This window comes from Ranitomeya variabilis, chromosome 2, assembly GCF_051348905.1.
Source record: "Ranitomeya variabilis isolate aRanVar5 chromosome 2, aRanVar5.hap1, whole genome shotgun sequence".
NCBI lineage: Eukaryota > Metazoa > Chordata > Amphibia > Anura > Dendrobatidae > Ranitomeya > Ranitomeya variabilis.
Window position 1 is genome coordinate 65,239,646 of NC_135233.1, and position 60,948 is coordinate 65,300,593.

The following is a 60,948-nucleotide window of genomic DNA, read 5'->3' on the forward strand; positions in this document are numbered from 1 at the left end:
CATGTGGACTGCAAAAACAGAGCCAGGACTTATCTTTGATGATTTGGACAATCCAGAAGGAGAAACCAAGCAGAGATGTGGATCCCTAGAAAACAATGGACAACTGGCACTCACTAAAGGAAGGAGCAAGACTAAATAGCCCCGTCCAAAGTGGAAGCAGCTGATGACCGTTGTGAAGGACAAACAGCAGCACTACCACTTATAACCACCGGAGAGAGCCCAAGAGCAGAACCCACAACAGAATTCACAACAGGCTACGTTCCCAAGATGAGTCTTATACGCTGCATATTTTGAAAAAAAAAATGCAAGTAGGTAGCCTATTTTACTTAATGGGTTCAGAAAAGGTCAGGAAAATCTGCAACAACAAAAACTCAGCAAAATCTCATCGCAGGAACGTTGCCTAAAATAGGAGAAAGTTTCCTAGGTCAGCACATGATGAGCTATAAGTTATGTGTGTGAAGGACAAGAACACCATCCCCACAGTGAGACATGGTGGTGATGGCATCATGTATTTTGGTGGCAGGGACAGCGAAATGGTCTGAGTGGAGAAGAAGATGGATGATGCAAAGTACAGGGATATTCTTGAGCAAAATCTGTATCAGTCTGTCAATGATTTCAAACTGGGATGGAGGTTCATCTTCAAAAACGACAATGACCAAAGCACACCACTAAATCAACACTCGAGTGGTTTAAGGGGAAAAGTGTAAATCTTTTGGAATGACCTAATTAAAGCCTAGATATTAATCCAATTAAGAATCTGTGCTCAGACTTGAAGATTGCTGTTCACCAGAGGAAGCCATCTAACTTGAATGCGCTGGAGCAGTCTTGCCTTGAGGAATGAGCAAAAATCCCACTGGAAAGCCCATGGAGACTTATCCAAAGTGACTTGCAGCAGTAATTGCCGCAAAAGGAGGCTCTACAAAGTACTGACTTTAAGAGGGTTAATAGTTACGCTCAATTAAATTCTCAGTCATTTTGTCCTATTTGTTGTTTGCTTCACAGTAACAAGAAAACCAAATCTTCACAAAAGTAGGCATGTTCTTTACATGAACTGAAGCAAACCCTCAAAAACAAAACAAAAAAAAAAACAATGAAATTCCATATTATGAGGTAGCAAAACACAAAAAATGCCAACGGGGTAAATACTTTCGCAAGCCACTGTATAATGCAATATTTTCTTTCTCCAGAAATCACTGGTTGGTATAAATAACATGTTAAATGGAACCAGTCACGTATTTTATTGCTATTAAACTGCCCCCAATGTCTTGTTGGGGAAGCACATTGCATCACTAACATGTTTATCTCAAGCAAAACATCCCTGTATTTAGGGCAAAAATCCCATTTTATACTTTGATGATTGCCCCATATACCTTCTGTATCAGACACAGGGGTGGGCAGCTCTAGCTTTTCAGTCACAGTCAGTCAAATGCTTTTTCAAATCCTCTATGGCCATAGCATTATAATTCCTTCCCGTCACTGCTCCCTACGTCACCGCAATCTCCCCGCAGATCCCGCGAAATGACGCTCCGCTTTCCAGGCACGGCCCAGATGGCGGATGTGTGCACTACATGTATGGAGGTAACTCCCAAGTCCAAGTGCAGCCACCACCTCATGATGCGACTGGTTCTAAATGAGCATTTACATTGCAGGATAATAGTGAATGAGCGTTGTTACCAGTGCTGGATCCAAGATTACCTTGCCGTGTGACAATGCAGTTCTCGGCGGTGCGTCATCCTGTGTAAACGGTCGAGAACAATGGCAGCCAATGTGCACTGAGCAATCTAGCGCCAATCACTCAGTGCATGGCGTTTACTTTGGTACACCAGAGGGAAAAAAATAACTAAAATGGCAGCATCGCTGATTTTTGGCAACTTCATCTCCAATAACCTTGAATAAAAAGAGATCAGAAAGATGTATGGATCCCAAAATGGTGATGATAAAAACCACAGCTTCTCCTGCAAAACACAACTCCACCAAATGATATTTAAGTCTTGGGAGGCGAGAACGAAAAATCAAAAGTGAAGAGGAGCCCACTGGGACTCTGTCCCCCTCGAACCCACATAAGCAGTGGCTGTGTTATGGGGAAACGTATGGCTGTCATTGTAATGGGGGCCCATGACTGGCTCTGTTATGGGGGCACTGTAGCGATCATTGTTGGCATTGTGTGACTGTCATTAGGAACTATCACTGGCTCTGTGATAAGTGCACAGTGGCTGTCACTGTATTGGGGGGCACTGTGTCTCTGTTATGGGGGCAATGTAATGGGTGTCTTGGTCTGGCTTTGTTATGGGGGCACGGTAGCGATCATTATAATGTTGGCACCATATGGCTGTCACTGTAGCCGTCACTGTGTTGGGGGCACCATGTCTCTGTTATGGGGGCACCATAGCGATCATTGTATTGGTGGCACAGTGTAGCTGTCACTGGACTGGGGCAGTGTGGCCCAGGTATGGGGCAGTGAGGGTGTCATGGTATTGAGGGCACCATGACTTGCTGGATGTCTTTGTCAGGGGGCACTGTGGCTATTATTATGGGGGCACTGTGGCCAGCTCTGCCCTGTGACTGTATCCAGCACCGGCTTGCTCAGTGACTGCTATGTATGGCATATGCCCAGTGGGGTGCAGGTAGCAGGGATGCCCGCACACATGCCCAGCCTGTCACTTGTTCCCAGGGCAGGGAGGGCAGTGGTGCCAGCAGTGGTGCCCTCCTCACACATCGCCTTATTGTGGCTACACAGAGCAGTGCACGGCTCCTCCTCCGCCATCACCGCCTCCTTCTTCTCCTCCTCAGATTTTCCAGTCCGCCAGCTCAGCCTCGGCTTCTTCCTCGTGCTGTGATCCCCGGCTCAGCCAGGCTCAGACCTGCCCGCCCTCACCCTGCTGCTGCGGCCGCCCTCCTCCTGCCGGGCACCAGCTGATCCGCTCCCTCAGCTGCTGCACCTCTGTACACACACTGCTCTGCAAGATGGCGGGGTCCCTGGTGGAAAGGGAGACGATGGTAAGTGGCTTATGGGGGGTAGGAGAAGACGTGGTGCCAAGTCTGGAGCTGCCATCACACAACGTGTAGGCGGTGGGGTCCTGTCAGTCTGTGCCAGCTGTGTCTCCTGTGCACTGCCGGGTGCAGCACGTCCTCACCAATCACCTGTGCTGTCCTCGTACTGTGCCAGTGCTATCCTCTCCCTGTGCTGTGCCAGTGCTATCCTCTCCTTGTACTGTGCCAGTGCTATCCTCTCCCTGTGCTGTGCCAGTGCTATCCTCTCCCTGTGCTGTGCCAGTGCTATTCTATATCTGTGTGTGCCAGTGCTATCCTCTCCATGTACTGTGCCAGTGCTATCCTCTCCCTGTACTGTGCCAGTGCTATCCTCTCCCTGTGCTGTGCCAGTGCTATTCTATATCTGTGTGTGCCAGTGCTATCCTCTCCCTGTACTGTGCCAGTGCTATCCTCTCCCTGTGCTGTGCCAGTGCTATTCTATATCTGTGTGTGCCAGTGCTATCCTCTCCATGTACTGTGCCAGTGCTATCCTCTCCCTGTACTGTGCCAGTGCTATCCTCTCCCTGTACTGTGCCAGTTCTATTATGTACCTGTGCTGTCCATGTACTGTGCCAGTGCTATCCTCTCCTTGTACTGTGCCAGTGCTATCCTCTCCCTGTGCTGTGCCAGTGCTATCCTCTCCCTGTGCTTTGCCAGTGCTATCCTCTCCCTGTACTGTGCCAGTGCTATTATGTACCTGTGCTGTCCATGTACTGTGCCAGTGCTATCCTCTCCTTGTACTGTGCCAGTGCTATCCTCTCCTTGTACTGTGCCAGTGCTATCCTCTCCCTGTGCTGTGCCAGTGCTATTCTGTACCTGTGCTGTGCCAGTGCTATTCTATATCTGTGTGTGCCAGTGCTATCCTCTCCATGTACTGTGCCAGTGCTATCCTCTCCCTGTGCTGTGCCAGTGCTATTCTATATCTGTGTGTGCCAGTGCTATCCTCTCCATGTACTGTGCCAGTGCTATCCTCTCCCTGTACTGTGCCAGTGCTATCCTCTCCCTGTGCTGTGCCAGTGCTATTCTATATCTGTGTGTGCCAGTGCTATCCTCTCCCTGTACTGTGCCAGTGCTATCCTCTCCCTGTGCTGTGCCAGTGCTATTCTATATCTGTGTGTGCCAGTGCTATCCTCTCCATGTACTGTGCCAGTGCTATCCTCTCCCTGTACTGTGCCAGTGCTATCCTCTCCCTGTACTGTGCCAGTTCTATTATGTACCTGTGCTGTCCATGTACTGTGCCAGTGCTATCCTCTCCTTGTACTGTGCCAGTGCTATCCTCTCCCTGTGCTGTGCCAGTGCTATCCTCTCCCTGTGCTTTGCCAGTGCTATCCTCTCCCTGTACTGTGCCAGTGCTATTATGTACCTGTGCTGTCCATGTACTGTGCCAGTGCTATCCTCTCCTTGTACTGTGCCAGTGCTATCCTCTCCTTGTACTGTGCCAGTGCTATCCTCTCCCTGTGCTGTGCCAGTGCTATTCTGTACCTGTGCTGTCCCTGTGCTGTGCCAGTGCAGGAGTGAGGGAAGCACCACACAGCTACAGGGTAATATGTTACAATGTCACCCATGTATCTCTGTAAGTATCCAGCCATCTATTATCTGTATCCACCTCATGTCTATCTAAACACAGGAAAAGGTGGCAGCGCTGCGGTGTGATATTTTGTGCAAAAAAGCTGAATTATTATTAGCTCATGTGGTAATGTCTCTGTCATATCACAGAATCTTTCTGAAGCCTGGCACATGCATCGCTTTACTAATCTAAATTTTATTCATAAATGTATAAAAGTAACAGACAGAGAAAACTTAATAGGGATGTGACATAAGTGGGCCAAGTAAAGGAGGCACCTTAAGGCTATGTGCATACGTCAGGATTTCTGGCATAAATTTTCCTGACAAAAACCGGACATTTCTGCCAGAAATCCGCATGCGTTTTTTTCGCGTTTTTTGACGCGTTTTTTGTGCATTTTTCATGCGTTTTTTCCAAATGCATAGAATTGCGGGAAAAACGCGGAATATCCTCAAAAAGAATGAACATGCTGCTTTTTTTACCGCAATGCGTTTTTTTTCGTGGAAAAAAACGCACCATGTGCACAAAACATGCAGAATGCATTCTAAATGATAGGATGCATAATGCATGCATTTTTAATGAGTTTTTATAGCGTTTTTATCACGAAAAAACGCGAAAAAAACTGAACGTGTGCACATACCCTAAATGAGACAGATACCCTCAGATATGTATAAGAGAAAAATCTAATTGCTCCACCTGATATGTATACACATTATACATTGTACCAACCGTTGACGGTGGCACCTTTGAGCTCCAGGTACCGCTCTGGAATGTTTACAGGTCACCTTAGTTCACAAGCTTCTTTTTGCTCCTCTTTGAGTTGTGGCATACAGCCTTTCTGTGGTTATTATGTTCTGGTCTTGGTACGCCCTGGGACTTTATAATGATTGGTACAATGCATAATGTGTATACATATCAGGTGGAGCAATTAGATTTTTCTCTTATACATATCTGAGGGTATCTGTCCCATTTAAGGTGCCTCCTTTACTTGGCCCACTTATGTCACATCCCTATTAAATTTTTTCTGTCTGTTACTTTTATGCATTTATGAATAAAATTTAGATTATTTTATAATTGGTTGCTTTGGTGCTTATTTTCATATATGATTTCTATGTAATATTAGCACTTACTCGCTTGATTTGTTTTACACCTCCCCTCTTGGGTAGTAGGTGTGAGCCTTTCATTATTGGTTATGCATCGCTTTACTACAGTGCTGCTTCATTATCTATCTATCTATCTATCTATCTATCTATCTATCTATCTATCTATCTATCTATCTATCTATCTATCTATCTATCTATCTATCTATCATTACTGTGTAAGAACTATATGCAGCCACCTTCATGTTTGGGTATTTAGTGCATATTTGTGGTGGAAATCATGAGGCCTTGATTAGAAATGATCGTTGTTAGGTATCGTATAACGCAGCCAAGTGCTATGAGATATTTTATGGGATATCACGCAGCCCAGTGTTATACTATGGGGCAGTGTAGGTCAGGGATATCATTCTCATCCCGATTCAGTATAATTAAACAATTGCAGCATGCTGCGGGTGCATCCGATGATCATACAAGTCTATGCGTGTGTGTGAAACATCAGACTGCACTCAGATGTCATTCAAGTGCAGTACGATTACCTCAGACAGAGAGAATGGAGAAGATGGAGAAATTAAGTTCAGAGTTTGACGGATGCCTCATTAGCATAATCGGCCCAATTCTCTTGCATGATGGAACATACTGCAGTGTGAACGAACCCCTACAATGACATCTGTATGCACTTTATGGGACGTCATATCCGGGGCTAGGATCACATTACCGTATCTTCCCTCATCAGAGAGTATCCGGCCAATTATGCAAATCGCACTCCGATCAGAGTTTGATCACAGTGATCCGATTTTCTCGGATGAGGAGGAGATGGAAAATAAATGTCTCCATCTTATCGATTCTGTCAGTCTGTGAACATCAGACCACACTCAGAGTTTTTTTCACAGACGCACTGACATGCTTGGCCGAGTGCATCTGATTTACGGATTCAAATCCTGCATGCTGTGATTTTTTTCCAGTACAGCCGGCCCAGGTCCTCACACATCCGTGCCCTCATTTCTGATGCTCTGTCTTAGAGCTGATCCTTAGCATGCAGATTGCAGACCCGGCCATGAAAGTCTATGGGTCCGTTTGGAGAAGATGGAGAAATATTTTTTTTCTAATTAGAGAAACTGACCAAATTCTCATGAAACTGATCAGAACCACCGACTCAGACCATTTTTATGTATGAGAAATTCAATGATGTGTGTATGAGCCTTTAGCTAGAATGGACAGCTGCTGCAATAAGCACCCTTCCATACATGAATCTTGTTTTTTTATCATTTTTTATTTATTTTTTTAATACTTTATAACATTGACTTTCCTGGTAGTCATTATATACTTTTCTCTTGCAAAATCACTGAAATTGCTCATTCTTACATATTTGTATAATGGTACCATTAAAGGGGAAATTTCCACAACCGTTTCATTTGTCTTATGTAAAATATCCCTGAATGCTACAGAAACAACCCAATTCACATTTATGGTAAAGATTTCCGGTCTTAAGAAAATTTTGCTAGAAATCTGACAACTAACCTTAGGAATTTCTTAGGCCAGCCTCTGTCCATGTGCAGCTCTGTGCGCTCCTCTGCATTCCGGATGAGCACATTGTGGTCGTATCAAGTTTTTTTCTAGATGTTACAAAAAAAAAGACAGCTACAGCTGTGATTCACTACATTGCTCTGGTGACTAAAGGAGCATGTCATAATAGAAACAACCAATGACCCCATCTTCTAGTCACTTGACCACTGCAGGCAATCACATCCATCAGCCATCCTGTTGGCATCCGGAGACCTCCGGAGCGGTCTGCACTGGACCACGAATATACCTCCATTTCCTATTTTTAAACTCTTCAGCATCAGACAGCCCCTTGAATTTGGATGCACAAAAAGCATCCACATTACGCTCATCTGAGAGCATCCTAAGCTACAACATGAGCTTAGTACCAAGAGACAGTTGCACTAGCAAGACCAGGTGTATATGAGCCCTGTGCTGCATACCTGCTGTATTGAGGTACTTGTAGTGAATTTGCCTTACCCAGCTTGTCTTTATCCTTCTTGCTTAATTAAACTGTCATAATTAAATCAGTCTTATTCCCCAGGGTCGGGCTCCATGAAACACATCAATAATTAAAGTGCTCTGATTAGTACAACTGGGAATGTGTTTGCATCATACACAGTTTGCAATTTTATTAATCTGTATGTGGCTGTAAAGAAACCTCTGACCGGCAGACATTGGTGGAGATGTATTCATATATTTTACTGATGACTCTCCAACACCTGCAAATGGCAATTCTTGTTGGTGTCAGTGGAAGTTTTCCTTCTCGGCTCTGTGGGAAAAACATTACATGCTAGACTGGCTATACTTAAAACTGAGTTGCAGATTCTCTCAAATCTGTCATTAGAGCAGATCTATCAAAATATTTCACAAGGCAACCCGCAAAGATTAAATCCTAGACCTGATGAGACTGCTGTACTTGCTTTGAAAATGCATGTCAGAATGGTTGTTTGATCCCCAGTGTCCTCAGCCTCTCAGTGTCCCTCCTCCCTGCTGCCGCTGAAATCTCACACACTGCTCAGTACAAGCTGCTGCTGTCAGTCACGTTGGGTGGGCAGAGACCAAATACACTTGGACTCATGAGCTTTCTTATTCTTTAGCTGAATTCAGAAAATGCTCATCATTATATCAGGATTATGCAGCCAATCTGACATGGATTTTTTAAAAGTAAGTACATCAGTCTTATCAGGTCTAAGAGTTCTATTTAATATGAATACATCTACTATTGTGAAATCTAGTTGCAGGTCTACCTAAAAATTAGGTTAATAGAGTCCATCAGGAGTCAGTGATTTTCATCATGTTGCATCTGATTCTTGCCAAGAGCATTGTCCTTATTCAGAATAGTCAGTTCGCCCATGCATGGCAGCATTAACATAAATGGACGACCATATAATACATGGTTGCATTAAATCTGGTCGTACACGTAGGATAAGTGTCGACCAAGCGATGGCTCGGCTGACCGGTATCTCCGTCTGTCCCATATACGAGGACGTTCGGCCAATCTTTCCAGCATTGTCTATGAGAGAGAGCAGATGATTGATTTCTGGAGATTACCCTGTACACATTAGATGGTCTGCCGATCCTGCTGACATCGGGGTATTGAGCTGAATTTTTTCTCATTCCACTCTTTTGCAGTGGCTCTCTGCCATAGGGATATCTGTAAGCTCTAGGTCAGGGACGTCAAATTGAAATACACAGAGAGCCAAAATAAAATACTTGGACAAAGTCGCAGTCCAACCATGATATCTGTTAAAAAAAAGTCTACAATTGAGGATGTTTTTCCTTAACATCAAATATAGCACGAAACCTTTTCATATAGAAACAAAATAGGGGTATTTCCATATTCAGATCTTATCCAAATATGTGGTAGGTGTAACAATAATAATAATAATATTAGCAAATACCTCCAATTAGAAATGTAGTATAGGTTTTCTGATTCGCTATGTCTCTTTCCTCATGTGCAGACATTGCAGGACCTTAGGTATCCATGGTTACGACCACTAGACACTGTCTAACTGTCATTTCATCAGTGGACGTTACCATGGATACCTAAGGTCCTGCAATGCCTCCACATGAGGAAAGAGACAAAGCGAATCAGAAAAACTATACTACATTTATAATTGGAGGTATTTGTTAGTATTATTACACCTACTACATATTGGGAAAGGGTCTTGAGGCTGGGAATACCCCTTCAAAGTGTTTCTCTCACGAACAAAGTACATTTTATTTAAAAGGAACCTGTCAGCAGGATTGTGCACAGAAACCTACAGACGGTGTCAGGTTGGCGCCGTTATACTGATTACAATGATACCTGGTGATGAAATCCGTCTTGTGGTTGTTGTTTAATCTTTATTTTCAGTTTTGAGTTAATGATATGCTCGACCTCCGGGGCGGCCTGTGGCAGGGTCTTCATTGGGTGCTCTGATTAGGTATTCAAAATGAAGACTTCTGACAGGTCACTGATCCCTCACTGACCTGCCCCCTAGTTTACATAATGAATATTATATGTATTGTAAAAAAAATCACCTTCAGCAGGCAGGCGGCACCTGCGCTGCAGCATGATCGCATCTAGAATATGCATTAAATTATTTTATTTAGTCATATGCATTGATTCTGAAAATTGAAAAAAATCTTTCAAAAAATGGTGCCGACCGCACCTGCACAGTAGTACCTATCAGTGATTCGATAGATGCTGCTGCGCAGGCACCGCCAGCACCATTTTGCTAGAAGAAAGAAAAATTGTCTCCACCAAGACAATTATTTTACATATAATAACCAGTATGTAAAATAGGGACAGGGCAGTGAGGGATCAGTGACCTGTCAGAAGCCATCAGTATGAATAGCTAAGCAGAGCACCACATGAAGACCCTCACACAGGCCGCCTCGGAGCATGGACATATCATTAACTCAAAACTGAAAATAAAGATTAAACAACAACCACATCAACCAAGCTATCATCTTAATCAGTATAATGGCGCCAACCTGACACTGTCTGTAGGTTACTCAGCACAATCTTGCTGACAGGTTCCCTTTAACAGATCTTAAAATAAGATAAACACAATCAGAAATTACCTCAACACAGTATGATGCCCCAACTGTGACCTCAACACAGCCCTCCACACAGTATAATGGGCCCCATGTAGTCATCCACACAGTATAATGGGCCCCACATAGTCCTGCATATAGTATAATGGGCCCCACATAGTCCTCCATACTGTATAATAGACCCCACATAGTCTTCCACATAGTATAATGAGCCCCACATAGTCCTTCACACAGTGTAATGGGCCCCACATATTCCTGCATATAGTATAATGGGCCCCACATAGTCCTGCATACAGTATAATGGACCCCACATACTCCTCCATACAGTATAATGGACCCCACAAAGTCTTCCACACAGTATAATGGGCCCCACATAGTTCTGCATATAATATAATGGACCACACTTAGCATTCCATATAGTATAATGGGCCCCACATAGTCTTCCATACAGTATAATGAGCCCCACATTGTCCTTCACACAGTATAATGGGCCCCATGTATTCCTGCATATAGTATAATGGGCCCCACATATTCCTCTATACAGTATAATGGCCCCACATAGTCCTCCATACAATATACTGGCCACACATAGTCCTCCATACAGTATAATTGCCCCACGTAGTCCTCCATACAGCATAATGGCCCCACATACTCCTCCATACATTATAATGGGGGGTGGCGATGCCGGTGTCGCAGGCCAAATGTAATCACCCTGCTGGCCACGTTCAGCCCACGTGTCAGAGTTTGACGTGTGCTCTAGGTGAAAGTTTTGAAAGGCTATATAGATGAGATAATGTTGTACCTATGTTCTCTTATTTTAGGGGAGCCACAGCCTAGGTGCAGAACTGTTTGGCTAAATGTACTTATCCATATTGACAAAATGTACAAGAACCTAGAGCTTCTACAAGCAGAGTTCAGAATATAAGTAGGAGACCACAGTAACCTAGAAAGAAACTCTTGGCCATAGTATAGATCAGGTCCCAGACATAGCCCCAGTGACGCCCACCTGAGGGATATTCAGAGGTGGTCCCTAGGTGGTAACAAGTATGTCAGGCAATTGTTGTATTGTTGATCAGAAGAAGACTTGTGGGCCACCATTCGTGAGGGGAAAACTGAGCTTTCTCATGACTTCTTTGAGGGATTTAGCACTCTCCGAATTCAAAGAAGCTTATAGTATAAGCCGTTCAGTTCGTGCTGCTACAGTCACACTGCATAGGCTTAAACCGAATAGCAAAACTCTGCCTCTCTGGATATCACGTTTCTCAGCTGCTGATATTTATTTCCCCAGCATAAATCTCTAGAATTCAATGTGGTTTCGGTACTGCCACTGCTATAGATTAGATCACTTTTTTTTAATAACTTTTGTCTTTGTGCAATTACCTGCACTTTTCTCGCTTAGATTTGTGTTTTTTTTGGCCTGTATGGAGTCACTCTTTAACATCTCTGTAACAAGTCGTCCAAAATAAGCGTGCATTGCTGGGGCTGATTTCTGAAAGATGTCTTAAAGGGGTCTTCCAAGAATGTAATAAAATGGCTCACCCATAAAGTAATTCAAAAGGCATAGCAAATAGATCAATGGCTGCACTCAACTGTACTTAAGCAAGGAAATGTGCAATACAGGAAATGTGAATAGCTTAATGGCTTGTGAAATCTATGAAAAAACACATGAGATGCTTAGCACAAGATTTGGCCAAAAAATGTGAGCCCATCCACCAAACGTCAAGGTAATCTCAGATCGGATGGGTAACTGACCTGGCTGCCTAGTGTGAACACTTACCTATGGCTAATAACATGGTAAAGCCTGCAATTTATAATTCAAAAGGCAGCCCGTCTTAGTCACATGTCAGAACAAGCTGCAGTCTGAAGAAAAATAGCCCCCGAGACCTGAGTCTCAACTGACAGAGTAACTGTATAGTAAGCACACGTACCAGAGCGCAAGGGCTGTGACAGAAGAAGAAATGAATCTTCGCCTTGACTGACTGAACATTAAAGGGAACCTATCACCCCGTTTTTTTCGGTATGAGATAAAAATACTGTTAAATAGGGCCTGAGCTGTGCATTACAATAGTGTAGTTTGTGGACCCCGATTCCCCACCTATGCTGCCGAAATACGTTACCAAAGTAGTCATTTTCGCCTGTCAATCAGGCTGGTCAGGTCGGATGGGCGTGGCTTCTTCCCCCAGATATTGCGTAGTTTTCCGTTGGTGGCGTAGTGGTGTGCGCATGTCCAAGGTCCCCAATCCTGCACGGGGGGGTGAAAATAGCAGCGATGTCCGTTATTCCATTGGTGGTCGGTGGGCGCGGCCATCTTCCTTTGGCCGCGCGTGCGCAGAAGCGGCGCTCTGCTGGCCGCGGCTTCAGGAAAATGGCCGCGGGATGCCGCGCGTGCGCAGATGGAGATCGCGGCGGCCATTTTCCTGAAGCCGCGGCCAGCAGAGCGCCGCTTCTGCGCACGCGCGGCCAAAGGAAGATGGCCGCGCCCACCGACCACCAATGGAATAACGGACATCGCTGCTATTTTCACCCCCCCGTGCAGGATTGGGGACGTTGGACATGCGCACACCACTACGCCACCAACGGAAAACTACGCAATATCTGGGGGAAGAAGCCACGCCCATCCGACCTGACCAGCCTGATTGACAGGCGAAAATGACTACTTTGGTAACGTATTTCGGCAGCATAGGTGGGGAATCGGGGTCCACAAACTACACTATTGTAATGCACAGCTCAGGCCATATTTAACAGTATTTTTATCTCATACCGAAAAAAACGGGGTGATAGGTTCCCTTTAAGGATTTTTTCCTCCAACCTCAGTCCTCCATGCTCAGTCAGCTGAGAAGATTTCTTTTCATGTCAGATATTCTCAGCCAGCTCCAGTATGTGTGCTTACAATATAGCTCCTCTGTTAGTTGAGACGCAGGTCCCAGGAGATGTGTTTATTCAGACTGCAGCCTGTCCTGACACGTCACTAGGACGGGCCACCTTTTGAATTACGTGAAGGGGCCTGTTGTGAATTTACCTTTTGGCTCCCTCTAGTGGCTACTAGTGATTTTACTCTGGGTATGTCATTCATCCCTTGTATGCTCACCTGGGTCGTTAGGTCAGGGGTGTTGCTATATAAGCTCCCTGGACCTTCAGTTCAATGCCTGGCAACGTTGATATCAGAACTAATCTGTAGTGCTCTGGTCTTCTGATCCTGGTTCCTGCTTGATTAAGCTAAGTCTGCTTTCTTGCTTTTTGCTATTTGTTTTTGTTTGCATTTTTGTCCAGCTTGTATATAATCTGTTTCCTGACCTTGCTGGAAGCTCTAGGGTGGCTGGTGTTCTCCCCCCGGGCCGTTAGACGGTTCGGGGGTTCTTGAATCTCCAGCGTGGATTTTGATAGGGTTTTTGTTGACCATATAAGTTATCTTACTACATTCTGCTATTAGTAGAGTGGGCCTCTCTTTGCTAAAATCTAGTTCATCTCTGTGTTTGTCATTTCCTCTTACCTCACCGTTATTATTTGTGGGGGGCTACTATCCTACTTTTGGGGTCTATTCTCTGGAGGCAAGAGAGGTCTTTGTTTTCCTCTTCTAGGGGTAGTTAGTCCTCCGGCTGGCGCGAGACATCTAGAGACCAACGTAGGCATGTTCCCCGGCTACTGCTAGTGTTGGCGTTAGGAGTAGATATATGGTCAACCCAGTTACCACTGCCCTATGAGCTGGATTTTTGTACGTCGCAGACTTACTTGTTTCTCTGAGACCCTCGCCATTGGGGTCATAACAGGGGCCATTTTATTACCTTCTTGGAGAACCCCTTTAAGAAAAAAATATCTTTATTGTCCATTGCAACCAATCATGGCACAGCTTGTATTTTACCACAGTAGCTTAAAAAATGAAAGCTGAGCTCAGACTGGTTGCTATGGACAATAAAGACAGCTTTTATAAATGAAGCCTTGTATGTTTTCTGTCATAAAAAGAATCTGACAGAAAAATAAACACGTCTGTCAGCCTTTGTGTGAAACTTTTTCTATCAGACACCTCTGTAAAAGTGACGGGCTGTGTGGAGCCATTATACGGCTGTGTGAAGAAGATTTTTTGACCTTGTACCTCCATGCTGAGAATGTACATAGTATACTTGTAATATCATCCCAGACTGTATAGGTCAAAGTGACTGTAGCAATTTCACCTTCCTTAAAGTCACTGAGGCCTATTTCTGAGGCCTTGTAAGCACTAAAGAGGACATTTTTTAAACAGCGGAGTATATATAAAATACTTGGGGTTACCGGCTTTTATTTTATATATTTTTTTATAGTGTAGCTTGGAGACCTTGAGGGAACCTGTCATGTAAAATAACTTTATTAATCTGCAGGTTAATAGCATTCTGACACCTTGCCACTGCCGCACTGAGAGCCCCGCTGCCAGGAGGAAATGAGCTTTATTCTTCCTGGCATTCTCGGTCTTTCAGTCATAGAGGTGGGCCGACACGGTTTCAGTCATCATTCAGTGCATAGAGGACGGAAGCTGTAACCCTGGCACCGACTGACAGCAGGATCAGCCTAAGGCCGGCGTCACACTAGGCGTATGAAAATACGGTCCGTTTTTTACGGCCGTAATACGCAGTAATTGTCCCAAAACACTGTTCCATATTCAATGTGAGGAAGCGATTTTTACGCACAAATTTATCCGTGTGTCGTCCGTGGCATGACATCCGTATGGCTTCCGTACGGCGATTTTTTTCTCGCAGGCTTGCAAAATGGACATATCATGGATCCATCGGCTCAAATATTCTTAAAAACATACACTCACTGGCCACTTTATTAGGTACACCTGTCCAACTTCTTGTTAACACTTAATTTCTAATCAGCCAATCACATGGCGGCAACTCAGTGCATTTAGGCATGTAGACATGGTCAAGACAATCTCCTGCAGTTCAAACCGAGCATCAGTATGGGGAAGAAAGGTGATTTGAGTGCCTTTGAACGTGGCATGGTTGTTGGTGCCAGAAGGGCTGGTCTGAGTATTTCAGAAACTGCTGATCTACTGGGATTTTCACGCACAACCATCTCTAGGGTTTACAGAGAATGGTCCGAAAAAGAAAAAAAATCCAGTGAGCGGCAGTTCTGTGGGCGGAAATGCCTTGTTGATGCCAGAGGTCAGAGGAGAATGGGCAGACTGGTTCGAGCTGATAGAAAGGCAACAGTGACTCAAATCGCCACCCGTTACAACCAAGGTAGGCCTAAGAGCATCTCTGAACGCACAGTGCGTCGAACTTTGAGGCAGATGGGCTACAGCAGCAGAAGACCACACCGGGTACCACTCCTTTCAGCTAAGAACAGGAAACTGAGGCTACAATTTGTACAAGCTCATCGAAATTGGACAGTAGAAGATTGGAAAAACGTTGCTTGGTCTGATGAGTCTCGATTTCTGCTGCGACATTCGGATGGTAGGGTCAGAATTTGGCGTAAACAACATGAAAGCATGGATCCATCCTGCCTTGTATGGAGCATCTTTGGGATGTGCAGCCGACAAATCTGCGGCAACTGTGTGATGCCATCATGTCAATATGGACCAAAATCTCTGAGGAATGCTTCCAGCACCTTGTTGAATCTATGCCACGAAGAATTGAGGCAGTTCTGAAGGCAAAAGGGGGTCCAACCCGTTACTAGCATGGTGTACCTAATAAAGTGGCCGGTGAGTGTATATACAGTCTATATATATATATATATATATATATATATATATATATATATATATATATATATACATATCTACTATATAATTGTCTAAGGGGTACTTCTGTCCTTCTGTCTGTCGGCAACTTCCGTCACGGATATTCATTCGCTGATTGGTCTCGCCAGCTGCCTGTCATGGCTGCCGCGACCAATCAGCTATGGCCACAGTCCGATTAGTCCCTCCCTACTCCCCTGCAGTCAGTGCCCGCTCCATACTCCCCGCACTCACGGCTCACACAGGGTTAATGCCAGCGGTAACGGACTGCGTTATGCCGCGGGTAACTCACTCCGTTACCGCCGCTATTAACCCTGTGTGACCAAGTTTTTACTATTGACGCTGCCTATGCAGCCTCAATAGTAAAAACATCTAATGTTAAAAATAATTAAAAAAAGAACAAATCATTATATGCTCACCTTCCGCCGCTTTTCCGACGCTCCGGTGACCGGTCCATGCAAGCGGCAGGTTCCGGTGCTAAGGTTGGTGTGCGACAAGGACCTGCCATGACGTCACGGCAAATCTGACCTGATCAAGTCATAACCGTACTAGTACATACTGTAGAGTGTCACTTAAAGGGATTTTCCCACAAACAAAGTACATTTTAATCAATAGATCGTTGCATAATAATAATTTTCACAATTGGATGTGTTAAATGAAAATGTTCCTGTGCTGAGATAATCTTATAAATGAGCCCCTGCTGTGTACTGTGTAATGGCTGTTTATGACCGTGCAGGGACGTGATCTGATCTTACTACATCTCCTACCTCAACTTCACCACATTAAGCTTTACTTTATGTACTGTCACTTTGATCCTTATTATTTATTAAATTTATTCTATTTACCGGTACTTGCTATATGTCACTTTATTTTTTATCAGTCAGCTTGACATGTCTATTTAGGACATTTTTCACTCTTTTACTTGTTTGTTGAATATTTGTGTGCACTCTGCACTTTACAGGGTAACCTGTGCCCTTGCAGTTTTGGAGCCTAGCAGCCTTCTTTTATCTAGGGGTTAAGAGCTGTCTGAAAACTGTACCATAAGTATGACATGACCAGGACTGATTTGTACCCTCTGGTATTAAACCAATAAGGTTCCTATTTATTGACTGCAAGCCAAGATCCTAAAACCTATTAAAAGTGAATACACAATAAGGTACATTGTCTATCACAGAGGATGCACTTCTATTTGCTGAAAGCAGAAATTCCCTTTAAGAAAAACACAGAAAAAGCAGCGAAACAGTGAGTTGTTTTTCTTTATTTTTGCCCCGCGGTAGTTGTGCTCACTCTTGCAGTGCTGCTCTGTTTTCACTTACAAGTTCATGTGAGGGTTCCCCTACAGAGCGCTCCATATCTCTGCACTGTATAGTGTCACTTTCTCCAGGGATCATATTGCAAGTGCTGTAATCTTTAGACAGGTGCAAAGGTGGCATTGCCTCTTATCATTCCTGGAGGTCACACGTTCACGCAGGAAGAAAATAAAACCTTCTTCTTCTCCTTCACTTGTTCATGGCAGGATAACATTGATTCGTACTGTATAGCATGAGAATTATAATAAGTGGACATTATACAAATATCTATAATATGTTCTCTCTGCAGCAGCTGGACAGCAGGCGCTTAAGCAGTCCGTTAGGGTCACCGGTGCAGACTGAAGTGTATTTTCCACGACTGGTAAGTCAGTGCTTTCTTTACTCAATTTATATAATGATTATGAATATCATATTCAGTGTATAGCTCATTAAAATTAGAAATATTTGCATTTATGTGCTGTTAAAAAAATCATCTAGTGAAGAGTTATGACATCTATAGTGCCAGCTGGTGATAAAGTGTGTAGCAATGTGCATGTGCACCTAAGAGTGCTGATGAACACACATGCTCAGTGACTTCCAAGCAGCCGTAACTACTCACGGCAGAGGAACTAATGGCTATCTTCTATGTTTGTCAGGAAAGGAGCAGAGCCATAACAGTATAGGGGAGAAGATTCCTTCTTTAGAGCACAGTCAGACGGCAGTATAAGACGGACGAAGATCGCATCGCAGTGCACGGACTGGCTGGTGGCTCTCCTGACCCAAGCGTGATGGCTGCATAGAAACACATGCTGTCACGCTCAGGTCAGGAAAGCCACCAGCCACTCTGAGCACTGCTGACTGCGTCCTTAGAGTAAGTAAGAAGAAGGGGCTATATTGTCAGCTGCCAGAGGGGGGAGGAGACTTATAATATTCAGAGTCCACACAGAGCAGCATCAAGGGGTGGCACTTAAAAGCAAAAGATCGTGAAAATGGTATTTCTAGCCTAGAGGCGCTGCAGATTTACTTTAAAAAAAAAAAGAACCTGCTACTTTGCAAAAATATGTATTTTTTGCCTTTTGTAAATGCAACTTTTCTCCTAAACCTGACTTTATTTTCTTGTTAATGCGCCCCTCCAATCCTGAATTATGGTCCGCTCTTCCCTGTATGAAAGTTTACTATTTTTGTCAATTGGGCGTGATCCTCAAGAAGACTCAAACAAAAAAGTTTAGAGCCACAACCACTTGACGAAAAAGAGAAGATGTACGGTAGTTAGGAACAAAGAGGTACAGGATAAACTAAATTAGATTCAGAACATGTAAAAAATTACTGATTTATAAAAGACAAGTTGCTTTTAAGCGAGCCACGCAAAAAAATCACACCTGAAACCAGATAAAAAGGGGAGAAGTTGACTCAATGTTTGCATTGTGTCTGTGTGTGCCACACTAAGCATGGAGAACAGAAAGAGGAGAACTGTGTGAGGAGTTAGAATCAAAATTGTAGCAAAATATCAACAATCTCAAGGTTACAAGTCCACCTCCAGAGATCTTGATGTTCCTTTGTGCACTGTGCATAACATAATCAAGAGGTTTACAACCCAGGGCACTGTAGCTAATCTCCCTGGATGTGGACGGCAGATATCAATTGATGAAAAGTTGCAATGCAGGTTAGTCCGGATGGTGGATAAGTACCTCAAATTAAGATCCACAGAAATTCAAGTTGTCCTGTATGTTCAGGGTGCAACAGTGTCAGCCCAAACTATCCATCAACATTTGAATAAAATGAAATACTTTGGCTGGAGACCCAGGAGGACCCCACTGCTGACACAGAGACATAAAAAAGCTAGACTGCAGTTTGCCAAAATGTATTTGAGTAAGCCAAAATCATTCTGGGAAAGCATCTTGTGGAGAGATGAGATCAAGATAGAGCTTGTTGGTAAAGCACATCGTTCTACTGTTTACCGAAAACAGAATGAGCCCTACAAAGAAAAGAACACAGTACCTACAGTCAAATATGGTGGAGGTGCAAAGATGTTTTGGGGTTGTTTTGCTGCTTCTGGAACTGGGTGACTTAACTGTGTGCAAGGCATCATGAAATCTGAAGATTACCAAAGGATTTTGGGTTGCAATGTATTGGCCAGTGTCAGAAAGCTGGGGTGGCGTGCTAGGTCATGGGTCTTCCAGAAGGACAATGACCACAAACATACTTCAAGAAGCACCCAGAATAAGTCCGGATCTAAATCCCATTGAGCACCTGTGGAGAGATCTTAAAATTGTTGTTGGGAGAAGGCAGCCTTCAAATATGAGAGACCGGGAGCAGTTTACAAAAGCGTGGTCCAAAATTCCAACTGAGAGGTGTAAGAAGCTCGGTGATGGTTATAGGAAACAAATGATTGCAGTTATTTATTCCAAAGGGTGTGCAACCAAATATTAATTTGAGGGTGTCAACAATTTTGTCCTGTCAATTTTTGGAGATTTGTGTGAAATTATGTCCCATTTGCCTTTTTTTCTCTGTTTTTTTTTTTTGTTAGTCCAATTCACATAAATGAAATAAATATGTGTATAACAAACATGTGTAATTGCAAAATTTTCTGAGAGAAATACTTCATTTTTTGGAACAATTTCAAAGGTACGAACACTTTCGGCCATGACTGTATGTGAGAAATTGCCAGACCTGAATATAGAATAGCCCCATATCCATGACACATGGCATGATGTGAACAGAGCCTTCCACTTTGTACGTAGCACACATCCAGGACTGTGGAGCCAAGACTCTCTGAGACGCTAAGTAAATTCTGAGCATGCAAAGATCTGAAGAATATATAATGCAGCGTGAACGATGTGCTGGGGACACCAATTACACTTTGCATTTACTTCAAAAACATGTTGTGGTTCATTAGAAAGAAAATCTTTGCTGTTGCCTATGGCAGATAAAGAGACTCTAGGGATAATTTTCTATATTGCAATTGTAAAAATATTGATTTAATTGGATCCAGATTTGGTACTGTCCTTTCTTTCCTTCGTGTATCTTCCAAAATCCATCTATGTCTGATGAAGTTCTGTATTAAGGAAAAAGTGTCCTCAGAAAATAAGCTATTGTATAACCCTTTCCTGACGTAGGACATAATAGTACACCCAGGGCCGTATTTAGAGCTTCTGCTGCCCTAGGCACTTTTAGTGCTGCCTCCCCCTTTGGTGAGTATGACACTATCGGCAGTGACTTTAGCAAGAATCGCTGATGTGAAAGTCGCCTTTTGCAGCAGATGGGGCAGTTTTTCTGCATCTGCCACGTAACGGATCACTTACGGCAACACTGCGGTCGGCCTCATTCATTCCCTATGGTATTTGCGGCACTTGCCATGATCTGGCAAATGTGGTACCATACCTCCCAACTTTTGAAGAAGGGAAGGAGGTACGAAGTGTGCGGCGCGCTACGCGCGCCGCGGCAAATTTTAGGCCACGCCTCTGACCACACCCATTTCACAACTAGTCACACCCATATCCACGTCCCAACCACAGCCAATTAGCACTGCTGATCACACTGTTTTATATACAATAATTATAAACGAAAAAATATGGCCACAGTGCTCCATACTGTATAATGGCCACACATGATGCTCCATACTGTATAATGGCCACACACAGTTCTCCATACTGTATAACGGCCACACATGATGCTCCATATTGTATAATGGCCATGGGCCACACATGATGCTCCATACTGTATAACGGCCACACATGATGCTCCATATTGTATAATGGCCATGGGCCACACATGATGCTCCATACTGTATAATGGCCACACACAGTTCTCCATACTGTATAACGGCCACACATGATGCTCCATATTGTATAATGGCCATGGGCCACACATGATGCTCCATACTGTATAACGGCCACACATGATGCTCAATACTGTACAACGGCCACACATGATGCTCAATACTGTACAACGGCCACACATGATGCTCAATACTGTACAACGGCCACACATGATGCTCAATACTGTACAACGGCCACACATGATGCTCAATACTGTATAATGGCCACACACAGTTCTCCATGATACTGTATAATGACCCCCCCTCCTGTATGCATGGCTCATATTCCCCCCTGTATGCATGGCTCACACTCCCCCCCCCCCCTGTATGCATGGCTCACACTCCCCCTGCATGCATGGCTCATATTCACCTCCCCCCTGTATGCATGGCTCATATTCACCCCCCCCTGCATGCATGGCTCATATACACCCCCGCTGCATGCATGGCTCATATTCACCTCCCCCCTGTATGCATGGCTCATATTCACCTCCCCCCCCCTGTATGCATGGCTCATATTCACCTCCCCCCCCTGTATGCATGGCTCATATTCACCTCCCCCCCCTGTATGCATGGCTCATTCACCCTCCCCCCCCTGTATGCATGGCTCATATTCACCCTCCCCCTGCATGCATGGCTCATATTCACCCTCCCCCTGCATGCATGGCTCATATTCACCCCCCCCTGCATGCATGGCTCATATTCACCCCCCCCTGCATGCATGGCTCATATTCACCCCCCCCCTGCATGCATGGCTCATATTCACCCCCCCCTGCATGCATGGCTCATATTCACCTCCCCCCTGTATGCATGGCTCATATTCACCTCCCCCCCCTGTATGCATGGCTCATATTCAACCCCCCCCCCGTATGCATGGCTCATATTCAACCCCCCCCCGTATGCATGGCTCATATTCAACCCCCCCCCCCGTATGCATGGCTCATATTCAACCCCGCCCCCCCCGTATGCATGGCTCATATTCACCCCCTCCCCCCCCTGTATGCATGGCTCATATTCACCTCCCCCCCGTATGCATGGCTCATATTCAAACCCCCCCCCCCGTATGCATGGCTCATATTCAACCCCCCCCCCACCGTATGCATGGCTCATATTCACCCTCCCCCCCCCCCCCGTATGCATGGCTCATATTCACCCTCCCCCCCTGTATGCATGGCTCATATTCACCCCCCCCCCCCGTATGCATGGCTCATATTCACCCTCCCCCCCTGTATGCATGGCTCATATTCACCCCCCCCCCCCGTATGCATGGCTCATATTCACCCTCCCCCCCCTGTATGCATGGCTCATATTCACCCTCCCCCCCTGTATGCATGGCTCATATTCACCCTCCCCCCCGTATGCATGGCTCATATTCACCCCCCCCCCCCCGTATGCATGGCTCATATTCACCCCCCCCCCCCCCGTATGCATGGCTCATATTCACCCTCCCCCCCCTGTATGCATGGCTCATATTCACCCTCCCCCCCTGTATGCATGGCTCATATTCACCCTCCCCCCCTGTATGCATGGCTGATGGGCCATCAGCCATGCGTACGGGGAGGTGGAATATATATATTCCCCCGTAGGACCAGGTATATACCGTGCCTGCAGCCCTGGCATACACAGGGGTGGCAGTGCAGGACTTGGATGGCGTGCCGGGAGTTTGCCAGTCAGCCAGACCGGGACCGCTCGGCTCTGCTACATCTGCGCAGCACTCACCTTCAGGTGCCCGTTCAGGTCCCGGTCCGGCTGACTGTCATACGATTTCTCCGGCGTCAGCATCTGGGCAGAGGAGCGGCTGAACTCCTCCATGAAAATGCGAGCGTCGGCTTCCTCCAGCCCCATGCCTCCTCCGAGCTGCAGCGCGGAGAAGACACTTCCTGGATGGTGCAGCTGCTCTCCACGCCCCCCGCCCGGTGTGAGTTGTGAGTATTGTCTTCAAGGAGGGCGGGTCGGACTTGGAGGAGGGGGCGGGAGGCGGGGGGGGGAGGGGCGGTCGGTCGCTTGTGACCTGGGACTTTAAAAAAAAAACAAACAAAAAAAAAACCTTGCTCAGGTGCCGCCCCCCCGCAATGTCGCCACCCCAGGCACGTGCCCTCGAGTGCCTAGTGGGAAATACGGCCCTGAGTACACCCTATGTCAGCTCCCCATTTATAGAGTGGACTCAGGAGCCCATACCATACTTGGCAGATGCCATCTGTGTTACACAGCCGATTTCTGGGGGCAAACACTTTTTGACACAACTGTTTATAAGAATATGCAAAGATTTTATAAACTGGGAACAAAACAATCCGTATGTACAATCACATAAAACAGAAGGGATAACAAAAGAAGAGCACTAAACCTGTGTCACGGAAATGGCTCAATGCTTAATGGAGGAAAGCACTCCTTAGAACAACGGACAGAATCACAGGAACCGGTTTCTTCCAGGACTGACAAATGACACAAACCCAAACTCTCATTTATATTAGATCAAGGTTACTCCCACATACCTCCCTTTGGTGAGCACATATGGGGGGGCTGGCTGTGGGATGTGCTAGATCTTTAGAAGATTATGAGATCCCCAACTTTCAGGATATCTTCACCCCTGGAGGTCTCAGGCGGGAGATATTGTTATCATGTTTCCTATCACGATTTCATCTTTCTATAGAGTTGAAACATGGCATGGCTAGCATCATCCATCTGACCGATATTAATTTGGATGTGTTAGGCTGGCCTTACAGAGATGTGAGTAAATGCATTATGTTTGTCACCTCGATATGACACCGAAAATATATCTCTCAGAAATATCAGATAGAAGCAAACCCCAATATTCATCATTGACCACAGGCTCCAGCGTGTCTGAGCTAATTCCTTTGAACAGAGGAAGCTCTTGCAAAGGGAATTGTATTTCTCCGCTTCTGAGTATACGAATCCTAGATTTGGTTGCTGATTCTCAGAGATGCCTTATTGTAATTGCCTGTTCATGGTAGGAGTTCCTACTTCAATGGGGGTTGAAATGTCAGCTCTTTCTCACTCACCCAGTTATAATTAATCCTGTATGTTCAATTTCAGGGTTATATGTCTCCTCCCTGGAGATGTCTTTATAGATTTTACAAGTTTTCTCTACAATATCAACATGCAAATCACCCTACATTTCCCAGTTTAAAAATGAATAACAAAAAGTATGTTTGATACTGCTGCATCCATAAAAGTCTGATCTATCAAAATATAAAATTGATTAACCCAGATGGCACACTCAGTAAAGAGCCAAAATTGAAATGCAAGAATTGTTTAATTTTCATTCACCACACCTTCCAAAAAAATAGAAATAATAACGATCAAAACGTCACATATAATTCCAAAATGGTAGCGTGGGAATTTTTCTGAATATTTTCCCACACTAGAATTGATATGAGTTTATGCCAGTAGGGGGCGCATCACCGCAAGTCTACGATGCTACGTTCCCCTGCATACCTTTAATTCCCCAGTTTTTACAACCAGGAGCAACAGCTGCATTAGCAGGCTCCTGGTTGTAAATTTATTTAACCCCTTCAGAAGGATTTACAGCATGGGACATGACTGGTCGCATTAAAGGTATGGGATATTGTTGCTTTTTTGTTATTTTTTTTACAGAACGAGGGTCTTCAGGTGGATTTAGTGTACAATAAAGATTTTAAAACCCCATGTGTGTATTTATTTCATTAAAATACTTTATTCATAATGTGTGTGTGTATTATTAACCCTTTACTACTATTGGATTAATAATGGATAGGTGTCTTATTGACATCTCTCCATTATTAACCAGGCTTAATGTCACCTTACATTAGCAAGGTGACATTAACCCCTAATTACCCCATATCGCACTGCTACTCGGGAGTGGGAAGAAAGAGGCTAAGTGCCAGAATAGGCGCATCTTACAGTTGTGCCTTTTCTGGGGGCTGATGTTTTTAGACAGGGGGGGCCAATAACCATAGTCCCTCTCTAGGCTATTAATATCTGCCCTCAGTCACTGGCTTTCCCACTCTGGCGGAGAAAATTGCGCGGGAGCCCACAACAGTTTTTTCCTGTATTCTATTCTATTCTATTCCTGTGTATTCTATTCTATTCTGTCAGTGTGACTTTACTGTACACTGCACTGAATTACCCGCTTTTCTATAGATGGTCCGTGTGTAATCCGTATTTTTCTCACTCCATAGACTTTCATTGGCGAATTTTTTGCGCAGTACGCTGACAAACTCAGCATGCTGCGATTTTCTCAGCTTGTAAAATACGGCTGCGAAATATACGGCAGATAGGAGCTGCCCCATAGAGAATCATTGGTCCGTGTGCAATGCGTAGTTTTTGCGCCTCTCATACGTCCGTAAAACTCTTTAGTGTGACCCCGGCCTAAGGAGTAATCAACTCCAGACAAGGATTAACCCCATAGCTCCCTGATTTAGGTCTGGCGTTGCCAGAAACAAAAAGGCCGAAGCGGAAACAGAGAGGACAGGAACTGGCACAGATGTTACAGCATGCTGACATCAGGGCAAAGTGATTCTACAGGAAGGAGAATATGATGCTCAAACTTTTACATGCCACTGTGTATTATCTATCTGTAAGCCCCAGCAAGCGTTTATCACCAAGTCACAGGATATACTGTACACATACAAATGTATGATCGCTGGGGGTCTGACTACTGGGACTCTCACTATTCCGAAGGGCCAGAACGTTGTACATGGCTAGGTAACACTGGCCTAGAGGATGAGGTCATGACCCATTGTCAGCTATATTATTACACCAATGTTTTCTATGAAACCTATAAACAAGTACTAGCTTTTTTACATTTATGTGCTCTTAGGAAGAGTAAAAAAAACCTCCAGATCCCCAATGCTGGAATGTCTATATATATATACTTATACCTGGTGTACACCTATAATTATAACCGGAAGCTGCGCCGGTTATTCCGGAATGGCCCCTCCAATCATTTGATGCTCAGCGCAGCACAGTACACTGGTTGTGCTCTGGCGTGACTCTTGGATCCTTCCTTGGCTACACTGAGAAATCCAGTCCTGATTGTTTCTGTAATGCTTTGCTGGTAAAATTGGAATCACACATGCAGTGCTAGATGCATTTGCAATAGAACTTGTTCCAGCGCGTTTCTCCTTGCGGAGAGTGACATGTCAAGCTTGACATGCCAAGGTGAGGAGACTTTCAAGCCCTGCAATGCTCCTATGGGAAATATGCAAATTGACTCTTCAAAGAGGATGAGGACTAGAACTCTAGCGCCACCTATAGGAAGTAGTAATCCTAAAAGTCAATATAGAATAAAAGTCGATAAGGTATGACTAATGTATGTAAGGTATGTGCATGCGGCATCTTTTACGCTCGCTCGAACCGGCCAAGTTTTTTTAAGCAGAAAACGTTTCATGAAAACAGCAGTGTTTTTCCTGAAGTGTCTTTTTCAGCATCTTTTATGTTTCTTCGTGACGCCTGTGCCGTTGGAGTTTTGTTTTTTAATTTTTTTTTAAGAATATATATAGAATAGTGAAGAACGGTTGGGTCACTTCATTTAACCATCTAGTCACATGGCAGTAATTAAAATAAAAGCAAAAAGACTGAATATATGCACAGCCATTTGTTTTTACATTGCAGTGTATATGTTCATTGCCTTATTTAAAGGGCCTTTACATAAGCGCCGATTGACTGCTATCACTGATTGATGCTGGTCGTGGCAGGAAATTAGCCCGTGTACATGCAACGCAAAGGCTTTGTCCCATAGACAATATTTTTTACCAAAGGATAGGTGATAAATGTGTGAATGCTGATATTGGTCCCCAAATCCTCTGTGTATACAGTGTATATGTTGATGTCATTTTTTTAACCCGACTCATTATTATTTCAGACAGTTCCTTTCTGCGGTCACATAAAAGGCGGCATGAGACCAGGAAAGAAGATCCTCATAATGGGAATCGTGGGCATGAACCCAGAGAGGTGCGAACCCTTTATCACAGGTCATATTGATGTGTTCCTGCTGTATCCGGGAGATGTGATTGACAGGACTTACTAGTATGATATTGCAGATGCAAATGGCTGCCCCTTTTTATTAAAGCACCATTTCCCTGGTATGTGTGTGAGTGAGAAAAAAAAAAAGAACTCAAGCGGTTACATGGTTAAAGGGATATTTTATTTTGCTGAAGTGCATTTTTTTTTGCATTCAAAGTAAATCTGTTTATAAATCCATTAAAAGGGTTTTCTCGCTCTCTTAAATGGGTAAAATAAGCTACTGTGCAATTTACAATTTATTAAAAATGCTATCACTTCTCTAGAATGATGGGAATTTTAATTGTACATTTGACAGCTTGTTGCTAGGTTACCGGCCACCTTTGCAGTAGGTCAGCAGTGGCTTGTCTTTTAGACAAGGAGAACAGCACTTACAAGCTCATTGCTATTCGGCCTGTGTTTGCAGCATGGGAGGGAGCAGAGTTTGGGCCAGCAGCATGTCAATGTGTGAACAATCAGTCATCAGCAGCACACGTCTCCATGGCAAATAGGAAGCTGGTAGGCAGGGGAGCAACGTGCTCCAGAAGATAGAACTTGGGACAAACCCTTTATGTATTTATTTAGTATACGAGTTTGTATCCTTCATACTTTTCTGGTATCTAGCTGAAAAGTAAATCTTAGGGAAGAAAGTCAGTGATGACTTTCTGAGACCATCTTTTCCAAATGTCCTTTTCAGTTGAATGCTAGGCACAGCATACAGTCCAGAGAGTAGCGAAGGAAGAGGCAGGTGTTCAATGCACACACTAGTGCAATACTTTTAGGGCATTTCTTAGAAGTGGCAGTAGTTCTACATAAGTTTTTATAAGGTTGCAGACACTTTCAGCACTATGTAAAGAGCCAGTATGAAATCAGCGCTGTTACTATAGGAGATATACTCAGATAGAAGTTTCCCATCATCCGATCCAGCATAAATTTCTTTCTCTATGCCCTTATTCACATGTTCTTGAACGAGTGTCGTCTGTGGTTTTCACACATAGCACTTGTACCCATGATAGTCTATGGAGCCATTCACATGTCCGCGGAAAAATAGCTAAAAAAAAATTTTTTTTCTGAGCATCAAATCAAAATCGTCAATGGAGGTCTATGGGTCCGTGAAAAAAAATCGGACCGCACTCCAATGACATTCGAGTGCGATCTGATTTTCACAAACTGCCACATAGGAGAAGGTGGAGAAACTTTTGCCATGTTGATAACGGTGATCCTCATACGATTCTCCTTAGAAAAACTGACACTCGGACCAGACTCTGATCGAAATAATGGGTCCGTTTTTCTTGTACGTGAAAAATGCTGACGTGTGAAGAAAGTCTTACTTGTAATGGGATGTCTAAACAAATTTTAAAATGTTAAAAAATGGTTCCACATTATTAATGTTTCAATGGGGCAATAGCGTGCCGCTCTTTAATTTCCTTTTATAGAATTTGCCTTAACATTACCAGGAAAAAAATAAATAATAATAATAAACCAAGCGTTACACATTAGTGTAAATCTTCATTTCTTTAGAACTGGTTGCCTATTTTTCGGCTATCCCATCCATAGTAGACCTTGGTGGATCTGACTCTCAGCACTCCTCCTAATGGAGTGTTACGTTCCCTATTTACCAGGCACAGCGCCTTAGTTCTATTAGCGGCTATGCCAGATATTACTTCTTACTTCCATAGAAGTGAATGGGACTGAGCTGAAATACTGAGCACAGCTGCTACTAAAAGTAAGATGTTTTGCTGATCGGTAGAGGTGTAAAGGATTGGAGGATAGCCCATTCGTTTTATTCAACCAGAATTTTTTTTTTTAATTTTAAACATTTTCCCTTTTCTTTTTCAGCTTTGACATCCAGTTAACATGTGGAGACTCAGAAGATCCTCCGGCTGATGTGGCCATAGAGATGAAAGCAGAATTCACCGATAAGCAGCTGCTCAGGAACGCCTGTGTGTCTGGGGAGTGGGGAGAGGAGGAATCTGCAATCCCTTATTTTCCATTTATTGCTGACCAGCCATTCAGGGTAAGTGATAAGACCATATATGACTGGTGCAAGGTTTTTACTTTCTGTTAAACTAGTCATAAACGTAAAACTGCTGCTGACGATCTTCCCATATAAACGCTGATTCTGTATGTCAGCATAATGGCTTTAATGCTTGTATGACAATATATTTTAATTAATAAGTCCCTACCATTCCCTCACTACTCTATCTTACTCCTTTATTTATTTTTTTCCTACTCCTTGATGATGCTTCATTTGAGAATCCCAGTGCATGCTGTGCGAGTCAAACAAGTCGTCATCAGCGTAAGTGACCACAGCCTCTGCCCCCTTGCTGAAACGAAGCATCATCGGTGACATCCGTTTCAGGGACTGAGCTAGTCCTTGCCGTACTGAGTACGCGTCGGTTGTCAATTACGACATATGCTCTGCAGATTCTTGTGACTGTGCGATATGAACAGTGACAGTGCGCTCGCTCGCTGATCAGAAGTAACGAGCTGACAAGAGAGCGCACTGTCAGTTCTCGTTGTAAGAAGAATACCCAGCGGGTAGGAAAAGCAGAGGCCTGTGGTTAAAATACATTTCAGTTTTGGACCATACCTTAAATCTGTGCACGCTTTCAGCCATTAACAGATCTTATACCTGCATGCTCCATAGAAATACTTTCCAATGAACTTTCATTTCTTTTACCCGTAAGCCTGTGGGCTGCACAGCAGCTTGTAGTCACAAAACGTAAGATCGCAAATACCCTTGCATTACTACGTTGCAACTAATAGTAGCAAACATGGTCACATTCCTGCCTGCAAGTTACCGTCACACAACAGCCTGTAGGAATCTCACCCTGCTCAATTTCTTTGCAACCCCATTCACTATAATTAGTTGCATCTTGCAGCCGAGCACAATGGCCACCGGTTATCTGCCAATTATTTCCCACGATTGTTTCTTGTAATACACGATCACTCAACGATAAAAATCGTATATTTTCGTCATTGTTTGCCAAGGAAAGCATGAAGCCAGCTCAGGCTTAATACAAGGCCGGCTGTGTGACATGGCTCCGATCCCTGCAGTTTAACTGTTTAAATGCCGCTGTCAATGTTTGACGTGAATGTACGGAACCGATGAGCCGGGGGTCTGCTAAAGGCCCCTTAACTTCCATCGTGGTCCTCATTTGAAGATCAACCACTGTTTGAGCTTCATAAGAGAATCTCAAATTCCCTATATTCTGCAATACTGTGTTATTATAGATAGTCCAACGATTGTAGGTTCAAGTCCCCTAAGGGGACTAAAAAGTAAAATAAATGTGAATAAAATAATGTTTCCAAAATATATATCAAAATTTAAACAAGCCCTATTTTCACAAAAACTCACCATATACTCATCGTGGGGATGTAGCCTTACGGGTCAAAACATCGTCTTGAAAAATTGGGCCATATTTGTGAAGAGATAGAAAGAAACAACTTTTTCCGTTCAATGTAAATTAGCAATAATTGTGAGGATTGTTCTGTCACTAAGATCTCCAAGATAAATGCATCATTCCAATGAATTACTTGCCACCATTTATAAATAGGGGGAATATCGCAGATGGAAATAGCTTCTTTCGACAATTTCTTTGCCAGAGGCTTAGTGTCGCTTCTGGAGCAGAGTGAAATCTACCTGTGTGGGTCGTTCTAATTAGCAACACTTTTCTTATTATAGAATTATCCTAACAGTTATTATAAATTAAAGGGAAGCAGTCATATTGAACATGGTGTCTGATCTGGAGGGAGGATGTAATAGAGCAGGAGGAGCTGATCAGATTGATATACAGTTTTATGGGAAAATTATCAGTAAAACTTACATTTTTTTCAATGAAATTCCTGTTTTTTTGCACTCATGAGTCCAGTGGGCGGTCCTATTCAGTGATTGACAGGCTTCCCTGTATGACTGCAACAAGAGGTAGCTGTTAAGGGGAAGCAGCAGGATTGTGCACAGGGATCAGTGACCTGTCAGAAGCCATACTGATGAACACCTAATCAGAGCACCCCATGAAGACCCCCACAGGCCGCCCCCCACAGGCCTCCCCCCACAGGCATATCATTAAACAAAAATACAGATTAAACAACAACCACAGGACGGATTTCATCAACCAAGGTATCATTGTAATCAGTATAGCGGCGCCGACCTGACACTGTGTGTAGGTTACTGTGCACAATCCTGCTGACAGGTTCCCTTTAATCACTGAATAGCACCGCCCACTGGACTCACATATACAAACACCGGGGATTTTATACTGAATCTTTTCCAACAAACTTATATATCACTGTGCTCAGCTTCTCCTGCTCTATACCATTCAGACTGCATTTACAATGTGACAAGTTCCCTTTAAATTACTGCCTTCCACATTACCTAAAAAAGTTATTTTTAGAATATAACTTATAAAAAAAATGTGAAAAATGGCTGCTGGTGTAGAGGCATGCAACCAGACCGGTCTATCTGCTTCTTCGTCAGAAAAATATTACACATATTACTTTTGAAGTGGAGGAATCTGATGGGCAGGTCTGGTCATATGGTCCTAGATGAGCAGCTATATTCATAGGAGTCTATAAGGAAGGCAAGAGGAGGAGGAGAACCTGTAATACCTATATATTAGGAAGTGCCATAAAACCATGTGCCCAATATATATGTTAAAATAACCCCCTATTCATCCTTGCTCATCAACATCTGTCCATGAAGACTTGGGTCTCTGCACGTCTGTGGTGTCCTTAGGTGATTATTACTAGTAGAAGAGATGTGTGGACTCCACATTGAGCTCAACAAAATGGAGATTTAGGGATCTAAATTAATCTCTCATTGGTGCTGTTAACACCTTAAATGCAACTATACATCTCTGACAGTGGCGTCTAAGGTGATCGGTCCTGGTGGTCCAACATTTTTGGCACCCAGCGCTCCCCACCTCCACACACTTGTGGGGAACCCATGGGTCTGCTGAAGATTCCTCTGAAGGTCAATCAAAGGCTGGGCTTCATAAGAGACCCCATTTTATCTATATACTGAAAGACCCCTGTCTTGCAGTATATATAATAAACAATCTGATGATCGTAAGTTCAAGTAAGAAGACTTAAAAAAAAATACAAAAATTCCCCGAAAAATAGACATTAAAAATAAACATATTTTGTATTTCTGTATCAGAAAAAGTCTGGTTTATCAACTTTACATTATTTTAACCCATACAGTAAACTCCATAAAACAAAGAAAATTGGAAACGCCAGAATTGCCATTTTTTCGACACTGTAGCTCTCCCCAAAGATGCAATTAATAATGATCAAAACACATATATATACCCAAATCTAAAAATAAAAATGTTATGGGCGAAACAAACTAATTTTTTTTAACATTTTTTTTTCACCACCAAAATTGAAAAGAAAAGTTTTACAAATAATCGTACCTACCTGGAGAATCTTATTGCCAGGTCATTTTTACTGCACAATGATCGTCGTAAAAATACAAATAAAACCCCCCAAAACATTTTCAGCATTGCATGGTTATTTTATCTCCACTCTTGGAATTTTATTCCGTGTTTTAGTACATTATATGGTAAAGTGAACGGGGTCATACAAAACCACAACTCATCCTGCAAAACAACAAGCCCTATGTAGATGAATAAATAAAAAGTTGTGAATCTTGGAAAAATGGTGAAAAAAACAAAAGTGGCAAAAAATTAAAAAGCATTTGGTTGGGAAGGGATTCTAAATTCTTTCTGATGCCATCAGTTGCATCTATACATCTATAACATGTATGTAGAGGACATAGAGCATGTGGGATGTAAGCTCTTTTAGTGCGGATTTGCCAGAATTACACGATTAGGCTGGGGTCACACTCGGCGTAAGACAATACGCCACGTATTATACGTCCGTACTATGGCCGTAATACGGAGAAATGTTCCCAAAATATTGATCCGTAGTCAGGGTGTGTCAGCGTATTTTGCGCATGGCATCCTCCGTATGTAATCCGTATGGCATCCGTACTGCGAGATTTTCGCGCAGGCTTGCAAAACCGACATCTAATGGATTTATGTGCTCAAATGTTCATTAAAACATATATACAGTATATATATATATATATATATATATATATATATATATATATATATGTCATTGAGACACATATATATATATATATATATATTCTGTATTTAGATTTCATTCAGCGCGATATCTGTGAAAAGCCGGTAATTCAATTGCCGGCTTTTCATTTCTCCTGCACAAACCTGACAGGATATGAGACATGGTTTACATACAGTAAACCATCTCATATCCCCTTTTTTTTTGCATATTCCACACTACTAATGTTAGTAGTGTGTATGTGCAAAATTTCAGCGCTGTAGCTGCTAAAATAAAGGGTTAAATGGCGGAAAAAATTGGCGTGGGCTCCCGCGCAATTTTCTCCGCCAGAATGGTAAAGCCAGTGACTGAGGGCAGATATTAATTGCCAGGAGAGGGTCCATGGTTATAGGCCCCCCCGTGGCTACAAACATCTGCCCCCAGCCACCCCAGAAAAGGCACATCTGGAAGATGCGCCTATTCTGGCACTTGGCCACTCTCTTCCCACTCCCGTGTAGCGGTGGGATATGGGGTAATGAAGGGTTAATGCCACCTTGCTATTGTAAGGTGACATTAAGCCAGATTAATAATGGAGAGGCGTCAATTATGACACCTATCCATTACTAATCCAATTGTATGAAAGGGTTAAAAAACACACACACACATGACTTAAAAGTATTTTAATGAAATAAACACAGCGGTTTCTTTAATAATTTATTGCTCTCTCAATCCATTTCCAGGCCCTCGCTTGGCAAAATAATAAACGCCCAAGATACATACCCTCAGCTGAACCGTCACGTCCCACGAGGTAATCCATCTGAAGGGGTTAAAATATTTTACAGGCAGGAGCCCTGCAAATGCAGCTGTGCTCCGTGCCTGTAATCCCCTGCGAATGAATGAAATGTAGGTCATTGACCTACATTTCCTTCAGTCGCGGTGATGCGCCCCCTGGTGGATGTCCTCATATGACCTGGAGCGTGGGAAAAAGTTCCCAGGCTGCAGTTCATGAGAACATCCAGCAGGGGCGCATCACCGCGACTCAATGTAAGTATAGATCACTCTGCTTTCCTTTCAGCACCCGGGGATTACAGGCACGAGCGAGTGGTTTATCGCAGCTCCTGCCTGTAATATTAGTTAACCCCTTCAGATGGATTACCTCGTTGGACGTGATAGGACATCAGAAGGTATGTATCTTGTGCGTTTATTATTTTGCCAAGCGAGGGTGTTGCTGATGGATTGAGAGAGCAATAAATTATTAAAACAACCGCTGTGTTTATTTCATTAAAATACTTTTAAATCATGTGTGTGTGTGTTTTTTAACCCTTTCAAACAATTGGATTAATAATGGATAGGTGTCATAATTGACGCCTCTCCATTATTAATCTGGCTTAATGTCACCTTACAATAGCAAGGTGGCATTAACCCTTCATTACCCCATATCCCACCGCTACAGGGAGTGGGAAGAGAGTGGCCAAGTGCCAGAATAGGCGCATCTTCCAGATGTGCCTTTTCTGGGGTGGCTGGGGGCAGATGTTTTTAGCCACGGGGGGGCCAATAACCATGGACCCTCTCCTGGCTATTAATATCTGCCCTCAGTCACTGGCTTTACCACTCTGGCGGAGAAAATTGCGCGGGAGCCCACGCCAATTTTTTCCGCCATTTAACCCTTTATTTTAGCAGCTACAGCGCTGAAATTTTGCACATACACACTACTAACATTAGTAGTGTGGGATATGAGATGGTTTACTATATGTAAACCATGTCTCATATCCTGTCGGGTTTGTGCTGGAGAAATGAAAAGCCGGCAATTGAATTACCGACTTTTCACTAACACCGCTGCGTATTTCTCGCAAGTCACACTGCTGGTCCGTGTGGAATCCGTATTTTTCTCGCCCCCATAGACTTTCATTGGCGATTTTTTTGCGCAATACGCTGACAAACGCAGCATGCTGCGATTTTGTACGGCCGTAGAAAGCCGTATAATACTGAACCGTAATATACGGCTGATAGGAGCAGCCCCATTGAGAATAATTGTGCCATATGTTATGCGAGTTTTACGGACGTAGTTTCTGCGCTCTTACGTCCGTAAAACACGCATGTGTGACCCCGGCCTTAGTGCTACTTAAAGACAGGACAAAAGAGGAGTGAAAAAGAAAAAAATACGGACAAATTCTAACCTGTCATTCGTCACTTTAGACATTTTTGTGCCAACTTAAAAGTACCTATAAGGCCGCTTCCAAATTGCATCGGCAACCTACATTTACGTTCCTGGTGCATACATTAAAGGGGTTTTCCACTTTGAAAACACATGGCCCCAATGCTTTTATACACATAAAATTACAAACCCTGCAGGTACTCACCTTCCCCAGGTCCAGAGCCAACTCTCCACTGCTGCTCCAGTTTCAGTGTACTGGCTGCAGCGTTGACGTCAAAACTACAGCACATGTGACCTCTGCAGCCAATCACTGAGTGCTGCTTTGCCGATTGAGAAGGCGCGATTAGCTGAGCTCAGTGATTGGCTGTAGTGATGACATCACCGCTGCATCCAATACAAAGAAACAGGAGCAGGTGGTGCTGGACCACATGGAAGATAAGTACCTGCTGCGTTTGTAATCACGTAAGAAGTATAAAAGCGTTTTTTGAAAATGTAAAAATACTATAAACGCATTTAAGGCCTCTTTCACACGTCCTGATATTTCCGATACTAGAAAAAACGGTACTGGAGATATCCATGACCGTGTCTCCGTGTGTGTAATACTTGCGGCACACGTGTGGCAACCATGTGTCGCCCATGTGCCACATCAGTGCCACACGGACGGCCGCCGTGAAGAAACACTACATTAAGCGCTGTTCCCCAGCAGCAGGTGCTGAAGACGGCTCTCATTATTCTCCCCTGCTCTGCCGGCGATTGGCGCGAGCAGAGGAGAATGGTGACAGTTATATTAACCCCTTTCTGTCATCGGACATACTATTCCGTCCATGTGGGGTGGGCCCTAATTCCCAAGGACGGAATAGTACGTCCAGCGCGACAGGCCGCGCTCACGGGGGGAGCGCGGCCGATCGCGGCCGGGTGTCAGCTGACTATCGCAGCTGACATCCGGCACTATGTGCCAGGAGCGGTCACGGACCGCCCCCGACACATTAACCCCCGGCACACTGCGATCAAACATGATCGCAGTGTACCGGCGGTACAGGGAAGCATCACGCAGGGAGGGGGCTCCCTGCGTGCTTCCCTGAGACGATCGGTACAAGGCGATGTGCTCACCTTGTACCGAGCGTCTCCTCCCTGCAGTCCCCGGATCCAAAATGGCCGCGGGGCTGGATCCGGGTCCTGCAGGGAGGTGGCTTCACTGCGCCTGCTCAGAGCAGGCACCGGGAAGCCAGGAGAAGTGCACGTCAGATCGCCGATCTGACACAGTGCACAGCAAGGTGTCAGGTCGGCGATCTGTCACTTTACTGTGATAGATAAATAATAGTAAAAAAAAATATTGTTCCAATAAATACATTCCTTTAGCTAAATAATAAAAAAACAATAAAAGTACACATATTTAGTATCGCCGAGTCCGTAACAACCCGACCTATAAAACTGTCCCACTAGGTAACCCCTTCAGTGAGCACCGCAAAAAAAAAAAAAACGAGGCAAAAAACAACGCTTTATTATCATACCGCCGAACAAAAAGTGGAATAACATGCGATCAAAAAGACGGAAATAAGTAACCATGGTACCGCTGAAAACGTCATCTTGTCCCGCAAAAAACTAACCACCATACAGCATCATCAGCGAAAAAATAAAAAAGTTATAGTCCTCAGAATAAAGCAATGCAAAAATAATTATTTTTTCTATAAAATAGTTTTTATTGTATAAAAGCGCCAAAACATAAAAAAATGATATAAATGAGGTATCGCTGTAATCGTACTGACCCGAAGAATAAACTGCTTTATCCATTTTACCAAACGCGGACCGGTATATACGCCCACCCAAAAAGAAATTCATGAATAGCTGGTTTTTGGTCATTCTGCCTCACAAAAATCGGAATAAAAAGCGATCAAAAAATGTCACATGCCCGAAAATGTTACCAATAAAAACGTCAACTCGTCCCGCAAAAAAGAAGACCTCACATGACTCTGTGGACCAAAATATGGAAAAAATTATAGCTCTCAAAATGTGGTAACGCAAAAAACATTTTTTGCAATAAAAAGCGTCTTTTAGTGTGTGACGGCTGCCAATCAAAAATCCACTAGAAAACGCGCTATAAATAGTAAATCAAACCCCCCTTCATCACCCCCTTAGTTACGAAAAATTAAAAAGATTAAAAAAATGTATTTATTTCCATTTTCCCATTAGGCTTAGGGCTAGGGTTAGGGTTACGGCTAGGGTTAGGGCTAGGGTTAGGGCTAGGGTTAGGGTTACGGTTAGGGCTAGGGTTAGGGCTAGGGTTAGGGCTAGGGTTAGGGCTAGGGTTAGGGTTTGGGCTAGGGTTAGGGCTACAGTTAGGGTTAGGGTTGGGGCTAAAATTAGGGTCGGGGCTAAAGTTAGGGTTTTGGGCTAAAGTTAGGGATAGGGTTTGGATTACATTTACGGTTGGGAATAGGGTTGGGATTAGGGTTAGGGGTGTGTCAGGGTAAGGGGTGTGGTTAGGGTTACAGTTGAGATTAGGGTTAGGGGTGTGTTTGGATTAGGGTTTCAGTTAGAATTGAGGGTTTCCACTGTTTAGGCACATCAGGGGCTCTCCAAATGCGACATTGCGTCCGATCTCAATTCCAGCCAATTCTGCGTTGAAAAAGTAAAACAGTGCTCCTTCCCTTCCGAGCTCTCCCGTGCACACAAACAGGGGTTTACCCCAACATATGGGGTATCAGCGTACTCAGGACACATTGGACAAGAACTTTTGGGGTCCAATTTCTCCTGTTACCCTTGGGAAAATACAAAACTGGGGGCTAAAAATTTTTTTGTATAAAAAAAAAATATTTTTTATTTTCACGGCTCTGCGTTATAAACTGTAGTGAAACACTTGGGGGTTCAAAGTTCTCACAACACATCTAGATGAGTTCCTTAGGGGGTCTACTTTCCAAAGTGGTGTCACTTGTGGGGGGTTTCAACGTTTAGGCACATCAGTGGCTCTCCAAACGCAACATGGCGTCCCATCTCAATTCCAGTCAATTTTATGGTGGTTTACCCCACATATGGGGTATCAGCGTACTCAGGACAAATTGGACAACAACTTTTGGGGTCCAATTTCTTCTCTTACCCTTGGGAAAATGAAAAATTGGGGGAAAAATATCATTTTTGTGAAAAAATATGATTTTTTATTTTTACGGCTCTGCATTATAAACTTCTGTGAAGCAATTGGTGGGTCAAAGTGCTCACCACACATCTAGATAAGTTCCTTAGGGGGTCTACTTTCCAAAATGGTGTCACTTGTGGGGTGTTTCAATGTTTAGGCACATCAGGGGTTCTCCAAAACACAACATGGCGTCCCATCTCAATTCCAGTCAATTTTGCATTGAAAAGTCAAACGGCGCTCCTTCCCTTCCGAGCTCTCCCTTGCGCCCAAACAGTGGTTTACCCCCACATATGGGCTTTCAGGGTACTCGGGACAAATTGTACAACAACTTTTGGAGTCCAATTTCTTCTCTTACCCTTGGGAAAATAAAAAATTGGGGGCGAAAAGATCATTTTTGTGAAAAAATATGATTTTTTATTTTTACGGCTCTGCATTGTAAACTTCTGTGAATCACTTAATGGGTCAAAGTGCTCACCGTCACCACACATCTAGATAAGTTCGTTAGGGGGTCCACTTTCCAAAATGGTGTCACTTGTGGGGGGTTTCAATGTTTAGGCACATCAGGGGCTCTCCAAATGCAACATGGCGTCCCATCTCAATTCCAGTCAGTTTTGCATTGAAAAGTCAAATGGCGCTCCTTCCCTTCCAAGCTCTGCCATGCGCCCAAACAGTGGTTTACCCCCACATATGGGGTATCGGCGTACTCAGTACAAATTGTACAACAACGTTTGGGGTCCATTTTCTCCTTGGTAAAATAAAACAAATTGGAGCTGAAGTAAATTTTTTGTGTAAAAAAGTTAAATGTTCATTTTTATTTAAATATTCCAAAAATTCCTGTGAAACACCTGAAGGGTTAATAAACTTCTTGAATGTGGTTTTGAGCACCTTGAGGGGTGCAGTTTCTAGAATGGTGTCACACTTGGGTATTTTCCATCATATAGACCCTTCAAAATGACTTCAAATGAGATGTGGTCCCTAAAAAAAAATGGTGTTGTAAAAATGAGAAATTGCTGGTCAAATTTTAACCCTTATAACTCCCTAACAGAAAAAAAATGTTGGTTCCAAAATTGTGCTGATGTAAAGTAGACATGTGGGAAATGTTACTTATTAAGTATTTTGTGTGACATATCTCTGTGATTTAATTGTATAAAAATTAAAAGTTGGCAAATTGCAAAATTTTCGAACAAATTTCCGTTTTTTTTTTTCACAAATAAGCGCAGGTAATATCAAAGAAATTTTACCACTATGATGAAGTACAATATGTCACGAGAAAACAATGTCAGAATCATCAGGATCCGTTGAAGCGTTCCAGAGTTATAACCTCATAAAGGGACAGTGGTCAGAATTGTAAAAATTGGCCCGGTCATTAACGTGCAAACCACCCTTGGGGGTAAAGGGGATAAAGTCAGAACGATGACAGCAGATGGGGGCTTTTGGGACTCTTACACCCATCATCCGACACCTGCAGTGTATATTTGTCATATACACTGCCTCATTGAGTAACGTTAGTCCAATTGTGATCTGATGTTTTTGGTTGTCTGCACCAGCCCTTATACTCATTATCACCACTCCCATTCTGTTCCCTATCTGGTGCTCACTGGTTTCCAACCAAGGCAGTTCTCTGGTTCATCCAGGGCTCGGCTGTGCTTGCGTATCCTATGAATTCATAGAAGCAGGGACATGGTACTAAGTCATCTATAAATGACATAACAGAAAGTTTGTTTGGACTGAGTTTTCACTTTAATGGAAACCTGCCAGATCTGTGCATGCGATAATACTTTCGTCATTTCATGTCAATGCGCAATGAAGCCAGGTGTATGTTCCCTGGCTTCACAGTCGCACTGCAAATGTCCAGGGACATTTACTACGAGCTCCTCGGACAGGCACTATGCATCTATGAAGCTGGGGAACGTTCACATGGCTTCATTGTGCACTGGCATGAAATGACAAAAGACTTGTACAGAGCCAGCGGTGACTCTGCCTCTTGCAGATCATGTTATCATGGTCACCGACTAGTTGTCCCTCATGATCATTAGTGGGACGACTACAACACCCCCTTTAGTAGTCTGGGGAAACCATTGGTCCCTCGACCAGTCTGGGGAAACCAATGCCCTCTCGACTAGTCTGGGGAAACCGACGCCCCCTTCGACTAGTCTGAGGAAACCAATGCCCTCTCGACTAGTCTGAGGAAACAGATGCCCCCTCGACTAGTCTGGAGAAACCAACGCCCCCTCGACTAGTCTGGGGAAACCAACGCCCCCTCGACTAGTCTGGGGAAACCAATGCCCTCTCGACTAGTCTGAGGAAACAGATGCCCCCTCAACTAGTCTGGAGAAACCAATGCCCCGTCGACTAGTCTGGGGAAACCGACGCCCCCTTCGACTAGTCTGGGGAAACCAACGCCCCTTCAACTAGTCTGGGGACACCAACACCCCCTCAACTAGTCTGGGGAAACCAACGCCCCCTCGACTAGTTTGGGGAACCAACACCCACTTGACTAGTCTGGGGAACCAACGTCCCCTTGACTAGTCTGGTTAACCGACGCCCCCTCGACTCGTCTGGGGAAGCCAACGCCTTTTCAACTAGTCTGGGGAGACCATCGCCCCCTCGACTAGTCTGGGGAAACCAACGTCCTCTCGACTAGTCTGGAGAAATCGACGCCCCCCTCAACAAGTCTGACACAATTAGCGCATTGCAAATGGATTTATATATATATATATATTTTTTGCCATACACTGCACTCACTTATATTGTACAAAGGGCTTGTTAGGCGGGGTATTAACATAAGAATATAGACATGCTGACGTTTTTTGGACCATGGGGGAGCTGTCATGTTCCATTTAAGTTGTTCACTTTGCTCTACGCCTTGTTTTGTTAACTCATGTATTTTTTTACTTGCAGGTAGAAATCCTCTGCGAGCATCCACGTTTCAGGCTATTTGTTGATGGACACCAGCTTTTTGACTTTTACCATCGTGTGGAACTTCTTTCTTCTATTGACACTATTAAGATCAATGGAGATCTCCAGCTTACCAAACTTGGTTGAGGTCTTACTAAGGGTCTGATGTCACCAGTGGACTGAGAGCAGACAATCCGGCACATGTGAGGGGACCGAATTCACTCCCTCTGCAGTGATTTAGCATCATATCTATGGGACTGCAGGACTACGGTGCCACCGTTGGCCATTCTGTTTTTTTTGCCATATCAGAAATTGCTGCCTGTAAATCTTATTTTATTGACTCGGATTACTCTTTCCATAACACAACAGTTCATTTATTTTTCTCATTATTTTAACATTTTTCTTTTTTTACTTCTACTTGAAATAGTGCTTTGGAAGTCATTTTTCATCTTCATAGTTACCCATTCATAAAGCCAGTCAATAAAGGGAACATTGTTCTTGTGAATGTACACATGAATCTCACATTAGGGTTCTTTTTTTGCCTTTTAAAAAAAAGTTACAAGTTTAAATTGAAAGCTACTGTATCTATGTCCCCATGACAAAACCTACTGGGAATTCTAACTCATTTTAAAGTGTTATCGTAGTAACATTCATTCTTAATATCGAGCAAGAACCAAACAGAGAAATGTCATTACTTCTGCTGCAAAAACCTGGATGTGATTAATGAAGTATCACAAACACTGTATTACTTGCATATATACACAGGAATGGTGCACTCCTCATGTGTGTCAGCTGGATAAGTCACTGGTATGATGTCAATTGTTGACTCATAGAGCGATATATTTTGCCTTCAAACAGAATTTAGGCCATTTTTTCCAATCTGAACCAGTATATGGTCTCATTCAGACCTCAGTTTTTTTGACATACGAGACAAACAGACCAAGTTCCATCAGATTTTGGTCACAGATTCATCAGTTTCTCCCCCTTTTCCCATCTTTCAGTTAGTGAAAAACCGATGGCGTCCAAGTACTGTCCAATATTTTTCATAGACTTGATTTGACGATTTTGATCCGACACTCGGATCAATATTAGATATGTCTCTGCGATTTTGCATGGACCTCTCGATATGAGTGAAAAAAAATCAGCCCCATAGACTTTCATAGGTACAAATGCTATCCGTGAAAAAAAAAAAATGGATATCACTTGTGCATGAAAAAGTGACTTGTGAATGAGCACTGAGGCTGGTTTCACATATCTGACTTTCATCCTTCATGTTTAGACGTCAATGTAAGGACTGGCCGGGGTCTCCTGACCCGAGCTGTCTCATATATGTTCATGAGGTTGTTAAAGGGAATCTGTCAGCAGGTTTTTGCTATATAATCTGAATATAGCAGAAGATAGAGGCTGAAACACAGAATTCAGGGATGTATCACTTGTCAAAGTATGTGCTGTTGTTTACTAACTGTGAAGGATTTATCACTAAGAGATTAACATTGCGGACTAGCTCAGCAACACCCTCTCCTCTTGTGATAAGCAGCTCACTATCTATGGTCTTTTTAAACAGAGAGACTGGTGTGGGCGGGGTTAGCTTTCTCAGCTTTGCTTCATGCTAAATCTAAAAGCACTGATTTTGTCAGAACCGTTGCACCCAGTAATCTAAGTGACATATTACTGGAATCAGGGTCTCTTTTCCTACATTATGCTGCCCTCAGGTGAGATAGCAAAAAAAACTGCTGACAACTTCCCTTTAAGATCAGCGGTCTGTCTTCACACCATGGAAGTTGGATGTGTGAAACCGGTTTTAGCCTTTTGGTTCCTACTTGCAAACCTCTACCTTCAATGTGAGCAGGTGCAAATTACAAATATTTTCCAATATCCACTGAAAATCCAATGGATAAAGGGATCCTGTCATGTAAAAAATGCTATTACCCTGCATATATGGGGTCAATCTGCAGGATAATAGCATTCTGAAGTTGCCGCCAGGTAATTAACTTGATTCCTCCTGGCAGCCTTAGGCTTTCAGTCATAGGGGTGGGCCGGCGCGGCTTTAGTCACTGCTAATTTCATAGTGAGCAGGGATCGCATCCCCAACACTGACAGATTCCCTTTAAAGTTTCAGTGTCTTTTTCCGCACCTTTATCACTTCTCTTGTGAGTTAACGAAAAGGGAGATATGGGTCTTTATTTCACAGAATTATTACACTGTGGAGATGATGTTCTCCAGGGATCATCAGCAAGGTCAAGGCTTCTAGTTCTATTTTGTAAGGGTTTGTTCAGATTTATAAGAAATGGCTTCAATACCTGACATAACTGACTTCCTTCTAATCCTGAACAAACCCATTAGCACTCAGAATTCAATGTTCTTAGTGAAAGAAGAACACTGATGACCAACATCTCTTTATTGTGAAGATCCAGCCAAACAATTCCATATTTCTCAGGCTTCTTGACTGGCATAATAAAACGATGCTTCAAATGGGTTGTCATATTTAGGGGATATGAATTTAGTAGAAACTTTTTTTTTTTTTACTTGTGACCATCATTTCTTAACCAGACAAAGAGTTGCTGCAAACAGCGCCTCCTTCTCTGGAGGACTCGACATGACCATGTATAATTTACCTGCCTATTCGGTTGACTCCGCACTGTGTTATACCACCTCTCTCCAGCAGTGGCTGCTGCAGGAGAAATGTGCAGCTTCCATACTTTACATTGGTGATGATCACGGCTGATTACCAGAGGGTGCTCTGATAGAGAAGATATCTAGATGCAATTATGAGGTTTCCAGTTGTGCTCAAATACTATTTTTAAAGCAAACCCAACTTTTTAGGCCTGTAAACCATTTTACCAGGGTTTTCTCATCAGTACTTCCTCATCGTTATTACGTCTGAGCCAACATCATCCAATTGTTACTCATTTGTTCCATTCAACTCATCCATGTCACACACCTAAGAGTATTTCACATGATTTTCAGGGTAGTGGTGCTTCGTTACATTAAACTAAATGCAAAAAAAAATGGCGTGCATACCAATAAAGAAGGTTTTGTGTTAAAAAATTGTTTTGGCACTGACGTGAATTAGCATAGCACAATAATATATTTCTATATTGTCAGGGTATTTGCATAGAATGTAGATTGTTTGCACAGTATATTGTCTACACCGTTATGTTGCTTCCTTTGTTGCTTAGTTATCCAATGTACGTAGCATTAGAACGGCAAGCAATATTTTCCCCTTTTTTTTAGGATGCAAAAATCAGAACACATTGAATGTAAAACGTTTTCGATGATACAATCACCAATCAAGCCGTCTCATGTACTGGAAATATTTATAGATATTTTGGATATACTTGATTAGTCATTCTGCTCGAAGAATGTGATTTTCATGCTTTCTAAATTTTTGTACTAACTCACAAGTATTCAGACGATGTTGCCATTTTTTGTAATTTGTTAAGATCTCTCTTGACAGTGATTCCACAAAAAGTCTATTCTGAAAAATAAAATAACGCTGAAAATGGGGATAATCTACGGAGAATGTTTACTTGTGAAAAGAAGAACAGGGGAATGTTGTTGATGCAGGGTAAATATGTGGTATTTAATGAGTAAAAATAATGGAAATAATATTCCTGCAACCAAGAGTCTGGACATAGGTATGACACATGGACAGGCGGAAAACACACTGAGAAGAGGGAAAGGACAAAAAGCCGACCATGAGTTCCATATACAAAATATATAGTGAATACGTAATGATTTTATTAAATTACATCAGGTGACAAAAAATGTACACAAGACAATGTAAATGGAATGATTAAAAAACTATGTTAAAAACAGGGTCGCACATCCAACGTATCAGTGAAAAACGAATGTAACTCTGAAGTACAATGTCTTCCTAGTTTCATCCGTGTTTCACAGATCCCCGTAGACTTTAATGACCTGCAAAACTAATGACCTGCTCAGAATATCATATGGATGTAAGAGTTAGGGCTGTGGAGTCGGAGCCCATTTTGGTGGAGTCGGAGTCAGAGCTCAATTTGGTGGAGTCAATGTCATGGAAATTGAGGAGTCGGAGGTTTGGCTTACCGACTCCACAGCCCTGGTAAGAATGTAGCCTAAGTCTTCCTTATCATATTTGCTGCTTCTTAACAATCAAAAATTTAAAATGTACCTAAAGAATTAAAAAGAAATAAAACTAATTAATAAAATGATGTTAAAAAAAACATGTAAAATGTAAAACAGTAAACGCTAATTTGGTATTGTTACAAATGCAATTATTGTATCAATACCAAATGCGAAATTTTTTTTCTTTCTGCATTTCTCTAAAATGGAAATTAATCTAAAAAGACACTAATGTGTATAGTGTAACTACTACAAAGTAAAATCATCCAGTAAAAAATCATCCTCATTTATGTTAAACAAAAAAGTTATGACCTCCATCTTAAAAGCAGCACTTCAGCGTGTTTTTTTATTTCACCGCCAAAGTGGTATCAGTAAGGCATGCTCCCAGCCCCAGTAATATATTTACCAACCGTCATCTTCATCGGTCGTCTCCACCAATGTTTGCTTGCTAGCCGGAAGTCTCTACTCAGTGTAAGTCTAGGATCTCATAGACTAACATCGAGAGCTTCTGACTGTTGTCTGTGACTTCCGGTCACTCAATTACTGAGATCACAAGATGGAGGAACAGGACTGAAGAGGCGCTGGGAAGAGCAGAAGATGGCAGCTGGTAAGTATATTACTATGGGCAGGCAATATGGATTCAAGCTACCGCGCCAGGGGTGAAAAAAATACTGGAGTGGTGCTTTAAAGCCAATGGCATGACGTGGCAGCCACAATGCCTTTATTTGATATCCCTGTCATGAAACCATTAGGGGGTGAATAGTCGCAGTACTATACAGATGGGGTTCAAAACAATCTTTAAAGTTTCAGTTTATATATCAATATAAGCGCTAGCAGGTTATGTTCTCCCCATGTCCCTGTCTGTGTGACTCGGCCTCTTATATGAGCAGTACCTGGTACTATATACTTGAATCTCTATGTACACACAATCATTTAGCAGTCTGCCCAGGTCATTGTTATATAAAGTTGTGATTGAGGATAATGTCACATTTGTATGTAGCTGAAAAGTGGGGCCTGGAGTTGGTAACTGGTGGGCCCTTGGCACCCCAGTCTGACACTGTATACATGTATGACCAAATGCTCAGTATAATGCTTGGATTACATGCTGCACCACAGAGAGTCAAAAGCAAAGTGCACTAAATCTGATTTTGCAAATAATAAATTGCTATTAGATATGAACAAATTAATTTGCAGGACCCTGGTTCAGCGGCTACATCAGTAGTTCAGGGCTACCAGACGTGAGTCTAGAAAACCTCCTCCTACCTGCCGGCGTCCCCAGCACTTCTTCTAATTAGTAGGCAAGGTGCAATGTAATGTATCAAACCACAACGATGATGTCACACCGGACCTACTAATAACACGAGGTTCCTGGTATTCCAGTAGGAAGTCAGCAGGGCTCCTCTCTGACGGCCATGGACTACTGAGGTGGCCGCTGGACCATGATTCTGCAAAGTAATTTGCTTATCTCTAGATGCAATGGATAATACCTACAATTTTTGCCTTAATTCGTTTATATACAGTGGGGAAAATAAGTATTTGACACACTCCCGATTTTGCAAGTTTTCCCATCTACAAAGAATGGGGAGGTCTGTAATTTTTATCGTAGATACACTTCAACTGTGAGAGTCAGAATCTAAAAAAAATCCAGAAAATCACATTGTATGATTTTTACATAATTTGCATTTGATTGCATGAAATAAGTATTGATATAATAGAAAAACAGAACTTAATATTTGGTACAGAAACTTTTGTTTGCAATTTCAGAGGTCAGATGTTTCCTGTAGCTCTTAACCAAGGTTGTTCACACTGCAGCAGGGATTTTGGACCACTCCTCCATACAGATCTCCAGATCTTTCAGGTTTCGGGGCTGTCGCTGGGCAACATTGAGTTTCCGCTCCCTCCAAAGATTTTTTATTAGGTTCAGGTCTGGAGACAGGCTAGGCCACTCCAGGACATTGAAATGGTTCTTACCGAGACACTGACTGTGTGTTTCAGGTCATGGTCATGCAGAAACACCCAACCACAACCCATCTTCAATGCTCTTACTGAGGGAAGGAGATTGTTGGCCAAAATCTTGCGATACATGATCCCATCTATCCTCCCTTCAAGACGGTGCAGTTGTCCTGTTCCCTTTGAACAAAAGCACCCCTAAAGTATGATGTTTCCTCTACCATGGTTCATGGTTGGAATGGTGTTTTGGGGCTGTACTCGTCCTTTTTCTTGTTCCAAACATGGCAAGTGGAGTTGATACCAAAATGTTCTATTTTGGTCTCGTGACCCCATGGCCTTCTCTCATGCCTCCTTTGGATCATCCAGATGGTCACTGGTAAACTTCAAACAGTCCTGGACATGTGCTGGTGTGAGCAGGGGGATCTTGCGTACCCTGCAGGATTTTAATCCATGACAGCATAGTGTATTACTAACGGTAATGTTTGAGTCTGTGTTCTCTGTGCTCTCTTCAGGTCATTGACCACGTCCTCCCATGTAGTTCTGGGCTGATTCCTGACTTTTCTCACAATCATCCTTACCCACGAGGTGAGATCTTGCATGGAGCCCAAGACCCGAGGAGGATTGACAGTCATCTTGTGTTTCTTCCATTTTCTAATAATTGTACCAACAGTTGTTGCCTTGTCATCAAACTGCTTGTCTATTGTCCTGTAGCCCATCCCAGCCTTGTGCAGATCTACAATTTTGTCCCTGGTGTTCTTAGACAGCTCTTTGGTCTTGGCCATGGTGGAGAGGTTGGAGTGTGATTGATTGAGTGTGTGGACAGGTGTCTTTTATACAGGTAACGAGTTCAAACAGGTGCAATTAATACAGGTAATGAGTGCAGAGTAGGAGGCTTCTTAAAGAAAAACAGGTCTTCTTGCTAGTTGGTATGGGATCAAATACTTATTTCATGCAATAAAATGCCATTTAATTATTGAAAAATCATCTGGTTTTTATTTTTAGATTTACAATATGAAATCTGCACCAAATTGCGCAGATCTTGTGTGCAGAAATGCTGTTACAAGCTGCTAATTTCATGCTTTGCATTGCAGCATAAACTGACATGCATTGGATTATAAACCTGCTGCAGATGTCAATGTATGCTGCAAATTTTCTAAAGTCTAATCCACAATTCTGCTATTGTAAAATTCAGTAGATTTGTGGATCAGAAAATCCAGATGGAAGAAATCTGCTTTGAATCAGCCCCATGTGAGTATATACGCCATATTAAATACTTCCGTATCCCACAGAATGTATATAGAAGCCTCTATCCTGACAATTCCTGCCCTGTGGTGACGCAGCACTGCTGTGCATAACGTTAACGTTTTAGGACATATAGATTTTCTATTATTTGTCATTTATAATTTGTAATATGTGATTTTTAGGGTATGTGCACACGTTGCAAATTTTGCTGCAGATTTGCAGCAGTTTTCCGTGAGTTTATGGAGCGCCCCCACACCGCCGCAGGGCCGAGGGGTACCCGGAGCCGGGCCTCTAGGTCTCAGTCCTGGGGTTGTCACGGTGGCTAGACCCGGTCCGTGGCCCTGTCTGTCAGTGGGGGACGTCCGGTGAAATAAGAGGTGTTGTAACGGTGCAGTTGTGGGGTGCAAGTCGCGATAAATAACGAGGACACCAGGTTGCAGTCTCTTTACCTCTTTACTGAAGATCTCTGAGTCCTCAATCCAGAATACGGTTCACCAGGCTGCGCAAGTCCGGCCGGTCCAATGGCACTTCCAGAGTTCTCTTCACAGGAGGAAATCTGTGCCTTCCCCCTAGCGCTATGTGTTGTAGTCCTTCCCTGCTGTGCTTACGGAAAGTACCCCACAACTGTTGTGTCTGTTTCTGATGTTCCCTCACAACTCGACTAGATGATGTTCTGCTAATCTTCCGTCCCTCCCTGAGGTTCGGGTAGGAACGGCACCCGTTTGACGGGTAGGCCTGGAGTTCTTCCGGGACCCTAGAGACGCCCCTCTCCCGCAATTGCCTCCCAAGACTTCATAGGTGATTTGAGTTAGACAGCCCGCCTGAGACTGACTGCCCTGCCGCTGTTTGGAGTATTGCTTGAAGCTGAATGTTATTCTACTCCCTCGGCGTTCCGGCCACCGGTAGTGCGCCTCAGTAGGATGTTGCTTCGGTCTTACAGCACGACTCCTACTGGTATTTCTCCTTTGCGTGATCCCGTTTCTCACTCAGCACAATCTATCTCTCTTCTTATCCTTTCTTGGGCACCGCCGCTACCCGGAGCAGGCACGGTCCCGTTACGTTCGTTCTCGTTGCCAAGCCTCTGTCAGGATCCCACCCCTGACAGAGACCCTACTGTATCTTCCCCTACAACACCCTCTGCCACAAGGTGTTGCCTGGTTCCAACCCAGTCAGCTTCTGATCTAACTTCCTGCCTGACCCCCAGTTTACCCACTATGGTGGGGAGTGGCCTAATGAATAGCACCCTTAGCTCCCCCCGGAGGCCCGGCTGTGAAATGTATTGGTGTCTGTGATACCTGATCAGATGAACTCCTTCAGTGCCATCGGACGCACCATAGCTCCCCATAGTGGCGGAGCCACAGTACTGCAATGACCAGGACTCTGGGGCGCTGCACTCCCCCCTGGTTAAACACAGTACTCCGGGACTGGGAAGAAAACAACAATACAAGTTTAGCAAAAAGACATACAATTTTTGTTGAGTGCAAATAATAAGTATACTTGAACAGAGCTTCCCTTTATGGGAGGTGAGGACACTTGAACGTTACAAAACATGGTTAAATATTAAAACATTATAAATTACAGGCTATAAATAACTCCTGTTACCCAACCGGGTATTCTACTGAGTGCAAACATTGGTATACATTAACATTGTCTTTAGAGGACACACACTCTAAGTCCACCAAAGACCTTCCTATAATCACATTATAAGGCATATCAACTTTTCATTCTCCTTCTTTGAATCTGCAGGACCGCCTGTCCTATCGGCACCAGACCTACTGCCTCTCCTTTCTATTACAGGACCGCCCCGTTCAGCCAGGGCCTACTGCCTTTTCAACTTCTATACACAGTACAGATCATAACATTACTTTCAGTTTTAGAAGCACTGAGCCATCTACGTATGGCTCCTAGGAGGACTCTCTACCTAACCCCTACGGGTTCACTTTCTGTCCTCTGTAACACATTATTAACTCTTTCTTTACAATAACCAACTTACTATGGAGGACTCAGGGTTTACCTTCTATCCCCACTTTCTATCAACATTATCAATCATTCCTTTTCTTCCGAGAAACATCATCATCATTTCTTCACAATTAACTGGTTGGATACATATAACTTTCTCATGTATACATTATCATCACTTTCTTTCATCAAACATTATTGCTACCCGTCTTAAAGCAATATCACCGTTTAAGTGCAACAATTGAACATCCCCTTTAAGAAGGGACCAAGTCTCTATGAGGTAGCATTTCTTCTCAAGCTACCAGTCCTTACTCAGCAAAGGTTCCAGTGTGGTATCTTCACAAAGAGTCCTTCTTTAAGTAAAACCAGTAGGAAGCGCCTTTAATAAGGTGCAAACTATTTACAAGCAGTTTGTATCATGCACTGTTCATGATTCAGCAGTTTTTATAACATTGTGGAACAAAAAAGCAAAAATGAAAGTGAAAGCAAAAATAAAAAGCAATAGGGATCCCGGGTAAACAAAGGGATCCCTTTAAGAGTTAACCCAGGACGGGTTTTAGCAGCAAAACAGCAAGGAAATAAACAGTTAACTATTTACAGTTTCAGGTTTCCGAGGCTTAGTTAGACGGCTTCCAGGGCTGCACCTGGCACTTAACCCCTCTTGGCCCGGGAAGGGTGAAGTCCAGGGTTGCACCCAGTGCTGGACAAACGCCGTTAATCCGTCTCTCATGTACGGTTACGTCATGCACAGCGATGGAGGTCTGCGCAGCTTGAGTAGGGGCATTTGCGGCAGCAGAGGCAGCGGATGCTGCAAGATCAGTCACTGGAACGGAGTCAGCAGCTGTGGCACCAGCAGTCACGGGAGTGGTGTCAGTCATCAGGGCAGGGTCGTCCTTCATACCTGCTTCAGATGCGGTCCCTCCGGTGCCGGTCTGCTCTGTCTCCGCTGAGGTCTGGAACGCTGGTTGCGGGGCCTTGTGCTGCGACGCTGTCATCTCTGCTTGCAGCACCTCGCTTTCCGGCAGGGCCTTGCTTTCTGGCTTCGGAGCACTGGAACTTCTTTCTTGCTCCGGACCAGACGAGGCTGCCGACAGACGTCTGGCGAGGCTCCCGATGATGGTCTTCTTCCACCCGGCCTCAGTGCTCAGCTGCATCCGCCGGGGTTGGTGGATCAGCTCGCCCGCCCCGGTCTGCAGGAGTTCAGCGTCAACTGTGGAGGTCTGGCTGCGGTGCCTCTCCGGGTAGCTGGGGGAGTCCTCGGCTCCGACCCCACGCTCCGGCTCCGCGCGGCTGGCCATGGCGTCCTCCATGTCGCTGACTTCTTCTTCCTGGTCCTTTTCCCGCTCTCTCCTTCGTGGGCGGTTTCGTTTTCTCTGTCTCCGCCCACCATTGAGAATCAGGAGGCGGATCTCGGCTGCTGACGGACACGTCCTCAAGGGGCAGGAATATTTAGACTGGGTGGCCATTGTCTTTCGCGCTCTCCAGCTTGTCTACGCCCACTTCCACGCCCTTCTTCTTCCCTGCGCTCCTCTTAGCGCTGTAATGGCGGCGGTTTTGGCGGGAACTTTTGGCAGCAATTGGTGTAGCACAGCCCTTGCAATAAAGTACAGTCCAAGCACAATAAATCACAGTTCCAAGGCACACATGACCTGATTCTTCAGGCTTAAGTACATCCTGTTCGTGACGCCAAGTTTGGAGCGCCCCCACACCGCCGCAGGGCCGAGGGGTACCCGGAGCCGGGCCTCTAGGTCTCAGTCCTGGGGTTGTCACGGTGGCTAGACCCGGTCCGTGGCCCTGTCTGTCAGTGGGGGACGTCCGGTGAAATAAGAGGTGTTGTAACGGTGCAGTTGTGGGGTGCAAGTCGTGATAAATAACGAGGACACCAGGTTGCAGTCTCTTTACCTCTTTACTGAAGATCTCTGAGTCCTCAATCCAGAATACGGTTCACCAGGCTGCGCAAGTCCGGCCGGTCCAATGGCACTTCCAGAGTTCTCTTCACAGGAGGAAATCTGTGCCTTCCCCCTAGCGCTATGTGTTGTAGTCCTTCCCTGCTGTGCTTACGGAAAGTACCCCACAACTGTTGTGTCTGTTTCTGATGTTCCCTCACAACTCGACTAGATGATGTTCTGCTAATCTTCCGTCCCTCCCTGAGGTTCGGGTAGGAACGGCACCCGTTTGACGGGTAGGCCTGGAGTTCTTCCGGGACCCTAGAGACGCCCCTCTCCCGCAATTGCCTCCCAAGACTTCATAGGTGATTTGAGTTAGACAGCCCGCCTGAGACTGACTGTCCTGCCGCTGTTTGGAGTATTGCTTGAAGCTGAATGTTATTCTACTCCCTCGGCGTTCCGGCCACCGGTAGTGCGCCTCAGTAGGATGTTGCTTCGGTCTTACAGCACGACTCCTACTGGTATTTCTCCTTTGCGTGATCCCGTTTCTCACTCAGCACAATCTATCTCTCTTCTTATCCTTTCTTGGGCACCGCCGCTACCCGGAGCAGGCACGGTCCCGTTACGTTCGTTCTCGTTGCCAAGCCTCTGTCAGGATCCCACCCCTGACAGAGACCCTACTGTATCTTCCCCTACAACACCCTCTGCCACAAGGTGTTGCCTGGTTCCAACCCAGTCAGCTTCTGATCTAACTTCCTGCCTGACCCCCAGTTTACCCACTATGGTGGGGAGTGGCCTAATGAATAGCACCCTTAGCTCCCCCCGGAGGCCCGGCTGTGAAATGTATTGGTGTCTGTGATACCTGATCAGATGAACTCCTTCAGTGCCATCGGACGCACCATAGCTCCCCATAGTGGCGGAGCCACAGTACTGCAACGACCAGGACTCTGGAGTGCTGCATTTACAGTACCATGTAAACCTATGGAAAACAAAATCAGCAGTGCACGTGCTGCGGAAAAAAAAGCGTGGAAACGCTGTGTTGTTTATTCCACAGCATGTTCATTCTTTGTGTGGATTCCGTAGTGGATTACACCTGCTCCATAATAGCATACCTCCCAACTTTTGAAGATGGGAAAGAGGGACAAAGTTTGCGGCGCGCAAAGCGCGCCGCGGCAAATTTTAGGCCACGCCTCTGACCACACCCATTCATAATTAGTCACACCCATATCCACGTCCCAACCACACCCATTTAGCACTGCCGATCACACTGTTTCATATACAATAGTTATAAACAAAAAAATATGGCCACACAGTGCTCCATACTGTATAATGACCACACATGATGCCCCATACTGTATAATGGCCACACATGACGCTCTATACTGTATAATGAACACACATGACGCTCCATACTGTATAATGACCGCATGCATACTGTATAATGACCGCACATGATGCTCCATACTGTATAATGACCGCACATGATGCTCCATACTGTATAATGGCCACACATGATGCTCCATACTGTATAATGGCCACACATGATGCTCCATACTGTATAATGACCGCATGCATACTGTATAATGGCCGCACATGATGCTCCATACTGTATAATGAACGCACATGATGCTCCATACTGTATAATGGCCACACATGATGCTCCATACTGTATAATGACCGCACATGATGCTCCATACTGTATAATGACCGCATGCATACTGTATAATGGCCGCACATGATGCTCCATACTGTATAATGAACGCACATGATGCTCCATACTGTATAATGACCGCACATGATGATCCATATTGTATAATGACCGCACATGATGCTCCATACTGTATACTGGCTGCACATGATGCTCCATACTGTATAATGACTGCACATGATGCTCCATATTGTATAATGACCGCACATGATGCTCCATACTGTATAATGACCGCACATGATGATCCATATTGTATAATGACCGCACATGATGATCCATATTGTATAATGACCGCACATGATGCTCCATACTGTATACTGGCTGCACATGATGCTCCATACTGTATAATGACTGCACATGATGCTCCATATTGTATAATGACCGCACATGATGCTCCATACTGTATACTGGCTGCACATGATGCTCCATATTGTATAATGACCGCACATGATGCTCCATACTGTATAATGACCGCACATAATGCTCCATACTGTATAATGACCGCACATAATGCTCCATACTGTATGCTGGCTGCACATGATGCTTCATACTGTATAATGACTGCACATGATGCTGCATACTGTATGACTGCACATGATGCTCCATACTGTATAATGACTGCACATGATGCTCCATACTGTATAATGACCGCACATGATGCGCCATACTGTATAATGACCGCACATAATGCTCCATACTGTATGCTGGCTGCACATGATGCTGCATACTGTATAATGACCGCACATGATGCTCCATACTGTATAATGGCCACAGTTCTCCATACTGTATAATGACATACAGGCACGCAGCTCACACACACGCTCACACACACAGCTCACACACGCACGCAGCTCACACACATGCAGCATCACACACACAGTATCACACATACACACGCAGCATCACAAACGCAGCTCACAAACACATGCAGCTTTGACACAAATGCATCACACACGCAGCCATCACACACACACACAGCCATCACACACACACACAGTCATCACACACACACACGCCGCCATCACACACACACACACAGCCATCACACACACACGCAGTCATCACACACACACGCAGTCATCACACACACACACGCAGTCATCACACACACGCAGCCATCACACACACACACACGCAGCCATCACACACACACGCAGCCATCACACACACATGCAGCCATCACACACACGCAGCCATCACACACACACGCAGCCATCACACACACACGCAGCCATCACACACACATGCAGCCATCACACACACACACGCAGCCATCACACACACACGCAGCCATCACACACACACGCAGCCATCACACACATGCAGCCATCACACACACACGCAGCCATCACACACACGCAGCCATCACACACACACACCCAGCCATCACACACACACACCCAGTCATCACACACACCCAGCCATCACACACACACACCCAGCCATCACACACACACACACAGCCATCACACACACACACAGCCATCACACACACCAGATACCTCATACACACATGACACACACACAAATGCAGCATCACACACACACAATGACACACACATGCAGCATCAGACACACACAATGACACACACATGCAGCATCAGACACACACACACATCACACACACACATCTCACACACACACATCACACACACATCACACACACACATCACACACACACATCACACACAATCTCCTCTGTGGTGCAGGGGCGGCTGATCTGTCCATGTGCAGCTCTTCAGTTTCTCCGGCTGCTCACAGCTCTGCACTGTCCCGGCACCTCCCCCGTCTCTCCTTCTCTGCCGGGATAGCAGATAAGAGCAGGAGAAGCCGGAGCTCCGTGCACACACAGGAGGGAGGTGAATCGCTGACCTCTCATCTTGATCGCTGCTGGCTCTCTGCCTCAGCGTGGCAGCGCCGCACACACAGGGGGCGGGGGGGGGGAGGTGGGGATCGGTCGGGAGGAGACCCAGCATGTATAAGAAAAAAAAAACAGCCACAAACCTAAGCTACTCAGGTGCCGCCCCCTGCATTGTCCCCGCCCCAGGCACGTAGTGCGGGACATTAGTGTCCCGCCCGGGATCCCGGGGCTGGCTGTCAAAATCAGGACAGTCCCGCGGGATCCGGGACGGTTGGGAGGTATGATAATAGGAATCCGCAGGTGTAAAACCACAGGTGGAATCCGCACAAAACTCGCATAAAATCTGTGGTAAATCCGCAGGTAAAATGCAGTGCTTTTTACCTGCGGATTTCTCAAAACAGGTGCGGAAAAATCCGCAGAGATTCCAACTACGTGTGCACATACCCTTAGAAAAGAAACTCGCTCCATATATTCAGCGTTGATGTGAATCTATCTTCACACATCCATTCTCAACATTGTTTATTCACAAAACCAGTGTATTCTATGGGGAACACTAACTACTAAATAGAGTATAGAATGACAGCAAGAAAAGTCCCCGACCTCACAAAACAATAGGAAGGGAAGGAAAATGAAAGGCTAAATTCACAAGAGCGCATAAAAAAATCATCCAAATTTCATTCAGAAAAATGTATATGGCAGGACTATGGCATCTGTAGTGCCTCCATTGTAACACATTGGTAGTTATTAACATTTACAAGAACAAATCAAGTACTCTATGTTAAGAATTGCAATTTATCAGTAAATACAGGATACTACACGGTTGATCAAAGTGCTGTGACGTCTTGCCACAGACTGCACTCAAACCACAAAATATGGTGGTGTGAACGTAGCCTTGTGGTAAGAGCGTTCACCCAATCAATTAGTGTGAATAGTCTCTTCAAAGAGGAAGAGGACTGGATCTCTAGAGCCTTCGTGTTACTTACCGGTCCCGGCTCCCGCACCGGATCACCCACTCTTCTACTACTCTGACCGAATGCTTCTGTTCCTCTGTGCGCTAACATAGTAACCTGTCTCATACCTCTGTGGTCACGCTCCCCAGCATCCGTCTACTGTACATTGGCACATACTCAGGATCGGGCATATCATTGGTGCAACCTGCGCAGCCGCACAGAGGCCCAGAAGGCCATTTCTACCTCCAAAGCAGGTGCAATTTTGCATTTTTAGGAGCTCTTGGCCTGCAAAGGGCCCATATATTGCTCTTGCACAATGGCCTTTTTCAGTCTGTGTCTGCCAGTGGACATACTCAACTCAGCTATATTGCTGAGAGGTCAAGAAGTGGCTCATAGGGGGAGAAAAAACAAACATTTCTGATAACATGTATTACATAGTTTCATATATTTGTTCATACTATTGATTTGTAGAAAATTTGTTGAAATGATCATTTTAAACATTAAACATTTTATAATTTTAGGACTTTTTTTGACATTTTAAACGTACAAATACAGGTCGGGATTGAGAGAACCCATAAATCTAACGCAGCAGGTGTAGTACTCCATACTTGACAGCACCATACACTGGTATATAGAAGAAAACACTTAAGTAGTGATTATAATAGGCGGACCCAGATTACCTGCCTAATACTCCATTAGGGAATTAGCACAGAGCTTTTAGTTTTGCTTTTACACACCTACCGTCTCAGGTGAACCAGATACAACTCCCATACAGCACAGACACTAAAAATGCCGTAAATCTCAGGGTGTGATGATCGGCTGCATAGCTCACACATGAGTCTTATCACACGGTGCCGGCTTTATGGATTTCTTCAGCTATGGCTGCTCAGTGATAAGCAAATTGGGCAATAAGCTTGATATTTTGCATGGTGTGACGGCTTCCAAGCCCAGTAATATATGTCAAATAAATTGCATCAATTAAGTTGGTGAATTTGAATACAAAGTAACCCAAGGTGTCGGCCTCCTTGTGCAATAATAACTCGCTCAGACAGTCCACTCCCAAAAGAAGTCCTGCACATTCCGTTCTCCAGAAGATGACTGAACAGGAGTAAACTCAGGCTGGATACTGTATGACCAACAGGACCTCATGGCATCTACTGCTCAGTCTCAGGATGTCTACAAGGTTGACCATTAAATTTATGAATAATGGAAGATCAGAGGAGATTTTATGTGTACCTACCTGTCTTTTCAAAAGGAACATGTAAAAAAAATGGCCTTGCTTCTTCATCCCCCACTACAAGCTTAAACAGCTTTCAGTGCACACACCAGACTAATATGTACCGGGACTGTCCAGATTCTCATGCTGTTACATCTGGTTACTCTTAATCAGCATTCTGCCTTCACCATAGGTGCTGGAACGTCTCCTCCCTCACCTCTCTCCATGCATTGCTCTTGCCTCTGTCCAATGGCTTGCCTGTCTGGAACTATAGACCCTTCCATACACCTTAAATAGCTCTGAATAATCTCACTCAACACTCTGACTTTCAGACATCTCTGATGGCAGCTTATCTGTGGGAAAACAAAGGATTGGATTTCTGAAACTGGACATACCAGATGGTTATCTCTCCATCATCTGTCGATGGTCCCCATACACATTAGGCTGGCCGCCGAAATGGCATATATTGGCAGATTCGTCCTATGTTGTATGGGTGCTTTGAAAGGTGGTCTCTCTGTTATGCCTGTATACACTGTATACAGTTTGACAGACAGGAGAGCAGGAGCAGAGCGATAAAGATCCCCTTCCTATAATCCATCTCAGGGTCTCTGCTGCTAGAGACAGATTATAGCCGACAAGAACAAGCAGTGAACAGCAAGTTACACAGCAGGGAGATGGTTGCCTATCAAATGACATCAAGTTGTGTGAAAGTTAATACTAGAATGTCTTAAAAAGCTTTGCTATTTGTCCCAATTTCTTAAAATGGATGTGATACAAGGAGGTTTTCGCAAACATCTCCCAACTGTCATGGCGGTGTTAGGGTCTGTGGAGTCCACAGATACAGACACTCCTTGTCACTCCATAGAGAGCAGAGGGACTCAAACGTCGACATCAAGAGCTGCCGCTCCTAGGCAGGTTAGAAGGAGTTAAATCTTTGCTGGACTTAGCTTGTTGATTGCCTGCAGTCCATGCTGCGCGAGAACCAGTGTCTGCTCTTCCCCTATGTAAAGGGAACCTGTCACCCCCAAAATCGAAGATGAGCTAAGCCCACCAGCATCAGGGGCTTATCTACAGCGTTCTGGAATGTAACCTGAAAGATGAGAAAAAGAGGTTAGATTATACTCACCCAGGGGCGGTCCCGCTGCGGTCTGGTCCGATGGGCGTCGTGGTCCGGTCCAATGCCTCCCATTTTCTTATAATGACGCAGGCACCGGGAAAGGTCAGAGAGGCCCGGCACCTGCACACTGCAGTACGCTGCTCTGCCCTCAACAGGGCAGACAAAGTACACCTGCGCCGGAGCCGCAGCATGAAAACAAGAAGAGGACGTCATCATAAGAAGATAGGAGGCCCCTGACCGGACCGCGACGCCCATCAGATCAGACCACCCTCCCAGGTGAGTATAATCTAACCTTTTTCTCATCTTTCAGGTAGGTATGGCCAGTAATAATTTCTCTATCCTTGTCTGGAGAGTCGGACACATCCTGGTTATAAGTGGTTATTTCTAAAGTTGTTGCGAGCGGTGTTTGGTTAACCCTTTCCTTTCCCCTAGGTATTTTCATATTACTGTGTTGCCTCGCAGGCTGCACACGTTATATTCCTCTGTGTATTTCCTTGAGCGAGTCCTGTGTGATTGTGCTTCTGTTTTTGCCTTGTCTGTCTTGTTTTGTATTTGCCCATACACTCCATAGACTAGCGATATTTAGGAGCATAGGAAGGAATGAGGCCCAGGCATCTCCACCTTCAGGGGTAATCCTGGGACAGAGATAGCCAGGGACCCGGGACATCTATTATTATACAGTCACACCATGACAGGGTGCAGCTCTTATACTACCACCCATAAGCTTAGAGCCCATTATTTCTGGGCACCAGTGTTTGGTCTTTTTGCTTGCTATAAACATTAAAGCACCACTCCTGCATTTTTTTAAATTTCACTTCCGTTGTGGTATCACTAATGTCTGTCTCCTGCCCATTGTAAAATACTTATCAGCCATCATCTTAATCACTTTCCGGCGCCGCTCCATTCCCGTTCTTCCATGTTGTTACTGAAGCTCCTGACTGACCGGAAATCAAAGCTAAGGGTCACAAGCTCTCAATGTAAGTCTATGAGATCCTCAATCTGGCCTTATTCTGGGTCTCATAGACTTATATTGAGAAGTGACTTCCAGCAAAAACTGGAGCGATCAGGCAGGTCACAGCGAGCAGAACAGGACCGGAGCAGCACTGAGAACAGATGAAGACGGCAGCTGGTAAATATTCTGCTACACGCACGTAACATACATAAGTGACACTACTCCAGTGATGAAATAAAAAAACACACTGAATCAAATACCAATGGCTTCAGTGACTTCAAGACAGTAACAGGTCCACATACAGTAGGTGGATGACGTTCTCTCCATGCATGATACATCTACCTCACTCTCATTATACGCAGTTCTCCCGGGAGCTTTCTGGTGGGTGGTGCATAGACGCTTCATCATCAGATAAAGTCCTGCCATCCAGGTGCCCATCCACGGGTGTGGATGGGGCGTATCATTTTAAAAAGGGTGCGGTTACGAAAACATTGAATGATCTCCCACACCATTTATTGGAAAAGATAAAAGTATCAGGATTTAGTCTGCAGATACCTGTCAACTAAAATAGTCACCACATTTCCAATTCTTAGTTTTACAAATTGGTTATAGACCAGTGGAACAAACTACCAAACAACCATGGAGCCTCCCCAACTG

At 44.3% G+C, this 60,948-nt stretch overlaps 1 protein-coding gene across 1 annotated transcript; it reads left to right on the top strand.

The window, feature by feature from the left end:
- Positions 1–2,769: 2,769 nt before the first annotated feature.
- On the top strand, positions 2,770–44,394 carry LGALSL (galectin like). Its single transcript, XM_077282516.1, has 5 exons — positions 2,770–2,997; positions 17,588–17,659; positions 26,955–27,043; positions 28,931–29,108; positions 41,350–44,394. The coding sequence occupies exons 1-5, from the start codon at positions 2,965–2,967 to the stop codon at positions 41,491–41,493; spliced, it is 516 nt and encodes a 171-aa protein (XP_077138631.1). The 5' UTR covers positions 2,770–2,964; the 3' UTR covers positions 41,494–44,394.
- The last annotated feature ends 16,554 nt before the right edge of the window (positions 44,395–60,948 follow it).

Bases quoted from the DNA above. Each gene is read 5' to 3' on its own strand.
- LGALSL (XM_077282516.1), top strand. From the start codon at position 2,965: ATGGCGGGGTCCCTGGTGGAAAGGGAGACGATG. The intron at 2,998-17,587 runs GTAAGTGGCTTA...TTCTCTCTGCAG, and splicing joins TGGTGGAAAGGGAGACGATG to CAGCTGGACAGCAGGCGCTT. The intron at 29,109-41,349 runs GTAAGTGATAAG...TTTTACTTGCAG, and splicing joins TTGCTGACCAGCCATTCAGG to GTAGAAATCCTCTGCGAGCA.